Source organism: Lissotriton helveticus, chromosome 2_1 (genome assembly GCF_964261635.1).
Source record: "Lissotriton helveticus chromosome 2_1, aLisHel1.1, whole genome shotgun sequence".
NCBI classification, from domain to species: domain Eukaryota; kingdom Metazoa; phylum Chordata; class Amphibia; order Caudata; family Salamandridae; genus Lissotriton; species Lissotriton helveticus.
Genome location: NC_136059.1, coordinates 108,004,422 through 108,076,510, shown reverse-complemented (window position 1 = coordinate 108,076,510; position 72,089 = coordinate 108,004,422). Strand labels below are relative to the sequence as shown.

General features: G+C 45.8%; 1 protein-coding gene and 1 long non-coding RNA gene across 3 annotated transcripts; one reads left to right on the top strand and one right to left on the bottom strand.

Annotated features, from left to right (window-relative positions):
* Positions 1 to 23,974: 23,974 nt before the first annotated feature.
* On the bottom strand, positions 23,975 to 50,794 carry LOC144817768 (putative N-acetyltransferase camello). The gene is made up of 2 exons (XM_078674569.1): positions 50,636 to 50,794; positions 23,975 to 24,979 (listed from the first exon to the last, which is right to left on the bottom strand). Exons 1-2 carry the CDS (start codon positions 50,760 to 50,762, stop codon positions 24,309 to 24,311), a joined length of 798 nt encoding a protein of 265 aa, XP_078530695.1. The 5' UTR covers positions 50,763 to 50,794; the 3' UTR covers positions 23,975 to 24,308.
* On the top strand, positions 50,758 to 56,706 carry LOC144817769 (uncharacterized). 2 transcript variants are annotated; one of them, XR_013606977.1, is made up of 3 exons: positions 50,758 to 50,884; positions 54,200 to 54,383; positions 54,869 to 56,706. It is a non-coding gene; the product is annotated as an uncharacterized LOC144817769 (long non-coding RNA). The 2 variants fall into 2 exon arrangements; XR_013606976.1 differs by having other exon boundaries at positions 50,773 to 50,884; positions 54,203 to 54,383.
* The last annotated feature ends 15,383 nt before the right edge of the window (positions 56,707 to 72,089 follow it).

The following is a 72,089-nucleotide window of genomic DNA, read 5'->3' as shown; positions in this document are numbered from 1 at the left end:
GCCCAGTTGGGTTAGGCGCTATCCTTGCACTCCTAAACTGCTCGAAAGCATATTGTGGCATATGCCAATGGAAATTTGTCCCAGACAGAATGTGCTTACTCAGAACCTAAGAAAGAAAATTTAGTCATGGTATGGGCTTGTAAACATTTCCATGTACGGAAAGCCTTTTACGCTGGTAACTGACCATCAAGCTTTACTGACTATTTTTGGCAATCCAATAGCCAAGATGCCTCCTCGCCGGAACTACAATTATACCATTGTACATCATCCAGGGAAGGATCAAAACCCTGCTGCCTACTTTTCCAGAGTATAAATGTGGATGAATGTCGCACGCTCTCATAAATTATTCAATGTTCAACGGTATGTGTGCTGCTCTGCATTAATGCCTGCTAAGCATTATTGAATAAACTTAGAATTGTGGCCTAACACCACTTGGGCTGCTAGGACTACAGTGCGCACTACTTGAATCAAAATATAAAATGTTCAAACAACTTCTCCAATTAACCAGATTGTATACAATGTAATAGCATTTATTTAGATTATCATTAAATCATAATCATAAACACTTTTCGTAAAGTTCCTTCATGTATCAATATACATCATAATTTGCAAATTTTCTGAACCACCACCCAATGCATTTCGGGACTTCCTTGTCCCTTCGTCAGGGGTTCCAGTTGTCAACTAAAAAAACACAACAAGGAAACAATATAAAACGATGCCAAATCACATATTATCAATTGAATTGCAAATATACATTAGCATTAAATATTAGCATTAAAAAAATTAAACGTATCTCTTCTAATGAAACAGATTGTGCAGAATCATTACTTAAACAAAAGGCAAGGTATATCCAAAGAGGATACCCAGAATCTATACTTGACAGACAACTCACAAAGGTCAACAACATGACAAGGAGTTCTTTGCTGGCCAAAAAAGAAAAAACTAAGACTAACAGAATGATTTTTGTCTCTAAATTTTCTTCAGCATCCAGAGATATCAAAAAGATCATCTTGCATAGATGGGAATTGTTGGAAGTGGAACCGGATTTTGGGAATCTGTTCATTGAAAAACCACTATGTGCATATTCACGAGCCCAAAATCTCGAAGAATTTCTCACAAAACCAGCCAAAGCCAAACTTAAAAGTGGTTCATTTCGTGGTACTACCAAATGTTGGAATTGCAACAACTGCAACAATGTGATTCTAGGGAATATATTATTACACCCCAGGACTGGTGAAAAAATACCACTCTACCACACGTCTGATTGCAACACTGAATTCGTTGTATACTCAATCAAATGTCCATGTGGACTGTTATATGTTGGTAAAACCACGAGGAAATTTAAAACACGCGTATCAGAACACAAGAGCCGTATACGGAATCAAAATCGTACATCACCATTGGCTGTACACTGGATTGAAAAAAGACACACCATTGCACAGATCAAATGTCAGATTATTGAAGCAGTTTCCCGTTATGCAGGCAGAGACAATGATCAGGCACTCCTCCAGAGGGAGGCTTTCTGGATCAAAAAATTACAAACTTTGACCCCAGCGGGGCTCAATGATAAATTTGAATTTAGCTGTTTCCTCTAATTACCGGCAGGATGACAGCCTCAAAATACCTCCATGAATCCTATCAATACACACATTAAAAACATGCGGTAACACAACACATGGCAATCACAACAGATAGGTTTGATCAATGCATGGAAATGTATATATTGTGAACGTATTAGTTGTAAATAGTAGGCAGGTAAATCATCATGTTATTTCCCTGATCTTAAGGTGTATATAGCAGGCAGGGATTTATTATGTCCTTTCATACAGTTTATTCATGTTATTCATTATATTTACCATCACTCAGCCACAAAGGTTTATTGTTTTGTGTGTATTTGCATAAAGTTTTTTAGTTTGAATAGGACGTTTCTTCTCTCATGGTTCACATCAGTGACGATCGTTTTTTATAATGCGTTGCGTGAGCTTGAATAATTTTTTACTTATTCGTATACGCGCGTTAAAATAAATATTTACACAGTGATGTGTAGAATCGGAGTTTGCCTACTCTTTCGATTCAGTCCGACGTAGTCTGTTTACCATGGTGGCCTTTTCACCCGGTAGTCGTGCTTATAGGCTGTTTGTGATGACACGGAAGTGCATCAAACAGCCAGGCGGGTCAGTTTGGATTTACTCGGCGTGTCTGACAGGTAAGCGCTGATTGTTTGGTTGGCGCGGTAATTTGATGACCGGGTAATATTTGTAAGGTACTGACGTTACCTTTATATTCTCTTTAGGCACGGATGATCATATTTACGGACTCTCGGTTTTGATGCATCTAGTGGCAATAGAGGTGAGCGTTTGGTAGACACAATAGCGCCACGTATGTTTGTTTATCACTTAAAACGGAGTTACTGATTAAGGACACTTTATCCGTTTACAGAGTCGGCATCCGACAACGGTATTGGTTTTTTGAACCAGGATTTACGTTTATTTAAAAAGGTGAGCAGGCCGATTTCATACTAGTAATGGAGTAGTTCTAGTATTTTTCCTTGACCAGGCATAGTGATGTTTTGGATTTATTTCCGTTTCAGATAAGAGTATCTTATACATGTGCAAGGTACGCTGTTTTCTATTTTTTTTGCTAGAAGTTGATTGGGAATGTTTACATATGTCTGTTTACACATGATCTGATTGCATTTGTGACCTATGTAGTTGTGATATCACTGAAAACATTTTTTTAATGCTGATATTTAATGCTAATGTATATTTGCAATTCAATTGATAATATGTGATTTGGCATTGTTTTATATTGTTTCCTTGTTGTGTTTTTTTAGTTGACAACTGGAACCCCTGACGAAGGGACAAGGAAGTCCCGAAATGCATTGGGTGGTGGTTCAGAAAATTTGCAAATTATGATGTATATTGATACATGAAGGAACTTTACGAAAAGTGTTTATGATTATGATTTAATGATAATCTAAATAAATGCTATTACATTGTATACAATCTGGTTAATTGGAGAAGTTGTTTGAACATTTTATATTTTGATTCAAGTAGTGCGCACTGTAGTCCTAGCAGCCCAAGTGGTGTTAGGCCACAATTCTAAGTTTATACTTTTCCAGAGTGCCTATGGTCCATCCAAGAAAACTGAAGCCTACATTAATTTCATTGTAAACTAGCATTAAAAATGCAATAGGTCTCGCCTTTTATTAAGTTAAAGCCATTTGCTTTGCTATACAATACCATTAGCAAAGTAAATGAGCTTTAACTTAATCAAAGGCGAGACCTATTGCATTTTCAGTGCTTGTTTTGTTCATGGTTAAGCAAGCACTCCATAGGAGTGCATGTGTTTTCCAGCAGTCTCTCTCATGTGCTTCTCTTCCCCCCTCCACCGCTCCATGTTGCTCTCGTCAGTGTGCTTCTCCCCCACAGCCCTCTGTTGTTTGCCCTTGTGTGCTTCTCCACCTGCATTGCTTTTATGCCTGTGTGCTACTCCCTGATTCACATTGTATCCTCCCTTGCCCATGTGCTGCTGTTTCCCTGCACTCCACCTTGCAGTCTTTCGTTCATGTTATGTACTTCTCCCACAGCCGCTGTGTTGCTTTCGACCCCGCCATCTGTGATGCTTCCCGCACCTGCGCGCTCTTTGTTACTTCCACCTCCCACCTGCGCGCTCTTTGTTGCTTCCACCTCTGTTCTTCTTGTTCCTTACTCCCATCCACTTTTTTAAAAAAGAATGCTTTTGCACTAGATTTTGTTCATTTGCCAATCCAACTTGGATCAGTAAATAGAAATGTTAAAAAAGCACAAGAGCATTTGGTTGGCGCATGTGTGCGTTGTGCAGGTGCCTCAAAAAGCACACAGCTGTAGCAGCCGCATCATAGCACCTTTGAATTATTATTTTTTGCCACTTTACTTTAACTGCACAGCTACGCTAAATACCATTGGCAAAGCCAATAGGTCCCAAAGGCTTTGCCAATTCTTGTTGATAATATTGGCAAAACCATACCTTAACTGCCTCTATGGAGGCCTAATATTAATTTAGAATTTGAATGGGGCTTTGTGTCAGACTTGTGATTCCAAAGGACTGCAGACCACTCCTAAAATTGCCATACAGTTGTACATGTTTAATAAAACTTCAGAGAACTGACTAAGACAAATTAAGTTTTAACCCGAGGTTTGCTGGTTGCACAAAAATCTCAACAGCAGGTTAGATCAACCCACTGAGCTAGTTTACTTTTGTCATTTGAAAGGAAACCATGCGCAACAGCTATTAAATATTAGATTTTCAGTGTCACTGAGACATTAGGTAGAACTGATGTGTTAGTTTAGAGAAAGTAGGTAAGTTTAGACCAGTTTTTTTCACATGAAAGGATTTTTGAAAATATTGTTTTCAGCCCTGGGACGTTTCCTACGTCCGTGGATTTCTGTCTGCGCCAGTCCAGGTATTTTCTTTGAATTCAGGGACTTGTAGTCATGTTTATTCCATTAGAAAACCAGCAATACAAGTCAGAGAATTCAAATTAAAAACCTAGACTGGAGCAGCTCATCATGCATAAACCTGGGAACTTGGCATCTCTGTGTTTGCAGTCCCATTGCTAAGCATCAGTGTTCATTCTAAACAGGAGATGTGTAGCACTGTCTATTAGTTACCAGACCTCATGTGAGCCAAGGAATCAGAAATGGCTGCGATCATGGTCAGTAATGTACACATACATACAGGGGTTATCAGTCACCCATCTTCATCCATTGACCTGTTTAAGTGCCATTCATGTTTTCCTTCTGCCCACCACAGTAGTATACAGGATAGTGCAGTGGGTCAGACCACTTCATCCATCGGCTATCTTGCTCTATGACAGCATGTGTTGTACTTTCCATTATAAATTAAGTTCTATGAGTACCATGGGTTGCCATATGGGCGGGTGCTCATTTTAATCTGCCTAAATCAAACATTTTTATTTTATATTACAGGAAATCCAGCAGAGGCACGGGCTTGCAAATTGAATCTCTTCGTATCTGATGAAACCGGTTCAGAGAATCACCAAGTACCAACTCTTGCTGATGGTAGGACATGCCCTCGCTACCAGCACATCACATCTCTACCCTCACCCCAGAGCTCTCAAGTTTTGAAGGTCCACACACGAGTAGGTCATCCACCCTAGATATGTTTTCCACTCTCGGACCTGTAGTCTTGTTTATCACTATAAAAATTAGAACTACAAGTCCCAGAATGCAAAGGAAAAACTTGGCCTAAATGAGCTACTCAAGCAGCGATATGGGAAACGAACAGCGATTGACTAAAGGCTTACTGTAAAAACATGCAAAAGCTGATGGGTTTCGTGCTTTTGAAATATTTGCGATGAAACTAACCGGAATTGCAGAACAGTTGACATGGGGGCAAACAGCGCCATAGCGCCCACATCCCAACCCTAAATGAAACCTCGGTGCGCAACGGTTTACTTTTGTTATAATGATAGACCTAACATGGTCTCCTCAAATGGCTTATGTCGTGTTCACCTTCTGCCAGTCCGGAGTTTCACCCAGTGGCCTTTGTACCCTGGGATATGTAGGACGGTTGTACCTTGGGATATGTAGGCCCATTGCACCCTGGGATATGTAGGCCCATGCTCTTTACGAAAGGAAACATAAAGACTCCAGGGTGCAGCTTTCCGAGTGCTGTTGGCAGAACACCAGCAGAGGATGAAGGCGTCGTGCACGGCACGAGGACACGTATATCTGGTAGTTTGCTGTAAAGTTCGTACTTTGCACCTCAGGCGTTACCTGCGTCTTACAAGGGAGCGGTACAAGTGGAGCTCATATCGATCGCGCCATGGGCACTTTTACTCCCAGTATTTGTTAAGAGAACACTAGACGTTGAGTATGCCACAAAATTTGGATGGCCAGCCAAACTTTCCGCTTCTGACTTTTCTCAACCTCTCTCTTAGAGAAGTGGTAGCAGCCCAGCTGGACATATGACACAGCGCATTTAGTTTAACTTATTTTATGAGACTGCTGTTGGCTCAACATAGGTATATTTTTGTTTTGCTAAGACCATCCTGTAAGTGTGAGGCAACTCGACTGAGTGGGCGCTCCTTGCATGGGGAGGGTGGGGCTTAAGGTGGGGAGAGTTACAGCAGAAGTGGTGCATTGCATTGCTGACTAGTACTTCAGGCCCATGAATGATGTACTACTTCAGTCCAGATTTTTTCCCCCTTTGAATTCTGGGACTTGAAGTCCTGTTTATTACGGGTTAAACAATACTACAAGTGAAAGAGAAAATCTGTACTGGATCTGCACATCATGCATGGACTTTGAAAACTTAACAGGACTGGTGTCGGTAGACTCGAGGGACCCAAACCACGTTTTCAGCTGGCCACACAACATGTCAGTAAGGCGATTTTGACCTCGTTATGACTTTCCACACATCAAGAGTGTGCATTCTGGGTTTTGTTGCCCCTTACTTCCCAAGTCAAGACATTCTTAATTTCACCATTGGCTGAAAATAGCCGGCCTGGCTGTAAGCCACGCCCACCTCATGTTGCCATTTGTTTTTAGCCATTCTGACCGTACTTAGTCTTTTTGCTTCATGCAACAGTCTGGGGTGGTGGGCTCTCTCCAGTCCATGGTCAATGTTCTCAATGTTATGCTTTTAGTATGTATTTGTCTAATTGTTTTGATGGAAGCACACCAAGACTACAACACCCAGAATGCATTTCTCATGAAAGCTCAGGAACAGAAAAGTGTCAGGGGTGAAAAGGAGTAAGGCGTTAGTTGACCCAACTGAAAGAGTCAACAGGGTAGTGGAGGTAATTACCTAAACCCCAGTTAAATCCAGATTACAAAATGCTGCATGTCTGCTGTTCCGCGTTCCTTGATTTGAAAAACACACATTTGCTAAAGTGAGCCGCAGCGTCTGGTGCATTAAAAACCTCGCCGCTCCCGCTTTGCGGGAGCTGCAGCGTCTGGTGCAATATCGGAGCAGACCTACCTTCCATCGCTGGTGTTTCTGGACTCGCTGTCCCAGGGGGCTACTGGGCACGCCCGCACCTGGACAGAATAAAAAACCTCACCGCTCCCGCTTCGCCAGAGCCGCAGCGTCTGGTGCAATATCGGAGCAGACCTACCTTCCATCGCTGGTGTTTCTGGACTCGCTGTCCCAGGGGGCCACTGGGCACGCTCGCACCTGGACAGAATAAAAAACCTCGCCGCTCCCGCTTCGGGGACGCGCGCGTGCCAGGCGGTCCCGTTTGAGCCCGTTAGAGACCGGTTGAGGACAGGACTGGCCCCCCCCTTTCCATCTGCAAATTAAGGTCAGTGCATGAATATCCATATTGGCAGCTTGATAGATTGAGAATCAATATGCTATAACTCCTACAAGCAAGTACTGTAGAAGCTTTCTTCCTTCCCACTACTGTCATGACTACCACTTAGGCAGGGAAGGGGAGGAAGTCCATCAATGGCGGGTCAATAGTGGGCACTTTGGACCAATTCCTCATGAGGGCATCATCCGTGTTGGCCCACGAAATCAAATTGACTGAAAGAAGGCTATCGTTGGAGCCTGCCTTTGACAAACAGTCATCCATGGGTATGCTGGTACACGCGGCGTCGCCCAATCATCAACAAGGGCCTGAATCTACCATAATAAGAGCTAATGGCGAGGGGAGTAATTTACTACAAGACACCCAACATTCGCACATATCTTCTGATATTACGGACGCTGCCCCAGCCATCCAAAGTACATCTGACCCCTATCACGAACATTCAGGATCATCAATTCCCAGGCCAAAAACACGATCTAAACATAGTTCCAAACTGTAGGCCACAAATCCTGCAGTAGATTAGGTCCATAAAAGGAAGCGTGGGGCGCCCCTTTGAAAAATAGGAAAGCTAAAATCCAAAAACGGAACGAGGGGGAAGGACTAAGTACAAGAACTCCGAAACAGCCCAGTTGCAAGCCCGCTCACTGTACAAGGGGCTATACCTACAGTGAGTTTCAGTGGTGCCTGTCCTACTGAGCTGGGTGCCGTCTTTTGGGCCAAATTGGAACTCATCTTTACAAAGACTTGTTTCCCTATCTATGAAAGACTCACTATGATAGAAAACAGACTTTTACACCTAGATTCATTGTATGAATACGCCCAGGTACCGGCTGGTTTACAAGACACAGGGGCGAATGGAAACCATGATAGGTTGCAACAGAATGGAGATGGTTACCAACACGCCCTGTCTGTTAGTAATAATATACCTGATCCATCTCTTTCGGTGGCAGCACCTATTGACCCCCTACCCCGACCAAGGGATATTGCGTAATTAATAATAATGAATTGATTAGAAGGGGGGTGACTGGGAGGGGGAGTGGGTCTGAGAATCAACAACCCCGACCAAGCAGAAATGCGCCGCAGGAAGAATCAATCAAAGTTCTACCACGTATAGATCTTCCTCCAGAGTCATTACCATATGTGGTGGTGCTTGCAGGGGTCCCAGTCTTGAGCCAGGGAAAAAAGGAGGTTTATACTGAGCTCAAAAATAAATGCATGCAGTGGCTTAACCACAATAGGCCACTTCCCCTACAGGTTTCTGGCAAAATATTGTTCGCAAGACGAGTGGATTGGGTGGGGCCAAGGCAAAAAACCATTGTGGGAGATTGTGTAATAATTAATTTCAGGAACAGCCGTGCTGTGGAATATATTTGCAACTGGGTTCCAACACGGTCTGAAACACAAATTCAATCCCTACACCTATCCTACTTTTATCCTGCTCCTCAGTCTGATCCCAGTAGTAACAGAGGTGGACAGTTTTGGGTGGCTCAGGATATGCTTCGACGTAGAGACCATGCGGGGGCGGCATACTGGAAGGGAGTAAACACATTTACCCCTATACTTGCCACGTTTCCTCAAAGCAATAGATTCAGCATCCTAGATCAAATAGATTGACGGCTTGGGAGCCGACTGCCCACACTTCCAACGATTGATTGCCAGGGCTCACGAGTAGCTAGAGTAGGATTTAATGTCAATGTCGATGTAAATGATTCCCACATCCCTACAAATATTCAACAAGAGGGTGTAGGTGTTAGCGTGGCAACCAGGGCAAATGAGGGGCAGGTTACGGGGAGTGACTACGTGTCCGCACTCCGTGGAGCTTTATCCTCTGTGACACAGGTGGATGTCGGTTGTGTTTTAACTAAGTTGCTAAAGGGAAGGGCCCCGGAAAGAATTCAAGGGGGTAAGCGGCCAATTTGCGTTAGAGGGGAAGAATCTAGTGAAGCCCCACATGTTGGGGAAACCAGTCGCCTGAGGGTACCTGGTGCAAAAAGGGCTAGGGCAACGTGTGGCAACATTAAAATCCTCTCCTGGAACTTGGCAGGGATCAAAAATAAATTATCTTCCACTGACTGGGGTCTGTTTGTAGAAAAGTGCGATGTCTGCTTAATGCAGGAGACGTGGGCGCTGGAAGAGACTGTGATGGGCGGTTTCGCCACCTTTAATATACTGGCTACAACAGCGGGCAGGGGTAGACCATCGGGGGGTTTAAGCACCTGGGTGGGTACACACTTGGGTGCTAAAGCAGTTCACATATCAACTAACTCACCTGATGTCCAATGTGTTCTTTTAACGCTCCCAGATTCCACATAAATTGCCCTACTTAATATCTACTCGAGGCCTATGCAGAGTGGTCATGAATCTGGAACTATTGACGCACTGAGGCAGTTCATCACAACCCTTGACCCAGTAGTTGTCCTAATAGTAGGTGCTGATTTTAACTGCCAATTTGAGCCTCTTAGCAGCGCAGGCTTAGATGGATTAGCCGATGAGGATCAGTATTGGCGCATCCCAGAACCACAGATAGCACCTGTTAGAGCATGGACGCCGCTAGTTCTCCAAATAAACTCTTTTACCCTCTCATCATCTCTGAGGGCTTGCAACGGGAGGACAACATCAGACAGACCTGGTCTATCAACCTTCAATAGAGAAGGGCAAAATTCCCTTATTGATTATATACTGGTTGAACTTAGGCATAAGGTCCTGGATTTTAGGGTTTACCCGAGGAAAGACAGTGACCACAACGCCCTGGTTTTGACATTGAAACCAGGGAGTTTTGGGCTGTCAAATCCCACTCCTGAGCCCAAGGCTGTACAACAGCCCCTCCTGCTAACTAACAACAGGCGGAGAGTTAAATGGTCATACTTACAGGGCTCCCCAATTAAACTTGCAGGTATATATCAACAAGCTTTGCCACAGTTGATAGAAACGGGAGAGACTGGGGATAAGGACACCGACCAAGAATCTTTGAATAGGCCGCTGGAAATTCATAAACAGTTGGCTGCTAAACTGTTTGATGTGTTCTATCCCGAAGGAAGTAAGAAGGCAAGTCCAGTTGCAACTCACCCCTGGTATAATGCTAATTGTCGGAGAGCAAAAAAAGACCTGCTAACCGCAATAAAAGCAAAGGACAAGCCAAGCACTAAGCAATGCAGGCTTAAGTATAATCCGGTTATTAAAAGGGAAAAGAAAGATTGGGAAATAAATAGATGGGAAGATCTAAGAATAGCACTCTCGTGCAGGGACTCTAAATTGTTTTGGGCGATTGTGAGCTCTGGGGCGAAAGAGGGCAGAACAGCTTTCGAACCGAACATTGCAGCTGCCGTCTGGGAAGCCCACTTTGGAGCTCTCTATGCATATTCGGGTGAAGAGGGTCCCTCATTCCTTATCCCAGGACCCCTCCACGAGTATCGACTGGAGGGGTCCTGGGACATTACGCCAGGAGAGGTTGAAGCTGCAATAGTCAAACTCTTACCCAACAAGGCCCCTGGCCTGGATAAGCTTCCAGGGGATCTATTTCGCTCTGAACTGAAAATTTGGGCTCCATATTTGGCTGTTCTTTTTAACGCAATATTAAAGGGCATGGATCCGCCAGATACCTGGCTTGGAGCGGAGATAGTTCCCATCCACAAAAACGGTTGTCCCCTTTTGCCGTCTAACTATAGGCCTATCAGTTTGATAGACATCACACAAAAACTGATGGGAAGGATCATCTTAGACAGAGTCCAGGGGTGGATAGAGGAAAATGAGATCTTGAGTATCTTGTAGGCTGGGTTTAGGCTGGGTACTTCGACCCTCGATCAGATATTTAGACTCCAGGTATTGTTTTGGAAAACGGTGAGTGTGGAGGGTGGCAGCCTCTACCTCATCTTTGTCGACCTGCGGGCTGCATTCGATCTAGTGCCGAGGGATAAGCTGTGAAGTGTATTATTCGATCTGGGCCTACCAACTTATTTATTGGATGTGCTTATTAGACTCCATACTGACAATTATGCTCAAGTCAGGTGTGGGAAGCACGGAGAACTGTCGGCCCGCTTCCCAATGAAAAAGGGAGTGCGTCAGGGGTGCGTCCTGGCCCCCACCTTATTCTGCCTTTACATAAATGGGCTTATAGACCACCTGCTTGGAGTAAAGGATAATGATTCCCCCAGGCTAGTCTCAGGTCAGGCGCCCGCGTTAATGTTTGTGGACGACACTCTGTTGATGTCCAAAACATTAACGGGTATCCAACGAACCCTGGATGGTTTTGCTGCATTCTGTGCATTGAGAGGTTTAGAAATGAACTTAGACAAGACTAAATTTATGATTTTTAATCCCCCAAGACAGACTCGTCCAAATCCACTTTTGAATGGAACTTCTTTGGAGCGAGTTAAAACCTTTGAGTACCTAGGAATCACTCTGACAGAACATCTTGACTGGGGCATCCAGTCAGCAAAAGCGGCTCTTAGGTTATCTCAAGTGGCGGGGGGAATTGCAAAAGTGCACAGAATATCTGAATTCAAGCCAGCGGCCCCGGTCATAGAAATCTATAAACTCCAGACCAGAATGGCTTCTATGTATGGTGCGGAACTATGGGGACACCAAAGTGCATCCAGCCTCATGAAAGTAGAACATACCTTTATAAGGAATCTATTGGGTCTAATAGCGAGCACACCACTTGTGCCCCTACGCATGGACTTGGGGCTAGTACCTATAGAGGAGGAAGTAGCACTACGGCCTTTGATGTATTGGAGAGGACTATGGTCAGTACCCGAATTAGCCTCCTACAAAAAATAATTAAGAAAAATCCGTAACTCTCACATATCAAGGCAGTTAGTACCAAGATCGGCTTACTCGAGCTTTGGGATAATCCTGAAGTAACTTGCCCAGGGTTATTTAGGGCAGAGTTGGTCCATCACTTTAGGCACCATAACCTATTATCTCTTCATAGGTGCACTACAGTGGGAAGGCTAACAGCAGAATTCCTCCAAGTAAAAATAGAACCTAAAAAGGAGGACTTTCTGTATCTAATCTACCCCCCATTGGCGAGGAAACTTTATATGCAATTTAGGATTGGTAGTCTCCCGCTCAGGGCATTTACCAGCAAATGAGACAATACAGAGCACCCAGTGTGCCCGGCATGTAAATATAACCTAGAGGATGAACTCCATGTCCTTTTTTGTTGCCCTGCCTATCAGGTCATAAGGAAATGCTGGCTGACACCACTTTGCAGAACTTTAGGTTTTAGTCATTGCGCTCAAGCACGCAGGGTATTAAAGTATGACACCCACCCCCAATTGTTTTTGCTGTTTCGCAGTTCTTAATTGGTATGTGGCATAGACGGAGACTATTTGTAAATACAATATTGTATTTAATGTACATCTCGATAACTACCAAATATTTAATTCGATTTTAGATGTTTGACTCCTATCTGTAAATATGCTATTTATTGTTTTATTCATTCTTAGTGCAATGTATGTATTTTATCTGCACTTTTATGGTCCACGGTGACTGAAATAAAGTTATTGATGATGATGCTAAAGTGAGAGCATCGTTACCAATGAGAAACGCGGAGCAGCAGCTCGGATTTCCCAGTGCGTCCCGACTGTCACGCACCAGCGTGCATTAAGAGCTCGCAGAGTGACCGTGGAGCACAAGGCGCTCTGGTTAGACGGGGACCTGGAGGGTCGGCCGAGCACAGTGATCGCACAGACAGGTAACTTCCCCCCCACAGATGGACACCACACAAAGATTAGGGTAACACCTTTTATAGGCACTTCTGGTAGTAGAGTGGTACGATACAAGGCGATCAGGACACGATGATCCTCTCAATTCTAGTCTCTAGTAAGGGAAGGGGGTAGCGGGACAGTCTTGGTACCCACGGGTACGGGTGTGTAACGGTGGTAGCTCACAATCCTCGAGCTCGGTGTTCGGAGGGGTCAGACCGCGGCAGCGCCGGCAGGTCCCGAAGAGGTCGTAGGTGGCAACGGGCCGCGGCAGCGCCAGCAGGTCCCAACGAGGATGAAGGTTACAACGGGCCGCGGCAGCGCCAGCAGGTCCCACGAGAATGCAGGTTGCAAAGGGCCGCGGCAGCGCCAGCAGGTCCCACGAAGATGAAGGTTACTACGGGCCGCGGCAGCGCCAGCCGGTCCCACGAGAATGCAGGTTGCAACGGGCCGCGGCAGCGCCAGCAGGTCCCACGAAGATGAAGGTTACTACGGGCCGCGGCAGCGCCAGCAGGTCCCACGAGAATGCAGGTTGCAGAGGGCCGCGGCAGCGCCAGCAGGTCCCACGAGGATGAAGGTTGCAGAGGGCCGCGGCAGCGCCAGCAGGCAGGACAATAGTTCACAAGGCAGGGCTGTGGCAGCGCCAACAGTCCGTCAAGGATGAGTTCGTCGCGGTGTCTCTCGACTCCAGGATACAACTGCCTTCCTGTCCTGGGGCTGCCTCAGTTATAGGTCTGGCGCCCTTTGATGTCCGGACCCTCGCTCTTGGAGGTCGGGAGGTCTGGGATGAGGGAGTCCAGACACCCAGCAGGGGGGTGGAGCCAGCGCCCGAGGAGGCTGGGGGTGCTCGGCACCTGGCGGGGGAGAGCCATCGACACTTCGTACTCCCATTGACCTGCCAAGTGGGCCGTTCACCTCCTGGGTGGAGGGTGGTGCCGGGATGTCGGGGCCTGGCCAGGCCCAGGGTTGGGGTCGGGCTGAGGCCGCGCGGCCGCGTGGTGCCGTGTCCAAGATGGCGGCTGGGTCGGGCAATGGTGCTGACGGTGGCCCGGGCCTTGTCCTGCGGGGAGGGAGCGAGCCCTTCATGTGGCCTGTCCAACATGGCCGTTGAGGTTACAGTACTGTGCCGTCTCTGTTCCTTCCACAGGAGCTTCTAACCAGCTGCGAAGAAGGAAAAGGTGAAATCAAAGATGGGCTGGAAGTCATGCTGAGTGTACCGCAGAAAGCCAACGTATATCGCAATGCAAATTTGTCATTGGTATGTTAAAGTGAACCACGGCTTACAAGGCTCTTTTCCTTTGTAGCTCATTTGAAAGTAAAAGTGCCCAAAGGCAGTTTCCAACAAGCACAGTCCTGAAAGTGAAAGAAATCACGTTGCAGCTGGAGCATGGGGATCTCTTATCTTTATGGGGCCATGTGTTTCTATGGCCCCATAAAGATAAGAAAGTGCTTTGCGACAGACACAAAGCAGGCCACCGAGTCTGGCTCTGAGGCCAAAGGGCATCTACAGAAAAACCTCATTTCCAATGGCAGGCCACCGTTTAGCATAAACGGTGATGCCAGCCAATGGAAATAAGGGGCGGGGCTTTAAGCCCTTTTCTGAAACTCCTCATTAGCAATAAATCTCGCCGAACAAGCTGCGCATGTGTGCAGCAACGCTTGGCGAGACCTAAAAACAAATAGGCTAGCTGCTATAGCGTTAGCCCAGTTTATCACTGCCACAAGCCATGATAGTCACATGCTAAAGTTGAAGGACAAATCAATCGTGGAACCGGCCTCTCGCCTGTGATGGTGAATAGCAAAAATATAAAAACATTAAATATGAACTGTCCATCACACATTAAGGAGTTATACTGCAAGGGTCACAAAGCCTTATTCCGCAGTCTACGGCAGAAAATAATTGTAGTCGCTCACAAAGGACACTGTGGTATTGTTGCCACCAAAATAGCTCTCAGAGACCGAGTTTGGTTTCCATATTTAATGAGAGGATTGAAAAGGAAGTCAAGGCCAGTCATCTATGCATCTGCTTTCCTACAAATGTTATGCAACAGACTCTACATGCCAGAACTCCCTAAGAATGCATGAGAGAGAATAGCCATTAATTTCTGTGGTCCACTCGTTAATGGACATCATCTGATGGTAATTGTGGATGAGCACTCACGTTTTCCATGAATATGTCTCTCATCCACAACTCACAAGCGAGTCATTGAGAAACTAGATGGCATCTTTTTGAGATGGGGCATTCCATTGATTTTAAAGTCTGATAATGGTCTGCCTTTTAGCAGTTGAGAATTCAAGGATTTCCTGGAGCATCTGAACATATAGCATCAGAAGAGTACACCGTTATGGCCACAGGCCAACAGGCTCATTGAGCATTTTATGAGTACGCTAAAGAAAGTAGTACAGTGTGTAACTCTTGAGAGGCTCAGTATAAAAACTGCATTGAATACCACCCTACGAGCCTATCATTCAACACCTTACTCGACAACAGGAGTAAGTCCTGCGACTTTGATGTTTGGAAGAGCAAGGACAACCGAATTACCTTACTGGTCCAACATAAGAAAAGGAAATTAGAACACAACTTGTACAAAGGACTTGGTTAACAAGCAGAAAATTAAATCCTACACAGACAAGAGGCATCATGCAAAGAACATTGAGTTTAAGAGCAGATATCTAGTGATTGCCCAACAAATGCGAAGGAGGATGGTGCTCCATATGATGCTGAACCTTTCCATGTAGTGTCCACCAAGAGACACATGGTGACCAGCGTCCTGGAAAGTCTGTTACCAGAGACTCTTCTCAATTTCGGCATCTGATTCCTGGGTCTTCTGATCGAGACAATGAAGGAAAGACTGACCCTAAAAACCCAAGAGACTGCTGTTAGCTCTTCACCGAAAATCTGAAGATGACGGCTCCCAGTAACCAGATCAGGTAGATTATTTGAAGTGTTAAGAAGGTTGATTGAAGAGATGTAATTGTACATACATGTATATACTGATTTGTAATAAATAATTATTATTATTTAACAGATGGTGAGATATAGTGTCTTGGAAGTTTAATAACGGAGCCCGTTGGCTCCTAATGGACTCCGTAGAGCTGTGATGATGGTGTCATAGCAGAATGCAATAAAAGCTTTTGCTTTAGAAAGTTGAGTTTGCAGTTACACACCGACGAATAAAGAGGTTTTATATTAAGCTCTGTGTATGGCATAGTCATTGGTGGGCATGCAGGCTGGGCAGGACACTACATTGCCCATATATATTTCACTGTTTATTTCTGCAGCACACAGTCAAGCAGAGTCATGTTTGTGCATTTCCCTTAACATTGTTCTTGCTGAAACTTACCAGCTTGGTCACAATAAAGTACCTTTTCCAAGGACCATCCGCTAGCTCACTGTGCCAATTCATTCATAATAACTTGAAATTGTTAATGCAACTAGTTTGGTCTGCCATCTTCGAATAAAATTAGCATACAGTCGGCAGAACCAATATTTATGTAGTGGCATAGTGCTTAGGTGGTAAGGCAATATGAAGTTTAATAAAATTGTGCTCTGATTTGCTATGAATATAACACTTTTTATCTTACTACGATGATCTGGAAGTTTTATTGATTTAATGTGTGAAAATGGTGTATTGAAACCCACGATTTTGGGAGTGAGCCAGAAGACTTTAACGACTTAGATGCTTCTCGGGATGCTGTCCATTTCTCCAGTGATTTTGTTGCATTCTTGGGACTTCGAAAATGTCTTAATTTCCACTACTCTGTAATGATTTATTTGTTGACAGCCTTCATGGTATCTGCATTTTTTGCACCTATCTCTGTGCCGCTGCTTTAAAAATGTTGTAATAAATCCTTTACATGTATTCCAATAATCAATAACCGAATTATTGGATTGGCCTTTACTTAACCGATTGTATTTTAATGTGCTGGGAGGTGCATTACCATGGGGACACATTGCCTCTTGAATTTGAGGGTCTCAGATTCATCAAACTGTGATGCAATCGGTATCAGTAACATGTTGGGGTCTCCCGGTGTTCACAAAGGGGCTGGGCATGTGACTTGTCACAGAGAGAGTGCAATGTTGGTGAGTTCATGGCATGGAGGATTCAGTTACATAGCAGCTTTGAAGGGCCACACTTTGCCTTTAAACACCAATAAAACTATGTTGCAGAAATCCCAGAATAAATAAGTGTGACAGTTGACAGGATGAACCAACAATGAGTGTGTGTGTGATTATGAAAAATAATCTAAACGGAAAGGGGATGATCTCCACCCAAAAAGGACAGAAATTCCAGTATTGAGCCTCAGAAAAAGAATAAGGGATGAAAAGTATGAAGCCAGAAGCGAACATTTGCACACATACAAGGAAAGTACCAGTAATACTTCAAATTGGCCATTGTAAAATTTTCCTCAGTACAGTGACACACAGTGAAGTCCGGTAGCTCCCAAAACTGTACTGTTTCTCTGTTATGTTATGTTAAAAAGGGCTTATAGAGCGTGCAGCTACTCAACAGAGTGTCCCGGCGCTAAAACAGGAGATACGGGGACCAGAAAGGAGGACTCCGATTCCGGGGTAGCAGCCATTATGCTGTTTTTTGAAGCAATCAGTTTTTTAGTTGTTTCCTGAAAGCTAGTATGATCGTGGCCTGCCTAAGCGGAAGTGGCGGCTTGTTCCCCTGCAGTAAATCAGCTCCATACAGAATATGTTAAAACTTTGCCCAATAAGTCAACATCATTTAACAGTCAGAACATATAACACATTACATAGCAATACATTCCAATTAAGAATGAAGGTGAGGTTCCCTGCATAAAGCCTAGAGTAAGCATATACATTCTGTCAAAAGAAATATCACAAGTTACAATGACAAATCTTTCCTTTCTATCCCCTTAAACTGATTGCCATCACAAGGCACTCTCCGCAGCAAATGTACCAGGTTTCCCAGCTAGAGCCAAGGTAACCTTATAAGACTTGCTGTCTCCACAACCGCTTTGAACTCCTGGAGCAATAGACTAAACTTAAATGCTTATAAGCCTTTAGCTTTAGTATAAGCCCTTATAAGCTTAACTAAGCCATATATATCAGGCCGGCTCCCGCGCCTCTTTTAGAACCCGTCCCATAGGAGAGAAGCCACGAAACAGCATTATTGAGACCCCTCCGTCAGGGAGTGTAGAAAGGAATAAGGCTTCTGCGGATACTTATGAATATTTTAACTAGCTACTTAGCTCCGCATGTTGCCACTCAAGGTAGAGTGTTTATTACTAGAGGTAGACAGGGCAGTCTAGCCATACAGATATATTTTGCTTAGACCAAAATAAAGTACCCTCCCAATAAGACACAGGCCAACCACTGAAAATGTGGCCAAGGTCTGAGGTGAGGATAAACTAACATGGGTCACATCAATTTGCAGGCACGGAGACCAAATAGGGAATAAATGTGTGGACTAAACATGACTTCTACACAATGCTCTAGCACAGGTGATTGTCCAGCTTCAAGAGAACATATGCAGAGGAATCTCACTAGAGAGATTTTCCATATGACTGGCTACGTTCTCCAGAAAACAGTCACTAGCTCAGTGGTTACTGACCACTGCATTCGAATACCAGGTGCCGTCTTCCAAGTGTAAAGAGCACAGCAGCACCACCACTCTCTCTCAGATAGCTTTGGAAGCCATCATTCCTACTGTCATTGGTTGCTCACCCAAAATAGGTGGGGAGAATGACGTCAAGGCCATTGCCAATGTCAAGGCAGACCTCAAAAGCCATACACGCCAATGAGGGTACGAGTCATATAGAACAACCTCTCGTGGACTAAGAGAGCCTCAGGATGCAGCACAAAGTTCAGCCTACTCAATGTCTGTTTTCACATCCTTCAACTCAATGTTGCTGTAGAATAAGGGCAAATGGCCCCTGACCATTGCTCATCACTGGTTGACTTTTCTGCCAATCTCAATGGTTTGCTTCTTATTTGATGGCTCTTCTTCCTTCGCTTCCATGTGTCCCTCCACTGGAGCACAGCTTCTCTAACATCCTTTTGACTGGGTGACTTTCATTATTCAGGAACTGGCATCACAGAACTACTTTTATTTTTTTAAGCACTTCATCGGAGTGCATGTTTTCTTGCTCTTTAACCATGTGCGGATTCCCCTCTCACGTACTCGCCGCCTGTACTCTGTGTTGTTCTACTCGCCTTCTGCTTAACCGGCTCTTCCTGCTCCGCTGCTTTTTTAGGTCGGGCCTAAAGCGGCAGCGCGCATGCGCTGCTTGCTTTATGAGGCATTCAGAATGCAGTATGGCATGGAAGCTCCGCCCACTCTCTGCCCATCTTTTTCATTGGATTAGGTCCTAAATGCTGCCTTCCGATTGGTTTGAGGCTTGTTAGTCCCTCCTCATGACGGCCATGTCGTCATTTGTATCCTTCCATGGCTACTGGCCCCTTTACTACGAAAACTATTTTCGTCCTGTGCCTCCACCCCTGCCCGCAGTCCGTGACTTCTTGACCCCCGCGCCTGCCGCACTCCCGTTCGTGCCTCCTTGCCTGCCCACACTCCTGTTTCCAATGTAATAGGTCTCGCGTATATGCGAGTCCTATTGCGCTTGTTTTCTTTTGCCTCAGCTTTCCTGTTCCGAGCACTGCTGCTATCATGGAGGCCATCTGTGTAGACTTTGTTGCAGCCCCCCCCTCCCGCAGAAGATTGTGTTGCCTTTAGTCCCACACCTGTTGTTAGTGTTAACTTTTTTCTCGCCCCCTCCATTGTCTGTGCTATTTTCTCGCCCCCTCCCATTGTCCATCTTAACTTTTTGTCCCGTCCCTCCCATTGTCCGTGTTAAAAATTTTCAGCCCCCTCCCGATGTCCGCGTTAACTTTTTTCCCGCCTCTCCCGTTGTCAGTGTTAACTATTTCCCCTGCCCCCTCTCATCTGCGTTAACTTTGTTCCCACACCCCTCCTGTTCTCCATATTAAGTCCTGGGCTGTTCGCTTCAATGGGGCTACCAAATTCCTGCTAGCTCACGCAGCTGGCTACCTGGAAGACACAGAAGCCATGCGGCAGGGCGAGAGCGACCAACTAAACATCAACATTTACGACATCAGCACACTTCATCAGGTAAGTAACATCATGACCTGAAAAATCGAGTGACAATCCACCACAGATGCAAAATCATTTCCAGAGCCACCATTTTCCTGTTCTCCTGCACATAATGATGCATAATAAAGTTAGCAAGAACCATCCCCGCTCCTGTTATGTTCTCTGGTCTTTACTGTCTTGCAGGCAAACGTTTTAGTTTCAGAGTTGAAATTGACATGGCCAGTCCCCTGCGCTCCCCATTTATTTACCAACACTTGTGAGTGCAGTAGAGGCACAGGTCACAGAAATTATGTGCTTCATCGATCTTTCGAACTGGGGATACTTTTTGATGATTTTTTACCCTTTTATTATTTTGATGCACGCAATTAGTCCTGAGAAGTGCATTGTGCCATTTCGCAGGAAAATATAAATATACCAAGCTTCTTCTTATTTTACTCTTTTAACAAAAATACTTTCGGTGTGTATGTGCAGAGGAATCCACAACCATTTTCCTGTCCTGGCAGGCTCAGTCTCTGCATGGGTTGGTCGCCTGCCGAGTTAAGCTGCCACGCATCATGCTATTGATAAAAAGAAAACAATTCTAATTGTCTACAGAAAGCTTTTAACTAGGAACAATAGTTGTACCTATTATTTTTTTTTTGATCCTTGAATATTTTTGAGGTTCTGAACACCGAATCTCCTGCGGCGCAGCGGCCAGAGCATTAATGTTTTCTCAAGCACCTCAACTTGCTCATGCTTTTCTATTCCTCTCATTTCAGTTTCATTTCTGAAGACGCCTGGACGCCATTGATGATATCCCAGCAGGAAATGTGCGCACAATTTAAATGCAATACAGTTTCTAAAACAGTGTAGTGAAACCTTTATTTCCTTGGTATTGTAATATAACTACCATTGTTTTACCATTCGTGCACTGTGGCAAGGCCTTCTGTTCTCTGTCCTGTTACAAATAAAGCTAGATGGTGGAAAAAACCTAGCATGATTTCAGGGAAGTATGGTTCTCCATCACTCTTTTATTGTTCAGTTGTAAGTTCCAGTGGGATATCCAAGGCTACATACAAGTGCATAGGTATTCTGCAACAGGGGATGACTACATTATGTGGGAGGGTCGACTATATTATGCAGCAAGAAAAGCAAACAATTACTCAGATTTCTTTGTATTACTTTGTTATTTAATTATTTTTGCACATGTTAACACTTTCTGAGTAAAGCATTCACCTAAGTTGTACCAGTTTAACACACAAGTACAGTAACAAGCTCCGGTAAGGTGAGCAGTAAACCTTTGTGAAGGGTCTTCCATTGTGCGGAACCACTAGGTTTGCACTGGAAACTAAACATTTCTTGTCAAAATCTGCAGATGATGGTTTATGTGGCAAATGCAGCAAATCTATAATTGTGCGGGTAAACAGGCTGCAGAATTACTATAGGTAATGAGTGGAGGCATTCTCATTAATATGGAGAAAATAGCCCACGGGTAGGCCTGCAACCTCAATTACATTTTTGGGTTTTCTACTTGCTGGCGCTATTTGTATTCCTAAATCAGACTACATGACCCAGTGTATAGTAATTGTATAGCTATTCAAACCCTGGAGGCACATCACTAAGGATAGTGTGCTGCATGGCTAAAAACTTTTAAGGTCCCAAAGACGAGACCTAATGGCTATGCCAATGCTTGTTTTCTAAACCTTACCCCTCCCCTTAGGCCCTATGTTGATCACCCACCCATCCCTGCACACTGTTGCTCTCTGATCAGTGTCGATTTGCTCTTCCCCACCCTGATCATCAATTACGAGATTTAACTTACTGCTCTAAGACAGACAGTTGCAATCTTAGGATAATAAATTAACATTTTTAAAATGTCTACTGAGCATCAAATGCATGTGCGCCCATACACATCATCTTGCTATTTTTGCCAACAGAGATTTTTTTCTTTCTTTTTCCTAATGCTGGTTAGTATTGACAAAAAAAATGTAAATGGCCACCATAGCATCATGACGAAAAAGCGCACATGGATAGCGACACATGCTGACATATACAGCATCACGCTAAGTTGGGCCATTTCTTTCTCTTTTCAGCATCAGCAACTAGACTTTCTTTTTGTTCTGATGATGCGACTCAGCATCAGCAAAAAGCACTGACAAAGCTAAAAGATTTAGCTTAAGCCTTTCAAAGGCACAACTTATTTGCGTTGCCAATGCTTGTTCTATTTGTGCAGTCAGAAATGGACTAAAATATTATTCTTATTACTTCTTTTGACTAGGACAGAAAAAGTTAAGGTAACATTTTGTAAAACCTTGAATATTTCCACGTTCCATTTGATTTTGTGTCTATTCTTTGTTGACACACTTTTCACTACTGTAGTGACAAGTATATGTACCTGATAGCCTTTGACATTGAGAAAGGGCTGTTTCATTCCATGCAAAGATCCTTAAACATAAGCAACCAATCCACAGGAATACTTATTCCCAGATAATATTAATCTGATGACAGCTACCCCCCCCCCACAACCTTCTGCCCCCTACCAGGACTTTAGCTACCGTAGCACCATGATACCGGTCTGGTCACAGTGCGCTTTACAAATACACCATACAAATACTTAAACATTTTCCACTGACATTCTCCAAGACACCTGGTCAACAACACGTCATGTGCAAAAAAAAAAAAAGCTGGACTGTTCCACCATGAAGACTGCATTTTATTGCTGGCAGATTCTGATAAACATACTGTGAGCATTACATCATGTCTGGTCAGTATCCTGGTGCTGAGTTCCTACATCAATGGAATACCAAAGAACAATCATAGTGATCACGTAAGATCAAGGCAATGCCGATATTTTGACAGGCCGTCAAGAGCACACACTATTACTTTTCAGTATACTTATCAGACAAGCCAACGTAGACATGCAAATGGAAATGGGTCTTTCATAATGACATCTGTTTTAACAGCATCACACCATCTGGGCTGCACCTATTGCTTTTAGGAATTTCAATTATTCATTCAAATTTCTGTAGGCTGATCTTTCACGCTAAACTTCCTAATGCCTTCTTTCCTCATAATCTTGATGCAATCATCTTTAACCATCAGATCTGCATTGGTTTCTTTGTAACTTCTCTTACAGACTTTGTAGTAAAGATACACCACTAACCCTCAATCTGTTTCTAGCCTTCTGAAGATGTTGCCACTTACAATAAGTCACTACTACCAGATAAGTGTTGAGTAGCGTGGTAACGTAACCTCCCTTTCCTTTTGTTTATAGAGCTACCAATTGATTTACAAACTCCAAAATCACAAAAAAATCAATGCCTGAAATACCCATGTCTGTTTCCTGACTTATATGGCTTCTTTCCCTCTTCAGTACTCTGTCCATTGACTTAAGTGCAGTCCATGCAATGCTTGCGGCTATTCAAACATACAAATTTCACCTTATTTCCCCCCATTTCCCTTTGGATTATCAGTGTACGACTGATCTTGCTCACGTTCTCAATTCACCCCCTAAAATCGCTAATGAATAGACCAAATGAGATTGGATCAAGGACTTATCCATGTGAATCCCCGCTTGTAGAAGTAGCTGAAAGAGAATTCCAATAAACAATCTATTAGCTAGTTCTTCTCCTGTTTAGCTAACTAACTTGCATCCCATACAAGTTCGGGTTTTGCAAGGTTCTTCGTTTTGAGCCGCAGGATACAAAGAAGTGGATTCATGATTCAAGATTTGGTATAATTACAATTAGAATCACACACCATTCCACCTACAGCTACTAATGTCAAAGGCATGGTGTCGTTTCAGTTTAGGTGGTGAGATGCAGCGCACAAATGATATATGCACGCTGGATGTTCTTTGATGAAATAAATGAGAAGCTAGAATCTGATTTGCATGAACAAAATTCATCTAAAACTTTATTTCTCATCTAGGCGTAGTCAACTACTTACAAGTGCTAGTAATGGTATATATCAATCTTTTTATTACCCTATCGATTGAAGACAAAACAACTCTTTACATAGTGCACAAGAGGACATACCAGTTAGGATCCATTTACCACAAGGTTTATGAACTTGAAGTCAGAACAATGTGGGGCTTGTGACATAAAATGTGTTATGACTACTCCATGAATTGAATCAGATCTTCACCTGGAATGAGTGCCACCTGGCTAGGATATTGAGAACACAGTTACTGGTACAGTTTGCTGTCCACCATATTGCCCATTAGTTTTTCGACACAATGTCATATCTATACTTGGAAATTGTAAAGTTGACAAGTTTTCCATAAAGTGGGGGGATATCATCATCCAAATATTTTTTGAACCCCACACTCTCATACATCTTCTTTGCTTCATACTGCACCATTAATGTGTTCAACACCACACATCTGAAGTTGAGCTGTCGGGCAAAGTCTAGGACGGTCCTGGATAGAGCCTTGGCAATCCCAAAGCCACGAAAGTCTGCTCTCACCGACATCCGCTTCAGCTGTAGTTCAGCCTCTTCGCCTTCTGCAGGCTTGGCTGCCACAATACCTATGATGCGGTCTTCAACTTCTGCAACCCAGAAACAAGCGTTCTTATTCTGCATGTATGTCCTTTGTATATCCAGCAAGTCTCCTGTTAAGCACTTATCAATGTAGAGAGACCAAATGTAGCCGACCAGTTGCCTTCCTGCCGCTAGCAGTAGCGTGATTGCCAGAATAGGGAGGAGGAGGGACCTGGAGCTCAGCAGAAGGACGATGAATAAGCATGTGAGCACAAAAATCACCCAGAGCTGCTTCAGCACATGTAGAAACACTGAAGGGATATATTCATTCATCCCGGAGGCAAACATGGTCCGTACAGCTTCATAGTCACTGTCGTCATACTTTCTGATCTTGTAATTCAACATTGTGCCTGGAAAAAAACAAAACAGCAATATAAGCAACCCTTATAAGGTTCACCATTGTGCAAAGGACCAGTTAAGTGGGAACTCAGTTTGATTCACCTGACCCTCTACAATCAGTAAATTTGCTAGCGGTTGGAGAGAGGGACCCCTTACGGGCAAAATACGTTCGTTTCATCCTAAAAATATTCTAAAACTTGCATGATTTTAGGAATGGCATTGGTATTGTGCAAGGCCATTCTTAATATTGAAATGGGGCACTTACATAGAGCAATATAGAAAACATGTCTCTGGGTAATGTTCTATTTGAGTGTGCTGGGCAGGCTTGCATACTGTTAATGAGGGATGTCAGCATTCTGTTTGAATACACCTCTTTTTAACGTTTGCTTTTTTCCCCCGCAGGGAATTACAACGCGGACATTACAACGACCGCGTTGTAACCACACATACCATTACCCCGCAAGTCGTAACAACAGCATGCAGAAGGGGGCGTTGGATGTTGGAATAGGATAAATTACTATTCCAACTCCAGAATGTGCAACAGTAGGGAAGGTGTTGGATTTTAAATCCAACACCTTCTGCCCCCTCCGCAAGTCATTAATCCGACTTGCGGAGTAATGGTATGCGTGGTTACAACACAGTTGTTTTAACAACTGCGTTGTATTTTCCTGCGGGGAAGAGTTTTTGTGGTAAACGATGTTTACCTTCGGCTTAACAGGGTACATGTGCAACGACGTAGGAGGCGTACGCTTGGGAACTGCCTCTGCATTAAATACCCAACCAGTGTAGATTTCTCCTGCCTCTGGACACTTCAACAAGTGTTCTCGGTACCATTGCCAAAGCATTACAGGTAATTTACACTTCCTGAACCATATCTTTTTGCATGGTCATATGCAGCAAGCTATCATAATACAGCTCTGAATATAATAGAGCCCATTGTACTGGTGCGTTTAATTCTGGATGAGTTAGACAAATTATCTTTTTTAAGTTGGACAGTTGGAGGAACAAATTGCGTACAGCCTCCTATTCTGTAGCTGCTTAGAGTGTATACTCCTAAGATTATCTTTAGCTTTTTCACCTTATTAATAGGTTGGATTAACTACGTCGAAAGAGACAGGAGATTGTGTAGTAATGTAAAGTGTTTAATATGATGCTGAGTGCACAGTAAAACAATTTCCGTTTTGGCATTGTTTAACTAGCCTGTTTCCAGCATGTGATGTCCCTGAAACATGCTTCAAACTTTTACAATTCTTCCTCCGAGTCACCCTCTCCTAACAAGATTTCGGTGCTGTGACCATCATTTTAGAATTTATTAGAAATGCAGTTTCATTACTGAATACTAGTACAAAGTCGGTAAACATACTTGTTAAACCAATATGGGGAAACCATATCAGACCCCATTGTTGAGCCTCTAGAAGGATACATTAAATCCCCCATAGTTACTGAGTGTTAGACCTGGCATCTTTGGCGTGGTTTCCCCTATCTTTTTGCCTCTACCTCCTGTATTTTTGATGCTGTGCTGGATTTCGTTTTTGCTGGTTTAGATGCTTTGGACACTCTGCCACTGCTGATTAGTGCCAGAGTGTAAGTGCTCCCTATGTACACTGTTATTCTGATTGGATATACATGTTTGGCATGTTTGTATCACCATGAAGTCCCTAGTAAAGTGCACTGGGTGTGCCAGGGCTGGTGATGACAAATGCTACTAGTGGGCATGCAGCACTGATTGTGCCACCCACATGAGTAGCCCTAAAATGGTGTCTCAGGCCTGCCACTGCAGTGCCCGCGTGCAGTTTAGAACTGCCATGTCCTCCTGGTCAGTGTCCCCACTGACCAGGCCTAACCCTTCCCTTTTCGTGCACATCAGTCACCCCTATGGAAGGCCCAAGGTACCCCCCTGGGCAGGGTGCAGTGTATGTGAAAGGTAGAGCATGTACTGGTGCAGGTAACATGCTCTGGTAGTGAATTACAGCCATTTTCGTTGTTCACTATTGTAAGGCTATCTTGCTCCATAGATTAACATGGGGGATGCTGGCTACAGTGGTTAACAGCATTTCTTCCCATAGGAACAAGATAGGACATAAGTATCTAGTATCCCTGAACTCAGAATTTAATAAACACATCTTTTAGGAAAGGTTGTTTTTAAATCCTGTGTTTGAGAACAGCACTTTTAGAAAGTTGCTGTTCTCTTGTCTGACCCTTCTGTGTGCCTGGGCCTGTTTGTGTATTGACTGTCTGGTTTGTGAGTGACAGGGGCTGGGGAATTCCCCAGCAGGATGGATGAGTCAGCACTAGGCTGAATGACTTGAGTAGTGGGAGGAGTTAGCACCTGGGCTGAATAGGGCTGTGCCTGCCTTCCACAATGCTGGCTCCACCCCCCTGCTGGGCGGCTGAGGACCCTGCCCCTCACTCTGAAAGGAAGCCAGAAGCCAGCAAAACAAAGTACTCAGGAAACACCCAGAACTGGTTCAGACCGGGCTCAGGGCCCACATGCACAGAGAGAACAAAGACTTTAGGGGTATAAGTACAGGACCCCTGACAACAGAAAATTAGATGATCCTGGAATCAAGAAAGAACCTCTGCCAAGGAGAAAGCTGAAACTGAAGAAGGAAGATTGTCCAGCTGTTGCTCTGCTGGACTGACCTGTTGCTTTGCTGCCAAGGAGAGGGGAAGGACTTTGCTGTGTGCTGTGTCCCCTGTCTTGAAGGAATCTCCAAGGGCCTGAGAAGAGCTGGCTCCGTTTTGAAGTCCCAGGAACAAAAGGACCTCACCCCCAGCTTCCCTGAACTCTGCTGAGAGAGTTCTGTCCCTCCTAGAGTGCTTGATCCAGTTGTGGGGCGTCTGGAGGTTGGACCTGAGCTGGGAAGCTTGAAACTAAAGCTTGAGAGACTTTTGCAACTGAAAAGTGTCGCATCGCTCGCTTGCGGTTCAAAAAGGGGGTGGTGATGGACAGAGTGTCTGAATTAAGCAGAACACCCCTTATCAGTCCAAAGATAAGGGCTTGATCCATCACCGTTTTTTAGCTCACTACACCATCCCAGTTCAGAACCTGGCTATATGCAAATTAGTCTGACCCTGGCCCAGTGCATCATGGGAACAGGGCAGACCAAACTACCAAGCCAATTCTTCACTGGAAAGGAAACAAGCTTCCGGGGACCGGTTTCTGGCATTACAGCCGTCTTCGGCCCGGCTTGCTTGAATCCTGATGGTGCAGTGAGCAAGGGACTCACATCTGAGCATACCCTTCCACACTTGTGGTGGCCAAAACGATTCAAAAAGGGGGTGGTGATGGACAGAGTGTCTGAATTAAGCAGAACACCCCTAGCCAGTCCAAAGATCAGGGCTTGATCCATCACCGTTTTTTAGCTCACTACACCATCCCAGTTCAGAACCTGGCTATATGCAAATTAGTCTCACCCTGGCCCAGTGCATCATGGGAACAGGGCAGACCAAACTACCAAGCCAATTCTTCACTGGAAAGGAAACAAGCTTCCGGGGACCGGTTTCTGGCATTACAGCCGTCTTCAGCCCGGCTTGCTTGAATCCTGATGGTGCAGTGAGCAAGGGACTCACATCTGAGCATACCCTTCCACACTTTTGGTGGCCAAAATGATTCAAAAAGGGGGTGGTGATGGACAAAGTGTCTGAATTAAGCAGAACACCCCTACCCAGTCCAAAGATCAGGGCTTGATCCATCACCGTTTTTTAGCTCACTACACCATCCCAGTTCAGAACCTGGCTATATGCAAATTAGTCTGACCATGGCCCAGTGCATCATGGGAACAGGGCAGACCAAACTACCAAGCTAATTCTTCACTGGAAAGGAAACAAGCTACCGGGGACCGGTTTCTGGCATCCCCGACAGTGCGAGAAGTTTCCCGCCGCTACGAAGGTCGAGATCGTCGCAGCGCCTGACGTCGCTGCCAGAGCCGTCACATCCTTAGTTTGCGGGACGCACCAGACCGGTGCGGGAAATTGAACATCGCTGCGAGTGTCGTCGCAGAGCCTGTCGTCGCTGGGTGAGATCGCCGCACCGCTTGCTTGCGGACCGCATCACGTCGCTGCGAGCATCGTCGCAGAATCATCGCTTCGAGGAGCTGCGAGAGAGAGGATCACCGCTGGACCGCGCATCGTCGCCCTGGAGATCGTCACAGCCCCTTCGAGATCGTCGCATCGTGCCTTTGCGAGAACAAATTTCCTACGGAACCTACGCACCGGAATGCATACAAGTGGCCTTCCTCCCCATACAGACCGGATTCGTCGCAACACGCCCGCTGCTGCAGCGGGGCTGTCGCATCGCCTCCCCAGGGTCTCAGGAGCAACGCATCACTTGTTTTCCACCGCACCAGCTTCTGCTTTTGGAACTTTGTTGCAACTAAAGGTACTGTGAGTAAACGTGACGCAACTGTGAACTTTTCACGCATCTGTGGTTTATTTTACCGCAACTTGAAGAACTTTAACGCAACCTTAAGAACTCGTTTTGAAACCATATTCTTGAACTGTGTATGTTGGATTTTTATCGTTTTGGTCTTGTGTAGTTTAGATTAAAAATACCTTTATTTTTCTAAACTGTTGTGGAGTCAGTTTGGGGTGTTTTCACTGTGTTACTGTGAGTGTTGGTACAAATACTTTACGCATTGCCTCTGGTTAGCCTAGACTGCTCGTGCCAAGCTACCTAGAGGGTGAGCAGGGGTTATCTCAGAGGGTTATCTCCTTGCCCTGACTAGAAGCAAGGGTCCCTATTTGGACAGTGGTACCTACCTCTGCCAACTAGAGACCCCCAGTTCTAACATTGGTGGTCAGGCGGTGGGATTTGAACTTGTATTTGTACTTGACCCACAGTAACTGGTGTACATCACTAGTGAGTGCAGACCACTACGCCACCGCATACTACTGGTTTTTGATTTTTTCTATTTTTGAGTAACTCTTCTAAAGCATCATGTCTGCGAAAGGAAAGGAACTCAGTGAAGGGGCAGGAGTAGAGATGGAGTTTGCCATTGGAGATTTGTATTCATACAAAGTTGAGCAACTTAGGAAATTCTGCCTTGAGTTTGAGTGCCCCATAAAAAGCGCCTACAGAAAGGAGGAGCTGCAGAAAATCTTGAAGGCCCATTGGGAGGCTCAAGAGGGAAATGATGCTGTGGATGTGGAAAACAGTTTTCAAGCCACAGAATTGCCAGTGGGCAGAGTAGGCTCAGGAGCTGGCAGCAACCATTCCAGCAGGGGCCTCTCCCCAGAAGAGTTACAAGAAAATCAAAGAGTGAGAGAATATGAATGGGAAGTTCTAAAAATGAAAATGAAGCAATTGGAAATGGATAAAGAGAGAGAAAAGGTGGCGGAGGAGAGCAAAAGTGCCCGCGCCTTGGAGGAGAAGAAATTGCTTTTGGCTCATGAGTTGAGCATGAGAGAACTGGAACTTAAAGCCAAGGAGGTGGATGCCAGTTCTAATGGTGGCAGCGCGCAGCCAGTGCATGGGGGTAAAGTATATATTCCCAAAGACCTGGTACAGAATTACCATAGTGAGGATATTTATGCCTGGTTCACTTCGTATGAAATTGCATTGAAGATGAATGGTGTGCCTGATCAGCATTGGGGGGCGGGCCTGTGGAAACATTTTGAGGCTTCTGGGAGGAGTGCTCTAGAGCCCTTAGAGATGGCAGGTGCCATGACCTACCCCAATATGAAGGAGGCCTTATACCTCAGGTACGGCCTTACTCCAGAGCAGTATAGACTGCAGTTTAGAAACTCCAAGAAGAAAGAGTCTGAGACTTGGATGGAGTGTGTGAATTTGTACTCGCGTGCACTGGAAGGTTGGATGAAGGGCAGTAAAGTAACTGATTTTAAGGGGTTGTTGCATTTAATCAGTTGGGAGCACTTGAGTAGTCTTTGTGTTCCAGAGCTGCGCCAGCATCTTTTAGACAGCAAGCTGACAGACCCCATTGAGCTTGCTAAGGAGGCGGACCGCTGGACCAGTACCAGGGTCCACAGAGGAATTGTGGGTACCACAGCCAAAGGTGGGCAGGGTCCCCAGCAGAAGAGTGGGGGGGACAAGGGTAACCAAAAGGAGTTCTCACAAGGGCCCCAAAATAGTTCCCAGGGAAAAGAATCCCAAATCCCCAAGCCTAAACAGCCATGGCCCTCTAAGGGCAGGCGGGACAATAAAGACAACAGGGGTCCACCTACCTGCTTTCACTGCAACGAGGTGGGCCACATAGCTCCAAAATGTCCCAAGAAGAAGCCCGCACCCACTGGTGCTCCCGCCCCAGCATTAGCTAGTGTAGCTTTGGGAGGGGATTTGGTTTCTAGTGGTTGGGGGGAGCTAGCAGTCATGACCCTTGTCTCTCTAGGAGACCAAGAGATGGTCCAGGAAACCTTACTGCCCTCTAACACTAAGAAATATAGCCAGAAGGTGACCATCAATGGGAGGGAGATTGAGGCTCTGAGAGACACAGGAGCCAGCGTGACATCTGTGAGGTGTCAGTGGGTGTCTGAGGAGCAGGTCGTCCCTGGTGTACTCCGCCCTGTAGTGGCAGCTGACAGCTCAGTGCGCTACTGCAAGCTGGCGCGGGTTCCCTTTGAATGGGGGGGGAGTCTCTGGTCTTTTGGAGGTAGTTGTCAGTGATGCCTTGCCTGTAGACTGTCTGTTAGGCAACGAGCTGGAGAGTTCTCCATGGAAAGGATGTGGAGCACAGAACTCATTTGGAGATGTTGGGTCTGCCTGCGTGGATCTGCGTGACCACGCGTGCTATGGTAGCCAGTAAGGGTGATTCAGCAGAACTGGAGCCTGAAACAGTGGCCCAGAGACCTGCCAGGAGAGGAAGAGGCAGAGGGCGCGGGAAACCAGCCCCAGCCGTTCCCACGGTCCAGGAAGGAGCAGAACCTGAGGGGGATGCCCTGGAACCTACAGGGGAACAGGTGGCCGAACTGGGGGACCTGCCTGAGCTGACCCATTGGCAGCAGGAAGGTGGTCCCTCCAGGGAGGAGTTCTGCCATGCGCAGAAGGAATGCCCTTCCCTCGAGGGTCTGCGGCAACAGGCTGTAGATCAGGCAGCAGGTGGAGCAGCCAGAGATCACTTTATCTACTGGGAAGATGACTTGTTGTATAGTGAGCCTAAGTTTGCTGAGCCCGGTGCAGCCCGTGTGCTGGTGGTACCCGAGCGCTTCAGAAACTTCCTAATGGGTCTGGCTCATGACGTGCCTCTTGCAGGACATCTGGGGCAAGACAAGACCCTAAACCGGCTTGTCACCCACTTTCACTGGCCCCAGATGAGAAAGCATGTTGGTTCCTTTTGCAGATCTTGCCAAACCTGTCAAGCCAGTGGCAAGACTGGAACGAAGCTGAAGGCCCCCCTTCAGCCCTTCCCAGTGGTGAGCACCCCTTTCGAGCAGGTGGGCATAGACATCGTAGGGCCCCTGGACCCCAAGACAGCATTAGGCAACAGGTTCATCCTGGTCTTGGTGGACCATGCCACTCGGTACCCGTAAGCAGTCCCTCTCAGGACAATCACAGCACCCGTGGTGGGCCGTGCATTGATGGGGATCTTTTCCCGTGTGGGGTTCCCCAGAGAGGTGGTCTCCGACCGGGGTACCAACTTCTTCTCTAAGTACATGAAGTCTCTGTGGGAGGAGTGTGGGGTAACTTATAAGTTCACCACTCCTTACCATCCTCAAGGAAATGGGTTGGTTGAAAGATTCAACCGGACCCTGAAAGGTATGATTATGGGCCTAGCGGAGCCCATGAGACGTAAGTGGGACGTCTTGTTACCATGCCTGTTGTTTGCCTACAGGGAGGTGCCTCAGAAGTCCTTAGGGTTCAGTCCCTTTGAACTCCTGTATTGCCACCCTGTCAGAGGACCTCTCTCACTGGTGAAGGAGGGTTGGGAAAAGTCCCGTGGGAAAACCCCCCAGGATGTGTTCAGCTATGTGCTGGCCATCCGCAACCAGACACAACGCTTCAGGAAGCTCGCTCAGGCGAACCTGGAAGCAAGCCAGGAAGAAATGAAAAGATGGTACGACCAGAATACCACTCTGGTCGAATTTCAACCTGGGCAGGAAGTGTGGGTGATGGCGCCAGTGGAGCCTTGTGCGCTCCAAGACAAGTGGACTGGGCCATATGAGGTGGTGGAAAGGAAGAGTGAGGTAACCTACCTGGTTAACCTGAAGACTCCCAGGCAGCCCCTGAGAGTCTTGCATGTGAACCGCCTCAAACCACACTTTAAGAGGTCTAAAGTAACCATGCTCATGGCTACAGATGCAGGAATGGAAGAGGATAGTGATCCTCTCCCTGACCTCCTGGCAGTTAAGGAGCAAGATGGGCCAGTGGATGGTGTGGTCCTCTCACCCACCCTGACCCCAGAACAGCAGAGTGACTGTCGCCAAGTGTTGGGTCAGTTCGCCTCCCTATTCTCCCTGACCCCAGGAGTCACCAACTGGTGCGTCCATGATGTGGACACTGGAGACAGTCTGCCTGTGAAACAGAAATTTTACAGGGTAGCTGACAAGGTCAGGGCCAGCATCAAGGAAGAGGTTTCCAAGATGTTGGCGCTAGGGGTGATTGAGCCCTCCAGCAGCCCCTGGGCTAGCCCAGTGGTCTTGGTGCCCAAGAAAGCTGCTACCCCCGGTGGCCCTCCAGAACTCCGGTTTTGCGTGGACTACCGCGGGCTCAATGCGGTCACGAAGACTGACGTACACCCCATCCCCAGAGCTGATGAGCTTGTGGATCGGTTGGGAGCTGCCCAGTACCTCAGTACATTTGATTTGACCTCGGGGTACTGGCAGATTGCCTTAACTGATGGGGCCAAAGAGAGGTCAGCATTTTCAACGCCAGAGGGGCACTTCCAGTTCCGTGTCATGCCCTTTGGGTTGAAGAATGCCCCTGCCACATTCCAGAGACTGGTTAACCAGGTACTGACCGGGCTGGAGGAATTCAGCGCCGCATACCTGGATGACATTGCTGTGTTCAGCTCCACGTGGGAGGAACACCTGCAACACCTCTGCGAAGTGCTGAAGGCTCTGCAAAGGGCAGGCCTCACTATCAAGGCCAGCAAGTGCCAGATAGGGCAGGGATTGATTGATTGTGGGTTTCTAAAGCGCTAGAATCGACTCCCGAAGGAGTATCTCTACGCTGTAGACCGCTGGGGAACCCGTCCTGGCTTTCCCTGTGAGATGGTCCCTACTGGGTATCTCCAAGGTGAAATTAGGCATCCCCGGCGTATGTGGGGGGCCGTTGTGGAGATGACGCAAGCTAATGCCCAGAGTTGCCGAGTGTGATCCCTAGTTAGAGTAGGCACCGAGGCGAGAATTATCGAGTCCGTTGACCCTGGTCCAAGACCCTGCCGCGTCGGGAATTGAACCCTGGTCCCGGGCCGTTCTCTGCTCCCGGGTCTGCTGCCTCTAACCAGTGAGCCACACCACTCCACACAGATCTGTGGTGTATTTGGGACACCAGGTGGGGAGCGGCCAGGTGGCGCCCCTACAGGCAAAGATTGATACCATTCTGGCTTGGGAACCCCCCAAGACCCAGACAGAGGAAACGGCCTTTTTAGGGCTCACTGGGTATTACAGACGGTTTGTCAAGGGATATGGCACCATTGTCGCCCCCTTGACAGAACTCACTTCCAAGAAGTTGCCCAAAAGCGTTGACTGGACTGACGCCTGCCAAACTGCTTTTGATGCCCTGAAAACTGCAATGTGCACAGCACCGGTGCTCAAGGCACCCGACTTTTCCAGTGAGTTCATAGTACAGACAGACGCTTCAGAGCATGGTGTGGGAGCAGTACTCTCACAAGTCACTGAGGAGAACGGAGACCAGCCGGTAGCTTTTATTAGTCGGAGGCTACTCCCCAGGGAACAGAAGTGGAGTGCGATTGAGAGAGAAGCATTTGCTGTGGTCTGGGCTCTGAAAAAGTTGAGGCCCTACCTGTTTGGGACTCACTTCCGTGTTCAGACCGACCACAGGCCCCTCAGATGGTTAATGCAGATGAGGGGTGAGAATCCAAAGCTGTTGAGGTGGTCCATCTCCCTACAGGGAATGGACTTTACGGTGGAACACCGCCCTGGTACAGAACACGCCAACGCTGATGGTCTGTCCAGGTTTTTCCGCCTTAGTGAAGAGAACTCCCAAGAGGGTGGGTAGTTCTCCCCACTTTCAGCTGGAGGGGACACGTGTTAGACCTGGCATCTTTGGCGTGGTTTCCCCCTATCTTTTTGCCTCTACCTCCTGTATTTTTGATGCTGTGCTGGATTTCGGAAACATGCTTCAAACTTTTACAATTCTTCCTCCGAGTCACCCTCTCCTAACAAGATTTCGGTGCTGTGACCATCATTTTAGAATTTATTAGAAATGCAGTTTCATTAGTGAATACTAGTACAAAGTCGGTAAACATACTTGTTAAACCAATATGGGGAAACCATATCAGACCCCATTGTTGAGCCTCTAGAAGGATACATTAAATCCCCCATAGTTACTGAGTGTTAGACCTGGCATCTTTGGCGTGGTTTCCCCTATCTTTTTGCCTCTACCTCCTGTATTTTTGATGCTGTGCTGGATTTCGTTTTTGCTGGTTTAGATGCTTTGGACACTCTGCCACTGCTGATCAGTGCCAGAGTGTAAGTGCTCCCTATGTAAACTGTTATTCTGATTGGATATACATGTTTGGCATGTTTGTATCACCATGAAGTCCCTAGTAAAGTGCACCGGGTGTGCCAGGGCTGGTGATGACAAATGCTACTAGTGGGCATGCAGCACTGATTGTGCCACCCACATGAGTAGCCCTAAAATGGTGTCTCAGGCCTGCCACTGCAGTGCCCGCGTGCAGTTTAGAACTGCCATGTCCTCCTGGTCAGTGTCCCCACTGACCAGGCCTAACCCTTCCCTTTTCGTGCACATCAGTCACCCCTATGGAAGGCCCAAGGTACCCCCCTGGGCAGGGTGCAGTGTATGTGAAAGGTAGAGCATGTACTGGTGCAGGTAACATGCTCTGGTAGTGAATTACAGCCATTTTCGTTTTTCACTATTGTAAGGCTATCTTGCTCCATAGATTAACATGGGGGATGCTGGCTACAGTGGTTAACAGCATTTCTTCCCATAGGAACAAGATAGGACATAAGTATCTAGTATCCCTGAACTCAGAATTTAATAAAACATCTTTTAGGAAAGGTTGTTTTTAAATCCTGTGTTTGAGAACAGCACTTTTAGAAAGTTGCTGTTTTCTTGTCTGACCCTTCTGTGTGCCTGGGCCTGTTTGTGTATTGACTGTCTGGTTTGTGAGTGACAGGGGCTGGGGAATTCCCCAGCAGGATGGATGAGTCAGCACTAGGCTGAATGACTTGAGTAGTGGGAGGAGTTAGCACCTGGGCTGAATAGGGCTGTGCCTGCCTTCCACAATGCTGGCTCCACCCCCCTGCTGGGCGGCTGAGGACCCTGCCCCTCACTCTGAAAGGAAGCCAGAAGCCAGCAAAACAAAGTACTCAGGAAACACCCAGAACTGGTTCAGACCGGGCTCAGGGCCCACATGCACAGAGAGAACAAAGACTTTAGGGGTATAAGTACAGGACCCCTGACAACAGAAAATTAGATCATCCTGGAATCAAGAAAGAACCTCTGCCAAGGAGAAAGCTGAAACTGAAGAAGGAAGATTGTCCAGCTGTTGCTCTGCTGGACTGACCTGTTGCTTTGCTGCAAACGAGAGGGGAAGGACTTTGCTGTGTGCTGTGTCCCCTGTCTTGAAGGAATCTCCAAGGGCCTGAGAAGAGCTGGCTCCCTGTTTTGAAGTCCCAGGAACAAAAGGACTTCACCCCCAGCTTCCCTGAACTCTGCTGAGAGAGTTCTGTCCCTCCTAGAGTGCTTGATCCAGTTGTGGGGCCTCTGGAGGTTGGACCTGAGCTGGGAAGCTTGAAACTAAAGCTTGAGAGACTTTTGCAACTGAAAAGTGTTGCATCGCTCGCTTGCGGAGTGCATCCCCGACAGTGCGAGAAGTTTCCCGCCGCTACGAAGGTCGAGATTGTCGCAGCGCCTGACGTCGCTGCCAGAGCCGTCGCATCCTTCGTTTGTGGGACGCACCAGACCGGTGCGGGAAATTGAACATCGCTGCGAGTGTCGTCGCAGAGCCTGTCGTCGCTGGGTGAGATCGCCGCACCGCTTGCTTGCGGACCGCATCACGTCGCTGCGAGCATCGTCGCAGAATCATCGCATCGAGGAGCTGCGAAAGAGAGGATCACCGCTGGACCGCGCATCGTCGCCCCGGAGATCGTCGCAGCCCCTTCGAGATAGTCGCATCGTGCCTTTGCGAGAACTAACTTCCTACGGAACCTACGCACCGGAATCCATACAAGTGGCCTTCCTCCCCATACAGACCGGATTAGTCGCAACACGCCCGCTGCTGCAGCGGGGCTGTCGCATCGCCTCCCCAGGGTCTCAGGAGCAACGCATCACTTGTTTTCCACCGCACCAGCTTCTGCTTTTGGAACTTTGTTGCAACTAAAGGTACTGTGAGTAAACGTGACGCAACTGTGAACTTTTCACGCATCTGTGGTTTATTTTACCGCAACTTGAAGAACTTTAACGCAACCTTAAGAACTCGTTTTGAAACCATATTCTTGAACTGTGTATGTTGGATTTTTATCGTTTTGGTCTTGTGTAGTTTAGATTAAAAATACCTTTATTTTTCTAAAGTGTTGTGGAGTCAGTTTAGGGTGTTTTCACTGTGTTACTGTGAGTGTTGGTACAAATACTTTACGCATTGCCTCTGGTTAGCCTAGACTGCTCGTGCCAAGCTACCTAGAGGGTGAGCAGGGGTTATCTCAGAGGGTTATCTCCTTGCCCTGACTAGAAGCAAGGGTCCCTATTTGGACAGTGGTACCTACCTCTGCCAACTAGAGACCCCCAGTTCTAACACTGAGGTGCTACCATCTGCAAAGAAGGATTGAAACTAATTCAAAGCCAACCTATATCCAACAAGCATTTGCAATGCAATAGGTCTCGCATTTACATGAGTTTGAGCTATTGGCATTGTAAATGACAGTGCCTTTTATTTATCTTTTGGTTTTTAAAACATAACTAAAAGGCATTGTTATTTACAAAGCCAATAGCTTATACTCGTGTAAATGGAGACCTATTGAATTGCAAATGTTTTTTCTCCTTCAGTGGAGGAGTAGAAATAGCAGTGCTGTGTGTTTGCCATGCACCCCATAGATAAATCACCTGCTTGGCTGCTGCCAAGCCAATGAGTGGCAGGGGGAAGGGCCATTCTCGTGCAGCCGAGGATCATTGTCTCGACTCTTACCCGCTCTCTCGCTACACCATGTTATTCCAGTAGATAGCACAACCAGAGGCAGGAATGCTATGGCGAGTTTACGGCATACTTATGCAAATCTCCAGGCAGGGCTTGCACTCATAGCTGCACCATTCTGATAGCACTGTAAGCAGTGGCGTAGCAAGTGTGGGTGGAGGGGGCGGACCACCTCAGGCGGCACGAATTGTAGGGGCGTCGGCCACGGGAATAGCCAGCACCCCCTCTTAGACACGCAGCGGCCTCCCCCGGCGGCCAAAGGCCTAGCTACGCCACTGACTGTAAGGCGGCTGCCTTACCTTAAGTGCGTCCCACAACTACGAGTTGCACCGCAGAAAGCAGTCTCTTTCTGTGCAACCATCCTGCCCACTCGAAAAGGGTAAAAGTATTAAAATATGTAACGAAGCTCATTAAGGGAAAAGGAGCCCCGGAAACTCGATCTCACTAGTGCACGCGATGACTGCTCATAACAGCCCATCTCAGCTGAAGCGACGCAGCTATGTTGTGTCCCCTCCCCATCCTCCCTGCCCTGGGATTATCGTTACTGATTGGGTAAAGATCACCCCAGCCATACATGCACAAACACAGCATACTAGCTGAAAATGCGCAGCAGGAAGGCCAATTACCTCGCAATTAGATCCTTAGCGGCATAATGTTGACCTGCTTGGGCCTAGCGAAATAGGCCTGCACTATTAATAAAATAAATGTATAAGCGCTATAGTTAGAGCGGACGCACTATAATTTAAATAAATACATTAGTAACAAGCATTTGCCCGCGAAAAGAAAACAAAAATGCATTAGACATAGCGTAGAAATTAGGGTAGTAAAACGGCCTCACGTGTTATCCACTGGGTGTATTATGTGTTCTGTGACGAGACCTGGGAGGGCGGGGGCTGCCCGCGGTTGCGTGGCATTTCTAACTTTCATTCTGAGAGCCCCGGCTAGAAATGCCGCGCATGCGCGGGCAGCCCCCGCTCTACCAGGTCCGGCAGCTCCAGACCAGTCGTGAACAACATCGGCGGCCAGCCCCCGCTCTACCAGGTCCGGCAGCTTCCGTCGTGAAGAACATCGGAAAGGGCCGAACATGCCTAAGGAGAGAGGAGCCCGGTGAGTGGGGGTGTATGCGCGTGTGTCTGCGTGTGTCTGTTCGAGTGTGTCTGTGCGTGCGTCTGTCTGTGTGCGCGTGCGTCTGTTTAAGGGGGGGGTCCGTGTGTGTATGCAGTGTGTGTGTGTGGCTGTGCATGTGCGCATGCGTCAGTGTAGCGCGCGCACCGCCATGCACGTTACAAGCAGCCAAGACGCCATAGCGCGCCCACAAGGTCAAATCTCCGGCAGGAGAAGCACGTGACAGTCTGCTGTCCACATTCCCCCAAAAGTGATAACATAAGTTGTCTCGCCCTAGACAGCAAAAGCTTCGCTTTCGTCTAGGCGAGACCTAAAAAGCAGAAAAACTAGTGTTGTCAAATGTGGTGAGTTTTGGTAAATTACGTTTACATTCTTCGCTGTAAGTTCTGCGACCCCGTGTGAGCTGGTTGTTTTCCTTATATTTATTGACGTTATTGAGGAGGACATGGTTCAGTGGCTATTTTGCCAGAAATGTCAATTTAAGTGACATCAAAGCATACCTGTTAAGTGACTCATGAGTGAAATGAGGAGCAAAACAATTATGTTTAATTAAAAAGAAAATGTTGAGTGCGATGGTGCAGTTCGAGGTGTACCAGCCCGTTAGGAGCACTCTACCTGAACGCTAATGTGTTAACAGGTTATTAAATATGGATTTGAATAGCACACTAATCACCCAAGAGGGTATCCAGGCGCTGGGCTGTCAGCCAGTAAACAGTAGTGCTGGCTGTCATTCGAATCATGATGGGGCTGTGTGTTCTTCAGCTGCTGTCCCTTCCTCTTATATGTCCGCCTCAGACCTCAGTCTGGCTCTGCAGGCCAGGACACTGTCGCTGAGCTGCAGGGTCAGAGATCTACTTCCCAAAGCCAGGAGCAGGCAAGGACAGGGTTGCGTTGTGTCATGCGAGAAACAGCTTGTGAATTTCACCCGCTCTTCTCATGTCCCTGATCTCTCGCGACATGCTCTCATTCTGGAGTCAGGCCGCTTGTGGCTCCCGACAAGAAACAACTCTGGTAATGGAGGGCGCAGCAGGGAAAAACAAGGCTGCTGCCATCTGCCTCAGTGTCTAAGGTGGGGCCAATCAGAACACACCGCTGGTCACATTGGGGTGGCATTCTGCTGGAAAAGAACAACAAGCAAGGCGCTGCCCCGCATTCACGTAGCAGTGCTGGGTCCTCATTGCATTTGTTTGAAAAACCAAGTGATGCGCTGGAGCAAGAGGCTGGGTGTAGTAAGCTACTTGGCCACTATTGGGGCTCACCTATGCCCTGGATGTAATGCACTGCACTCTCTAGCCGGATGCAACCAGAGGATATAAATAAAGGTGCTGTGGAAAGCACAGCGTCCTCCACCCACACCGCTACTAGTGTGTGTGTGTATATCATTTGCTGGTGCCAAGGCCTAAGCCTCGTGGCTATCTGCATCGGCCTGGTCCACTTGGCGACGAGGAGTTACCCACGTGGGGGAGCCGCTTTGCTACCATGGTATTAACCGATGTACTCTGCCCTGCGGCTCTGCAACTGTGCGGGGGAGTGCTGATGCCCGTGTGAAGAGTGCTCATCGCAGCCTGGTCTGCACCTTGATTCAGCACGTGGTGCCTGTGGAGACGCTGCCTTGATGGGCCTGGACTAGGTAACAGAGACGAGAGCATTGCGGCCACAGCAGCACCCCCGTAGCCATGCCCGGATTTCCATTTGCTGTGCCAAATGTGTACCAAAGCTGCTGCTGCTCTTAGCTTGGCCCTAGAGCCTTTTGTGCCTGGGCTGCCATGTATGCTAATCTGCACAGGTGGAGGGGCTGCTCTGCTCAGGGCAACTGAGCGCCCCACACTAAGCCTGCTGGTGTGCTGAACTAGTAATGACTGTGAGGTGTCTGCATACCACAAAGGCGACCGCAGACCCAGGGACAAGGGGCAGGGCCTGGTTTTCCCCCTTTGCTGTACTTAACCCACCTTTCCAGTGCCTGACGGATGCCAATGCTGCGCATGCCCAGGCCTGCCCGACTGTGGCCTGCTCTCCCAGCAGCACACCTTTGAGAGAGTTCTTCAACCATTCGGTGAACTGACTGATGTTGCCACAGCTATGCCCACATGGAAACCGTGGGTGGGAAGGCTGAACAAGTACTTTCTAGCCACCCGTGAGGCTAATGGTGCATTCAAGCGCTCCCTGCTACTCCACTATACCTGGGGAGATCTATAAAATGTTTGAACATCTCCCTAACATGGGAGCAGCAGAGCACTACAACACGGCGGTGCGGGCCCTCTGCGCTCATTTTGACCCGCAGCTGAATCCTGATTTCGAGAGCTTCAAGCTATGCCAGGCCCACCAGCGTGAAGGAGAGTAGATTGACACTTTCTATGCCCACCTATGTGAGCTGACCAGCACGTGCGTGGCAGATCAGCCCAAGGAAATCCAGAAGCAGATTACCCAAGGGTGCAGAAACAAGACCCTATTGGAAATAATCCTGCAACAGCCCAACATCCTTTAGGGCAATATTCTTATCATGGCTAGAGCGTATGGCTTATCGGCCACAAGGGCCACTGAGATGGTGATGGAGCGAGGAGCGACAAAAAATGTTGTGTACCCCTCGTAATGTCAGTTTCTCATAACCATAACATGTACTAATCGAGTGGATTGCAGTACTAACCAACGAAAAGAAAAACACACACAGAAAAGTACACATGGGATACTAATTTGGTTGTGTTGCAAATCGTAATACATTAATCATGTGAATTTGTCATACTAATATAGTGCAATAAGGCTTCTAATTAAACTAATCTATGCTTATTAAGTATTCATTGTGGCAACAACGAAGGAGATTGGTAAGAAAACTATCAATTTTTGTGGTTTTAGGCTAGGTAACCACTAACAGGGTAAACTTAGAGGGGTGGAAGCTAAACAGAAGGGCTTTACTTCGAAATATAACGTTTAATTGTGTTTGTTTCTATAAAAGTTTCCGTTATGGCCCATGCGGCCTAGATAAAAATGGAGGGTTTGCGAGACTCCGAGAGGGTGTAATTCTATGCATGCGCGACTGTGCATCGAGAGATGTACGAGCAGCTTGTGCCGGGGCTACTGGTGTCAAGGTCAGCGTGGCCTGGAAAGCAGAATGGTGCCAAATGGAATGCACAAATTGTGAGCCTGGGAAATTTTACCGAAGTATCGATATAAGGACAGGATGAATATGTTAAAAACATGAACAATTATGACCGCATGAGAATTATGGAAGTGTCTTAGCAAAAATTTGGACAATAAGGAGATGAAGTGATCTTCACCACCCCTCGAATGGACCAATGAGAAATGAGTGTGGACCCTAACGTTTCACATTTTAGTGAGTTAGTGAAAAAGGGTATAAAGGAGGCCGTTTGGGAGAGAGAAAAAACCTTGCTTTTGAATTCTTTTCGCACAATGACATGCTGTCGGACTGATCGATTTTCTGGGTGCAAAAGACTTTGACATTTTTCCTGACTTTAACTTTGATGGGGTCGGAGTCCTGATGTGAGGTAGACATCGAGGAAGATAGAGAGGATGTTTTTGGGAACCTGTGTCATTTAATCCTGATCGTTCCTCCATGATAAAGAAGACGGGCAATATGTCTTTGAATTTTCTCATTGCTAATAAATGTAAACTAATTGAATTTATTCTATCCTTTTACTTGAGTGATCGGAGAAATGTTTAACTGTTTTTCTGAATAAAGATTAAAAATTTAAGCATAAGGTCGTACTAGAAGACTTAAAGAGAGATAAAGTTAAATAAAATAGAGAATTAAGCGGGTCTTGTTTTCCATCAACTGATCTTTACTAGCTGGTCCCTCGACCAAATTAGTGGGGTGCCTTAAATGCTGTTTATGAAATTTAAATGCAATGGTGAAATCAATAAAATATATATGTATATAATGTATGGGAATTAAAATTGTAGATTTATTAGGGTACTCCGCTGTCCAGCAGCTCGTCCTCTAGTTTTCACTGATCTTGGAAGCAGTGTGATTTGGGTGAATGAGTGACTTGCAGTGCTATGTGCCCCACCGACGAGTGAAGTGTGATAGCTCCTGGGTTTTCAGTGATGGTTTGGAGGGTTGTTTGAGGGCAGCGCTGGATCAATGGAAATGGCTATGACGCAAACACCCAGTAAGCCGCACATTGGGAAGGTGAAAAATGCGGACACGGTTTCCACAAGGGAGAAGACTACCTGACCCAAGATTACTGCATCACCTGCGGGTGTTTAATGCAGGAATTGTGGCAGTACAGAACATCTGCTGGAGAATTGCCCAGCTCAGTGCTCTAGCTACGGTAAGCCTAATCATTTTGCCATGGTGTGCCGAGGAGGACTAAGGTGTTTACAAGGGAACCCTATAAGTTGAGAGGGACCGAGGGCTTACAACCTATTTTTAGAGACCCTGGTACCTTTCAAGAACAAATATAGATGGTAGTGTTATACAGTACATTGTGACCTGTGTAGGTTTTCTACAAATAGAAAAATATGTTTATTAAACAAATAATAATATGAAAGAAAAACATGTTATAATTAAAGTGCAGTGGGTAAGAAGGGGGTTGGAAATCTTAAGATTTCCAGACCTCAGGAATTTACATTCATAGTAACTTCACATACATATGTACAACAGTCACAACTGTTGTTGACTATGTTTTGATCCCGGCTAGAATAGGGGGATCATCATCATCATCAGGACAGAAAGATATATGCCTGAGAGTTAGCAAGGAGTAGCCATCGCTCCTGCTAAAAGCAGCGGTCCGAGGAGGGGCCAAGTCCAATCTTACTGACCCCAACCAACACCAACGCACTACGGCACGTAATAAGGTATAAGGGTTAATAACCCTTGCCAGGGGCAGCGGTCAAGGAATACTTGATCCTCTGTAATGTAACTGTGTTCATTTAATCCTGTCCTTGGGCTGTCAAGCTGCAGAAGCTCAGCCTGAGGATGACTTGAAAATGAGTATCTGATAACTCTAGTAGGTGTCATTATTGGTGATGATTAAAGGATGACTTGAAAAGGAGTACCTGATGACTCTAGTAGGTGTCATTATTCATGATGATTTAAGGAGGACGTGAAAATTAGTATCTGCTGACTTCAGAAGGTGTCATTATTCCTGATGATCTGAGGATGACTTGTAAATGACTCTCTGATAACTTTACAAGATGACATTGTTCCTGATGACTTTGGGGTGATATGAAAATAAGCATCTGAATACTTCAAAGGTACTATTGTGTTTTCAATAAGATGTTTTTGCGTCTGGTAATTTTAACAAGAATTGTTTGTCTATTTAGAGAGCACGTCCACCACTTTGGTTTCAGTTTTCCAGAAAAATGCAAACTGTTGGATGATTGCACAATGAATTGCAGATAAACGTCTGACCTCCTGCAGCTGGGAGCCCCAAAACCCAAACACACCCTTGTGAGAAGTTGGCCTGATATGCAGTGCTCACTATTCTAGTGATCACTATGTATCAGTCCAAACAACCCTTATTGATGATTGGTTGTAAGTCAACCTTATAGACCAGCTATCCTAGTAGCATGGATACGAGCAGTCTAAGGCTAAGACTCTAGAGGGCGTGTTAAGCCAGCTGTTTTACCATCACATTACCCCTTGAACACCAAGTGAACAACAAGTTGTTATCAAAAATAAAGGATATTTATTTATAACAAGACTACCCTGGCTCTTTATGAGACAGGGAGCTAAGCACACAACAAAACTCTTGAAGAAACACTGAAAGTCGCACAATTTGCACGAAAAACCATATACTCTACAAGTGGAATGCGAAACTACTAGCAGGTAAGTAATACTTTTCTAGACTGTAGAAACGCTAGGCCTACAATGCTGAACCCTTGGATTAGAAGCAGGAGGCCTAGGGACGCCGGGTGCAGAGTGGGAACTCTCACGCGTAATGCGGGAACAAGTCTAGGAATGCTAGCAGTTGCAAAGTTACTGTTCTCGGGCGAACCCGACTAGGTGGGTCGAAAACAAGAGTGGATCCGAACACTTAGGGTGTTGGACTATGCTGGAGCACCGGGGTACTCGGTTTACCTAGCCCAGGGGCTGCGGCTGCATAGGGTTCAAGGTGCGTCGGAAACCCTCGTTGACGAACCAGGAGCCTGAAGAAAGAAGTTGCTGGCAGGCGGCCAGTGAAGAAAGTTCGTGGAGATCCAAGCCTGGATCAGGGAAGAAGAAGACCTGTAAGCAGAGGGGACCAAGTTCTGAATCACTAGCCAGTGATTTAGGTGGGCACCAGGATGGCACCGGACGAAGTCACCTCATCCAGGTGAGTGGGTGCTGCTGGGCTCTGCAGTCTCTCGGACCAGGAGGCGTTGTCGGCGACCAGGATGGAGGTGCGAGCTGTCCCACGAAGGTACTTGCTGTCGACGTCGCTGGACCCAGGATTGGGGCAACAAGTCTTGGCAAATTCAAGCCCACGCGGTGGACCTAAAATGGCGTCTGTAGTGGACCAGGAGGGTCCAGGGTGCTCCTCTGTTGGAGGGGAGCAAGGGCCAGTCTGGAGCAACCAGACCAGCGGTGTTTGTCGTCGTGGAGCGTCGTAAAAGGGCCACTAGCCAATGGGCAAGTGACCTGGACAACGCGGTGAGCAGCAAAGAGCAGAAGGGCCCCACGCAGATCTCGTGGATGCAGGGGGGCTGTACTTCGGTGCTGGAGCTGCTCCGGGCTGGGGCTTCTCTTACCCCAAAGCACTCGGTCGAGGGTCACTCGGTGGTCGTGCTGGACAAGCGTCGTGCAGTTCTGAAGATGGCCGGTCCCTCGAGGTCTCGTCACACCCACGGATCACAGCTGGGCTGATGATGTAGGTTGAGGTCAGAGGTGCCAGGGAAGCCGGTTCTCGTCGTGCTGGGGCAGTCTTGATCCGGAGGAGAGACTTACAGCAAACCGCGATGCTTGGATGGTGCCTGCTGCTGCAGGGTGACTACTCCTTAGTCACAAGGGAGAAATCTTGAGAAGAGTCTTGAGTTCCTTTTCGTAGAAAGTAGTTTCAGGATTCAAAGATGATCTGATTTGGAAGGGGGCCTGCTCCTACCTTTATCCTGCAAAAGGGGGCTGGCACGCGGCTAAGTCCTGCCCTATGGGTGGGACTAGGAGGGGGGTGGTTACACCCCTCTCCTTTGTCGGGCTTTCCCCAGCTCAGGGGCTGGTGTGCCCCTGGAACTGGTTCTAGCCGGCCTATGCACAGTGAGCACCGGGGTGCCACTTGCATTCACCTTCCTCTATAACCCTGCCTACCTGGGATACACAAAATCCTGTCTGGGACGGTGCTGGCACCGCCCCTGGCAGGAAACCCTTTGTCCTTGCCTCCCGCGCTGGGAGGACTCCCAGCAGCCGGAGGGCAGACTTGTGTCTCGGTGGCAGCATCCATCTTGTGGAGCTGAGGCTATGTTCGACTTTAACCGGGGTTACAGGTTACCAACATGTCTTCTCCCTCTAGAGGGGTGGAATGCTACCCCCGTCGCCAGAACTGGCGAGGGGGTAGTATTCCAAAGCGTATGACACCTTACACGACATGTTTAGATATTGTCAGACCAGAGTTACCATAACTGCGAGGATTATAAGGCACTTAAGAGTATATGGTCTGACGCTATCATGGAAACGGCTAAGTGATAGATCCCGAAAGCCGCAGACAGGCTCAGCTCATGCCAGAGCACTATCTCACACGATTCCAAGCACTCTGCCTTCAGGATTGTTAAGGCCTGCCATAGGAGTGACTGATAGGAGATCTGTGTGCCCATTTTAGGTTTAGATATAGGTATACTATATCTAAAGCAAAGGGTGATTACACCACCTTGCCCCCAGCTGTCAAGCAGCCAGTTGTGTCAGTTTTGGATGGCCAGCCAGGGGTGGCATAATACATGCTTCAGCCCCTGGTAGGCCCTGGGTACACCTATGCCCTGGGTACCTAAGGTACACTGTACAGGGGCTGATAAGGTGACTCAGTATCCAATCAGATATGTACCTAGGGTACATGGAATCCATTTTAACAGAGAGAGCAGGGGGCCTGGGGTCCTGATTAGCAGGGCCCCAGGTCAACTAAGTCAGAAAACCAGCAAAACACCAGGCAAAAAGTTGGGGGTAACCATAGTCAGGGATCTACCCTCCTACAACCCTGAACCCCCAAATTAACCCTTGCACCCCAAAACTCAAACACACCCTGAACCCCAATATTAACCCTTGCACCCCAAAACCCAAACACACCCTGAACCCCAATATTAACCCTGGCACCCCAAAACCCAAACACACCCTGAACATCCAAATTAACCCTGACACCCCAAAACCCAAACACACCCTGAACCCCAATATTAACCCTTGCACCACAAACACACCCTAAACCCTAAAATTAACCCTGGCACCCCAAAACCCAAACACACCCTGAACCCCCAAATTAACCCTTGCACCCCAAACCCAAACACACCCTAAACCCTAAAATTAACCCTTGCACCCCAAACCCAAACACACCCTAAACCCTAAAATTAACCCTCGCACCCCAAACCTAAACATGCTCTAAACCCTTAAATTACACCTGGCCCCCCAAAACACAAACCCACCCTCAACCCTAAAATGACCATGTACGCCCTAAAATCCAAAAGCCCTACAAACCCCCAAACTTTTTATGAATGCGGAATGCCGGGAGGCGCTGCTGTGATATGATAAGGGAAGAGGTGTGGCGCCGCGGCCAGGGCGACTGACTCCGGAAGCTGGGGATCACGGTTCGATCCCGGCGCCGGCGGCAGATTAGTCCAGCACCGTGTGACTCTGGGCAATAGCTTGCTTAATCTTCCCGTCGGCCCCCAGCGCCTTGAGACCCTAACGGGTGATTGTGCGCTTTACAAATGTGGATTATTATTATTATACTTTCTGTACCCCCAGGCTGCACTTCCTTCATAGAGTATTTCCATAAACACTTAGTGGAATCCGATTGTTAGACTCTTTAAACAACTGCGGACAGACCTGCTCATGGCCCGAGGAATAGGTCTTGCAAAGGAAAACAAGCGTTGTCGTCATGGTGACTGCCGCGTGACGCTAACGCATTTCAGTGCGGTGTTCCCGTATCACCGCACTGAAATGAACTGTCACGCATTTTGTCACTGACCACATGGCTGCCCACTTGACAGGTGCTAGAGCTCGCCGGCGCTGATAGCCGTGTGTGCTCCCCGGTCGCAGCAGACTTCACTCAATGCCAGCAGCAGCTCAATAGTTAAAGATGTGCTCTGCCTCTCTCCGACTCAGTGGTTGTTACAATGTTACTAACAATCTGTTTGGCTGCTCCTGAAATCCGGCCTCAAGTCCTCTTGGAACAGGAAATGAGGTGGTTGACCAGAAGCGGTGGGGCCAGCCCGGGGACTCATCTGGAGGAGTTGCAGCTGTGTCTTCCGGTCGGCGCCCGGCGTCCCTTAAACAGTCTTACTTCTGAGACTGTCTGAGTCAAGTGCGCTGCTGCTAGGCCTGTGCAAGAGGGGCAATAAATACTTTATTGAAATCCGGCCCAGCCGGCACAGCTTGATCGACCACCTGCTGGTAATCACACTCAGTGTCAGTCAGCACAGCCATGATGATCGGGACTGCGGGGGAGACTGCAGGCAGTGCTGCACAGCTGTGCGGCTCAGTCACGGTCCGTCGAGACCGCCGGAATCCCTGTGGGTACAATGGCTGAGCAAGTGGTGACTTGCACTACTACCATGGTGGTACTGATCTCGTAAACCCGATGGACCCCACCGGCCAGGCTGCTGAAATTGAACCACGCCAGCCTGGACCGTCAGAGTCTGTGAAGCAGATAAGGAGTCAGGACAGCTGAACGGCCTGGACGACTCTATTGCTGGAGGCGGACCGGGCGGCAAACTCGCATTCACCACGACCCGCGGTGACTCAAGGCCTGAGCCTGCCTGCTGCAGGCCTGTCAGATCAGAGTAGCTGTCTTTAATTATGGAGCGCTGTGCCAAAAGAGCAAGGGCAGATATTGGTTAAGCGTGTTAACCGTTCAGGGAACCCAGCAAGTAACCTGCTACCCCTGAAGGTGTCTAGGCACTTGATCTCATTATGGTAAGAGAACTTTTTTCTTAGTTGATATTGTGACGTACGTACTGAGATGTCGTACTTCGAAGTTTGTGAGGGAAAGGTTGGTGTTTTTCCCGAATAGAAATCCCGTACAGTGACTGTTTCCTAAATTAATTGAAAACAAGAAATGTATTATATTAGCTCGTGCGCTTTCCCATTTACAATCCTGAAGCACTTTTGCACTGAAATTCGTAACATGCATTGGTGTCGCTGAGCAACATAATTTGATTTGAAAAGTACTTCTTAAATACGTGTGCAAGAAACTATCTAAAACTGTACCCGGTTTATTATATCACCGAGGCCTAGGCAACAGTTGTAGGCCAGCAACAGTCCATAGACCTGAATGTACCTGCACTAATTTTTCTCTCGACGAGTGCAGCTCTCTTATTCTCTCTCTGTGATTGGCGGTATGCCTGACAGCTCTTACTTATGTGTGTGCTACAGTACATATATATAGCTTTCTTTGTGCTTAGGACTTACCTTCAACGTTACAAATGGGGGATGTCAATTGTGAATTGCCATTAGTCTCTAGACACTTTACACATAACTTTTTCTGACTTTAATATTTGCTCCAGGATTTTGTGTTTAGGATTATGGCGTTCTCATCTAGGGAACTGATAAAGAAGTGCTCCTCATACCAAAACGTATGGTTGATTAATAAAAAAAAATATGAAAATCCACACCCCTTTTGTTGCCTGTGTGAAACTTTAACCATTTCTTTTTGGGTGTGTCAGCGTCTGCCATACCTTTGCATTTTCTCATGAAGGGACATACTATTTAACACACAACAGCAACCAGACTGTACCCTATGTGTGCCTCAGCCTCACTCACCTGAGCATTGCCCAATGCAGAGTGTTTGTGGCCACTGTCCAGTCAGATTAAAAGTGCACTAGGTTAGTTTCCTTCCATTTCTAGAGCTTTGCAGCTGTTTTAAGATCTCCTTAGAATTTCTTGTTGTTCAAATGGATGTAATTTCCGATATTTATAGGTTTCTCTCATCCTCATTGCTTGATTTTGCTCAGTAGAAAGTGTCACTCATACTCGTTGAAATGTCACTCATTATTACCGTGAAATTATGACAATGTCACACATAGCAATCTGAAACCTTGGCAGCTATGTTCACTCCATCACAATACTAAAATGCATTTTTAAAAAGCAGTTGCCTCGAACACAATGCCAAAATCACCTACTGTAAACCATCAATCTGCCGGCTGGCTGGGACTCGAACCGCAGATCCTCAATGCAGAGCAGCTCTCTCACCTTTTCTTCCTCTAGCAAAAGCCTACGCACATCGGGGAGCGCCGGAAGTGACGTCATTGTTCTGCGGCAAGGACGAAGACTGCCGTGAGTGCAATGGCCATTAAAGGGACAGATGGATTGGCATCGGTCTCTTTATTTTTCCATCTCCACTTCCTTCGTCGATTCCAGCGTATACTCAGGTAAGTGCTGCAGCTGTTAAAAAAAGAGCAGCGATCCTCCGCTCTCGGTCCCAGCTGCTCAATTTCCGTCCCAGACCAGCTTCCTCATTTTTCGGAAAGCACGAGTTTTCATTAAGGGGGCAAATTCAGACGCAGCTCCCTGCATGTGTGTGCTTCGTACGTGTTATAATGAATACCTGCGTTGCAATGTGTGTGTATTATGTGTGTTTGATGTTTGTCTGTATCAGCCTGCCTGCTTGTTTAATATGCACCTTTTGTGTTTGAGCATGTGTATTTTTGTGTATGTGTGACGTAGTACGTGCCTGTGTAAGTTGTGGAAAATTGCAAAAAGCCTAAAAAATGTGTTTTACAGCAAGTTCTTCGCCGTAAGGAAAAATAAATTACTGCCCGGATATTGTAGGTCCCATGTTGGTTCCAAGTGCACCTGCGTGTATTCAAGATTCTCGACCAAATGGAACAGTTTTCGATCTACTGAAAAGTTGTCAATCAAAGAAGGCTAAACACATTTATTTATATTATATATATATATATATATATATATATTGTATATTGTTGAGCATTACTTGTGTCCTTGCAACTTGTAGTTAGCCTTCATTACTAAATGAATGTGTGCTCTATTGTTGAAATCCTGGTCACGTTCCCCAAGCTGTGTAGTGTGCAGAGCAGCACATCTTCTAAAACACTGGCAGTTTTCAGGGATGCGTTTCAAAGCATAAGGATAAATGCTTCAAATAACTTAGGTTCTTTATTTTGTTTGCTATTTGTGTAATTGAAAGGCCTGGTTGCCTGTGGCGATTGAGGTTTACGCCCTATTTAGGAAACGTAGTCCGACGCATTCCAACATCTTGCAATACCTACTTTCGCAAAAAAAGGCTATCATTCTGGTTTCGTTCCATGTGCATGCAATGTTTTTAACTCGTTTGTATATATTATTGAGACAGGGCCAATTACGTATTCCCTGTTTGCGCTAATTTACCTTGACCGCTAAGATCTCTGTAAAAATGAAGCCGGTCTTGTTACATCTGCCACTATCGATCCCAGCCATATATTATCCAGTTACAACCTGACCTACTGCTAAAGTACTGAGGCAGAGGGATCGAGCCCTGAGATAAATCACATTAATGTTTCCTATTTTCTCTCTTTCTCTCTCGCCTTCTCTTTCTCTCTCTCGCCTTCTCTTTCTCTCTCTTGCCTTCTCTCTCTCTCGCCTTCTCTCTCTCTCTCTCTCCTTCTCTCTCTCCCCCACCTCCCCCCCTTGCGCGCTCTCTCCCTTCTCGCATTCAACTGCCTCAGATCATGTGTTAAATATTTATAAGGTGGAAGCACGCACAAGTTGCAGTAACGCGTGCCTTCCCCATTGATTGAGATCTTATAAGAGGTTTCCCCATGCCCTCTTCTCGTTTGAACTGCGGGTACTGCATGTGTCGATGAGGTATGGGATCCCTTTATGTTAAATTGCATCTCTTACCAAACTTCCAAACACCTCTGGCAAAACACTTAAAAGGTCCCAGAGGGGAGACCTATTGGCTATGCCAATGCTTTTGCTTTATGTATTTGCCATTGTAATGCCTTTTGTTTCATTTATAAAGCCATTACATATTGCACAATTAACATACAATACTACTAGCAAAGCTAATATCTTTAGCTTAATAAAAGGTGAAACCTATTGCATTTTTAACGCTTGTCCTTTCATGTTGGGGGTGCCGGTGGGCAGAGGGTAGCAGGCATCTGACTCTCTATGCATCTGCGGGGATAGGTAACTTGATTTCCCGTCACAAACCCCAGTGTGAAAGTTCACTTATTGATAGTTCTTCTATTTCTCTCATAATGCCTCTACTTTGCTATTACTATTTGTCCCGAGCAGCAAGACCTAAGCATACACTCTGGCTCTCCAAAAATAAAGTTGATATTAGGTAATTTCCTCAATGGCCTTCAGTGTGTGGTAAATAAATAATTAATTACCGGTACTATTTTTGAATACAGTGAATAAAACAGATACCTCGAATCCTGTCTCTTATTTATTGAGCTATCTTGAGTCTTACAGGCTTTAATCAGACATAAGGGAAGGGACAGGAACGGGATAGCCTGCACGGAAATAGAATGGATGGCAGCTGCCAGGGAATGGGAATGGCATGGGGATGGGTAAGGGTAACTTTCAGTAACAGTACACAGTATATATACTAAAACAATTACATTACATTCAATACAGTAGGCGTAACTCGTAGCAGTCGCGAAAGATAAGGACAAAAATGGGTGTAACAAGAAGGCGTGTACAGGGCGAATACATAGACATGTGATGTGGACGTCACAGAAGTGTGATGAATGGGGCGGAAACATGGAGGGGGCTACCTGAGCAGCTGGGACCTTTAACCTAGTGGTGCGCGCAAACGGGCAATGACGTGTTACCAGGAAGAACTGGGGGCTATGACTTCTGCACTAGAAGAAGAGACTAAAAGTCTGCGGTGTCAGGACGACATGTACCTATGGCATATCTAGTATCTGGTGTTTGGAGTACATGTTGATAGAATCCAAAAGTTATCAGGACAAAGGCTACTTGACACTAAGACTGGTGCATGCATAATTCTACATGTATTGCGTGTGCTAAGAATATTCTATGAATATTAATACAGTATTTCTCTTACATAGAGACAGAAAGGCTAGACCATGGCTGAAACTATTGATGCGATTCAGTAGCTTAGGAATGCAGAGAAGGAGGGCTGGACTGATAACTAGAAGTATAACATACTCTTGGCAGACTGGCAGGCAGAGCCAGGCCGGGCCGGGCACTGCGAGGCAGGAAGTAAGTGAAGGGTCAGGGATGCAGGTGGGGGCTGTATCGCTCCTCGGAGAGGGTTCAGGAGACTGGAGCTTGAATCTGGTGTCCGTGCCCTTTTGAGGCCTAGGAACGGGGACAATTCAATGAATTAACGTGCACACTGTAAAATGTGGCAACATAGGCCTAATACTCGTTGCTTTCACGAGAACTGGATACTGGCATACTAGAGTTGGACACAACTATAATTGCGTCTTTAATCGATCATACGGAGATACATGCATATCGATCATGCACATATAGCATAGGATGGGGAACACGTAGGCACATATAACATGGCAAAATTTACTTTTCCACAAGTGCATGCCCAAACACTTCTTTGTAGTCCACAATCTAGGCATATTAGATAGAAATTGCACCAGGTCAGTGTACTTTTTGGGGTGCTTTTCTCCAATTAAATCTGTTAATCAGTTTGATATGCTTTGTATTTTACCTCTGAAACTTAAACCACACACAAACTAATTCCTGATTTTTATATCTAGCAGAACATAATCATGGCTTCATTCAACATCCTGTTTTTCACTTGCGATCATTCTGTGTGTGTTCGAAAAGATGGTGACTTCCTGCTTTTGGACAATCCCGGGGAAGTTCTTTGTAGATGAAGCTGGTTGGCCAATCACCGAAGAGAGAGAGATTTTAAAGCTATGATTCTGTTCCAATCATCTGGTAAGCACAATAAGTAAACCTTTATAATAAGTTTGCAACTGCAGGATAACGGTACAAATTACCAACCTGTTTCAGTAAAACCTACATTTGTGATTAATTAATCCAATAATGGACAGTAAAAATGAACATGCATGTCCCCACATATGCCTTGGATTGCTCTCCAGAGACAAATGTAACACTTATGAAAAGGACTGAAACGTTTAGCTTGTGGCACTACTATAAGGCAGCTATTTTTGGATAAACTATTTTATTTAGGCAACTTTTTTCAGGAGGTTCAAGTTCAGGCTTACAATGTGTACTGTCTATTAAGGAAAACTTACTTACTTGGTTATGGATAGATTGTACATTTGTCCTTTATTATCAATACCTCTTTATTTATATATTATGGCTAGAGCGTGAAGATATATTGCAAGTGGTCAATGTGTTCTTTTCTGTTTTGAAGTTTATATGTAAATATATTTTTTTTTCTCTTGATTTTTTTTTAGTGAAGAAACAATGTCTAATGATTCAGGATATTTTTCAAGAGATAATTGCAAGCTATTCTGGCACAACAGAGGGTCTAAAACAGGTGTTACTTCAAAGGGCACTGGAGAAAAAGCAGATGTTAATGGACTGTGGCAATCGGGGAAGCGCTGGTAGACTTAAGAGGGTGTTACACGAACTACAAGAGGAAGAAATTGCAGAGAAAAGATGCAAGGACAAAAAAGCCAAGCAGAGTGGACTGGATTATATAAGAGTTGGTAACAAAGCTCATGCTGAAAGCACAGCTTCTCAGCCTGGTGATGCAAGTTCGCGGATGAATTTGCAGAAACTTGAAAACCTGGCCCTTTTAGCAGGGATGGCTAGTGTCCTTCATCAAAAATCCACAACTAAAAATGACGCATCAGACCGTGAAGATGAACTTGTCTTGGAGTCCCCTCTTAAATCCAAATATCAAGGACAAAAACATGCCTCCCTTTCACCACGTCATCCTAGAGTAATCAACACTCATTCTGAAAATATAATGGGGCCATTCTGATGTAATCAATAGCCATCCTGAAGCTGTCATAGGATCATCCAGGAATAATCCACACTCATCCAGAAATTGTCATGGGATCATTCCAGAGTAATCCACTTCCATCCTGGAGCGGTTATAGGATCATCCTGGAATAATTGACAGTCATCCTTAAATTAGCTAGAACCCATCCTGGAGTAATTCTCCCTCATCCTGAAGTTGTCAATTAGTATTCGTGGAGTTGTAAAAGGTAATCACTCCCTGCCAGTAGAAATCATCAGAACACCATCCTACTGTAGTTTTTGTGATGAGTCTAGGTTCGTCATCACGTTTACATTTTTTGTCCTACAGGCATACTTCAGGATGGCTTGAGATGACTTCCCCAGATAATTGCAGGAATAGCCTGACTGTAATCATCAGATGAGTCCAGAATGACTCCAGGATGATCTTCCTTTTTGGCATGGGAGGAGCAGGAACCCAGGGAATTCGCAGGTGTAATGCTGGCCTGCCCAGTTACCTCATTAGGAATCCAGGCAGGGATCCTATCTGAGTCTTGGCAAAGTATTGGACAACGCACCTGCTAAATGTTTCCTTTGCTTGGAGAAAACAAGTGCATCTTTGTCTTGCAGTTTGTACCCAGTGCTTTTATGAGCTGCCTGCCAAGGAACTGCCTTCCGGTTTCCTAGTTCCATGCGTGTTGTATGTAGGTCTAGGCCAGGTTTTTAGTTTCCATTATGGTCCTTGGAGTCAATATTTTATGAAGGTGTAAAACAGGCCTACAAGTCCCATAATGCACAGCTAAAACTCAAGACAGGCTCAGCTCCTCAAACACAGAGCTGGGAAACGTGAGACCTGTGTGCTCCTCGAGCACTCACTGTGATCTTGCGGCAATGACTTCAGCTCATGTGCCTCGTTTCAAAAGCTGCCTGGGTCGTGCTCAGATTGAATGCTGAGGTTCCTAAGAGTCGATGTGCAGAAATACAATGCAGAGCTCGAGGACGCTACTGCACATGGTTCTTCAGCCATCCGCACAGACTGTTTGTTCTGCAAGGTTTGCCAGCAGCTGCCAAGAGTACATATAGTTAACGCTTACCTGTTCTAATGCCCAAACAACTCCTGCTACTCAGCAGCTGCTCTTGAGCGCCATTCCTTTCCCCGCAGCAGCAGACACCAACACAAACAACGGACTAGTACACCAGAAGCGACCTGAGCCGCCATCTTGGAATGTCTGATTCTAACCCACCAGACAGGGGGCGGCAGTTAATATCAGTTTTACACCTACTGCTTCAACTTTGCTAAACATATGTTCGATTAAATATTTAATGTGACTTACAGCCTTATATACTTTCTGCCTTGGAGAAATTATTTTTAAGAAAAAGTCCTCTAATCCAATTTTTATGTATACTGATATGTTTGTTTGATTTATATTGTTCGAATAATTCATGTTTATTCATATCATGCAATTATCTTTTTTATTGAATCAGATGTATCTACATATAATTATATTAAAAATCAACCCTTTTGATATCACTACAGTCCATTGCTTTTTTTAATGAGTTGTCCATGAATATATGTTTCTTTCAATAGCCAGTGCTTGTTCCTATTTGTCTGCCTGGGTAGATACCTTTGCACAAAAACGATTAAATATTTAAAACATTTAAAATGTAGCCATTTGAGGATTTTGTTTAGATGGGTGAAACTGATTTAAAGATATTTTATTTTGCTTGGTGAGTATTACATTACGTATATTATCATTCTTCGTTGTATTTACATTCAGTCTGCGCAGGGCTTCTATTACCTCAATGTCTACTTCGTGTCAAAACCGTTTAATTCCTCCTTCGATTGCTGCCGCTTTTTATACCGATTTCGAAAAAATGCAAACCCCGCCCTCGGCCTCGCATGATCAGAGAACTGAGGGTGTGTGTTGTTTACAACCTCTTTTATCGCTTGTTCAATTTCCACTTTTTCTGCTGCTACCCTGGTGTAGTTAGTCGGAGTTGTAGGTTGTTAATGTATGTGACTTTAATGTTTGCTTTCTTGTTTGAAATATTTCCAAAACCATGCATTATGGTTACATCGATAGTATAAAGAAGCTTTAAAGCCAATGGATCTGGCCTATTTAGGTCTCGCCTAATACAACGCAAGCGTTGTAATTGGTGTGATATATATTGTTAGCTTACAGTGGCGTAGAACCACCCCTTCTTACCATTTATTGACTTCATTGTCAGTCTCATTTGCTTGTTTCTTATTCGTCAGCTTCAGTAGGCTTTCCTTCCTCTTCTAGGGATCTTCCCTTATAGTGTAGGGACTCGTTATTTGTGTTCTTTCACTGTTCCATTTTCAGGTGTTATTTATGTTTTTTTGGTTAAGCAGACTACAAGGGTGCGCTAGAGAGATGGCTCAAGAAAAATAAAGCACCCTGGGCAAATCAGAATGCTCTATTTTTAAATTGACATACCTGCAAGGGTAGCGAGATTTAAAATACTATTTGTCCCTTAATTTCTCAAAAACTATGGGACAGATTCAAACCAAATCACGAAAAGCCCAATGGGCGGACCAAGATCCAGCTTCCTGTCGAATTTTGTATAATTCCATTCAGTAGTTTTTGCTATAGCCCATCTTAAAGAAGTCTATGGCAAATGCATGGTGATTTTGCATTTGTGACCCCCCCACTCCTTTTTCTCGGGCCCCCGTTTGACCAATCACCTTAAAGTTTTCCAGGCAGGAGCCAAGGTGGATGAACTTTTGTTTTTGAAGGTTTTGTGAAGATAATCAAACAAGGCCAAAGTTATTAGCACACTAAAAAACAATTTCTGCCTTCTAATATTGCAAGTGTGTTATATCCCATATTTCTTATTTCATTTGTTTTCTGTCATATTCTTCATTACTTCTGTTCTTTCATGTAGTTGCATCCTAGTGCCTTGGTTGCTAGGTTATTGTGGAATGTTCTACTCCTGATCTTCAGTTGAAGACTGGAGCTTCTTGGATGTGCACTCTGATAGATCTAATGCTGCACTTGATATTCCTGATTAAACTTAATCATTAAGTTTACTTCCTTCTCCTGTCTTGCTTTGGATACAACATAAATTGGCGACGAGGTGGTCAAGTCAGCATTCTCTACGAACCTACGCCTAAATTCTACTTTTAAACAGATCTCAAAAACTCATCTTCAACAGTTGAGAAAAGAGGGAGTCATTGAAAACATCAATTCTTCGTTGTGGGTTTCTCCAATTGTAGTCGCACTTAAGAAGAACTGTGATGAGCTTAGATTATGTGTAGACCTTAGAGCTCTAAACAAAAATATTCAAGTGGATTGTTTTCCTCTCCCGCGTATTCAGGATATGTTAGCTCAATTGAGAGGTACAAAAGTTTTCTCTACCATAGATCTACGAGCAGCTTACCACCAGATTGAGTTGTGTGAAGAGTCCAGGGATTTAACTGCTTTCAATACTCCCTTTGGTCTTTATAGATATCTAAGGTTACCTTTTGGTCTTGCCTCAGCGGCATCAGTTTTTCAGAAATTGATGTTTCAGTTGTTTGGAGAAGTTGGTGATGTTTTAGCCTATCGTGATGATATCTTGATCTCTACTAATACTGTTGAAGAACATCTCGTTAAACTTGATCAAGTCATTGGCATTTTAAGTGACCATGGTATGACTGTTAAAAAACAGAAGTGTAAATTTCTCATCAGTGAGGTTGAATATCTTGGTCATACCATCTCCCATAAAGGCATTGCTCCCAAACATGATCTCTTGCAAGGCATTCGTGATTGTGCTCAGCCTATTAACAAAGATCAATTAAGATCATTTTTAGGTTTAAGTGAATTTTATTCGAGATTTGTACAGAATTTTGCACATGTTAGTGAGCCTTTGAGGTCACTTACTAGGAACAATGTTAAATTTGTGTGGGATGAGGTGCATAAAGTGGCTTTTGACTCTTTAAAGGATTTAATTATACGTGCTCCAGCTCTCAAACCCTTTGATGAGAACTCTCTATCTTTCATTACAGTAGATGCTAGTAATACTGATTTAGGTGCTGTACTGAGTCAAGCCAATGGTGGTAATGAAAATGTTGTTGCCTTTGCGTCCCGTCAACTTTCCTCTTCGGAAAGAAATTACAGTACAATTGAATAGGAGGCCTTAGCTTGCGTTTGAGGAGTTAGACACTTCTCTACGTATGTTTGGGGTCGCGAGTTCGTGGTGGTGTCAGATCACAAACCATTGATTTTTATTTGGAATGACAAGGGTTTAAGGAATGCTAGTCCTAGATTAAGTCGTCTTCTCTCAAAGCTTTATGATTTTAATTTCGTTATGAGACATATTTCTGGTGGGAAGAACTTCACGGCGGACTTCTTGTCCAGGTGTCCTTCAAGTTCTTTGAAGTTTTCTCCTATTGATGACAAAGAAGTAGTAGTTAACCTTCTGGATGGACTGATTCTAGCAAAGGATGTGGTTTCTGAGTCTGACTGGGTTAACGCGTCTTTGCAGGATTTTTCCTTTCATACTTTAAAAAAGTACATTGCTGAAGGTTGGCCAAGGGAAAATCTGATTGATAAGGATCTTCTCCCTTTCTCCAAAGTCAGGGATGATTTAAGTCTGGAGGGTGAATTCATTTTGAGAGGTTTTTCTCTTATTCCTCCTGTTTCTATTCGGAACAAGATTATCGATATTGCTCAGAAAGGTCATGGTGGGATCACAAGCGCCAAGAAGAGATTGAGACTTCATTATTGGTGGCGGGTATCGACATTTGTGTGGATACCTTCTTGAATGGCTGTAGTGAGTGTTCTCATGCTGAGAAATCTTTGCGTACTGTTAACAAACCTTTATGTCCTGTTGTTTTCCCTGACAGTCCATGGGAGAAACTAGGAATGGATTTCCTAGGACCTATTGGTGGATTAAATCAGGGCTTTAGGTTTATACTTACGATAGTCGACTATCACTCTAAGTGGGTTGCTTGTGAGTTTTTAAAAGAACCTAATACTTATAATGTCATAAAAAGTCTTAAAAAACTTTTCCAGTCTGAAGGAATCGCTAATTTTTTAGTGTCAGACAACGGGGTACAATTTGTATCTCATGAGATGAATAGTTTTTTGAACAATTTTGCCATTAAGCATCTTACTACTGCTTTATACTCCCCACAAGGCAATGGCCTGGTGGAAAGAGTGAATCGTGTCCTGAAGGACGCAGTCCAATTAGCTATTTCATCTGGCCTTTGTGTTCAGGATGTTGTCAGTGACAGAGTTTGGTCATATAACAACACGCCACACTCAACTACTGGGGTGACCCCCTTCCTCTTGTTAAGGGGGAGACAGTCCTTTAATGAATTATCTCCTGGATGGGTTATTAATAAAACCTTTCATGGGAAGGATGTTCTTGATCTTGATCAAGTTAAAGATAAGGTTGAATCTGCTCAGCTTAAATCCAAAATTAGGTATGATCAAAACAAACATGTGAAGGAAATTTCTTTAAACATTGGCGACCGAGTTAGAATCCGAAGACCATGTAAGGTTAAAGGATCGAAATTTTATCCGGAAACAACTGTTATTCAAATCAGTAAACATGCTGTTAAGGTAAATGGTGGTAAGTGGTGGAGTAAAAGGTCTGTTTCCAAGGTGAAGAGCTCGAACATTGCTCTTAATGAAGTTGCTTCTAATATTTTGTCTCCATTGATGGGTGATGCTGATAACCTCAGTGCTCATAATCTTCCTGCTTGTAATTCCAATCTAGATAATGGGGCCTTGTTGTTGTTTGACAATTCTAATGTGCATGGGGATGCGTTATTTCTATCTTCTGACATTATGAATACTGACAATTGTAACACAATTCTTTCAGATGTGTCTATACCTTGCTTAGGGTCTTCTGATGTCTCTGACAATTGTAACACAATTCCTTCTGATGCATCTGTACCTTGCTCAGATTCCTCTGATGTCTCTGCACCTTGCCCAAGGTCCACAAGAATTAAGTTTACACCTAAATATTTAGATGATTATATTACTTGATATGTTATTATCTGTTAGGAATTTTTGTTTTTATTCGCCTTACTTATTTTACATGATATGCTTTCTTTGGTTCATTATAGGGAAGGAGGTGTGTTATATCCCATGTTTCTTATTTCATTTGTTTTCTGTCATATTCTTCATTACTTATGTTCTTTCATGTAGTTGCATCCTAGTGCCTTGGTTGCTAGGTTATTGTGGAATGTTCTACTCCTGATCTTCAGTTGAAGACTGGAGCTTCTTGGATGTGCACTCTGATAGATCTAATGCTGCACTTGATATTCCTGATTAAACTTAATCATTAAGTTTACTTCCTTCTCCTGTCTTGCTTTGGATACAACAAAGAGCCTGGCATCATATAGGCACTTTCACTGCACTTCTCCCTCTCACTGCTTTGTGTCTCAGTTTCAATGTCCCATATCTGGTCCAGCAACTTTCCTGCACAGCAGCTTTAGAATTTCAGAAACGGGCACTCAGTATAAATTGAGCACTGCCGCGAGAATCCAAGACTGAGCTGGAGCTACAGGAGGGCAGTAAGCCCATCCTCTTACTTACTTTCAGCTTTTGCAGCTAGGAGGGCAATAAGGACAATAACATTTCAGTGCAAAATAGGCAATGTACTTATTGCTTTGGGAAACTCAGACAGGGCTTCCCTTTCGTAGCACATTCTTAGACGTTGTGCAAAATAAAATGCACTTCAAAGCGAGCTTCATCATATGAAAGCAGAGGGTGACCCAAACACTGGACTATGTAGTTGTTACTGACTGTATCTGGAGGTGAATAATGTTTTGTATTAGGAAACACAGACATATCTATCTGAAAGTATTCTCACAGTCACATTAGCAGAAGAAAAACTGAACACTTAACCAACCTACCTATTGTACCTGTTGAATCTTGCTTAGAAAAGGCATTTGTTGCAATGATTTAGAAAATAGATTTTAAAATCAATTTAAATTGTCTCTTTAAAAGGAACCAACAGATACAATTATTCAAATTGAACAAGTGTGCTTATAAGAGAATGGTTGATATTGGCATATGAATGGGAAACATTGTGTTTGTGATTAGTAATAAAACAAGCATTGAAAAGCCAGTAGGTCTCGCCTAAGAGATCTATTGGCAATGATTTATAGCCATGCTAGGTAGTTGCTGTGCAGCATGGCTGAAAATAATGTGAAAAAAATCCCCATGACAGTTGTAAAGGCGAGGGTCATCAGGCGGTAGGTAAACTCCAAAGTTTATTTGAAGGAGGCACAGTATAAAATCCCCATGCAAGGCAACAGTAATAACTGACAAAGTAAGGCTCTGGAACCTGGAACTAAAGATGTGCAGCGCAGGCACTAGGTTCCAAGGTCCAAGCACAGGGAGAAGAGGCACAAGGGAAGAGGAGGAGATAAAATAGAATGCAACACATCTCACCCCTAACACACAAACCAGGAAAAGAACAAAGAAAAACTAAGTTAAGTATCTGGCAGGTTAAATTCTGGGACGGACATTCCCCTTGACTCTGGATCTAACAGATTGATTGGGATGAGAAGAGTTGTCATTGGAATTTGGGGCGTCATGTGATTGATTAAGATGATAGGAGTTACCATTGGAATTAGAGGAGTCATGTGAAACCTTAGAGGAGTCATGTGAAACCTCATCACCTTCCGCAGCAAGTCCAAGACCTAAAGACTTGCATTTAGCAACCCTCCTTACATTCTACACCCTACCATCATGAATAATGACCCTGTTCTTGCAAACATTTACGATTTTAAATGGATGACTAAAATTGGAAACACCTTTCACCAAAAAACGTTTTTTGATTCTAACCCAGTCACCTACTGCAATGTCAGAAACTTTAACATTCATTTTGGAGTCAAAGAAAATTTTAATCTTGACTTGCTTATCTTCCACACGCTTAGCGACAAGATTCACATCAACACTATCCTTAACCTTATTAGCTCTTTTGATCCACCATGGACACATTTCTGAAAAAGGTTCTCCGCCTTTCAAAAGCCTGAAAGGACTCACTCCAGTCACAGAGTGGGGGATGATGCGATACATCCACTATTGTGTTTTTATCTAGGAGCCTAAATCGATATTTCTATTTTATGCCCTTGTACGGTTATAATCAATAATATCCCTATAAAGGCATAAGAATCATATCCATATTTAGTCGTAGCCCATGCAGTCACATTAAGCAAGGCTACTTCCCCAGACCCCTAGAAAGCACAACGAGTTCTCTAAACAAACCAAACCTCCAGCAACCTGGGAAATCCCCATTGCTTTTGTTTTGATTTCGTCCTAGAACTCCTGTGAAGCACTGTAAGAACGGCCAGTTCTTAGTGACATCTTTATTGACGTCTTATGTCCAACCTTACGTCAAACCCGGCACCTTTCAGGTATAAATATACCAACGTTGCCTTAAGCAAACACACGGTGGTGGTTTTGGAGCAGAGCAGCTATCTACTTGCCCGAGAGCCCAGCTGATGCGAGAGCCCATGGACGCTGCCCCTCCCCTTTGACGCACTGAGAGAGGCGCTGTCTTTTCTCCTGCCGAGAAATCCAGCTCCGGTGTTTCCAGATACTTTCGCGGGTTACTGGGATATCGAGTCCTGAGAGAGAGATACAAGACCTCCTGCTTTCTATTACCCAGGTACGGAACTGACTAAACCCTTAAAGAGAATTTTTGAGTCAGATTCTTGGCAAAACAAACTTAACTTAAACTGCTACTTACTTACTCCTTCCCACGTATTAGGCTTAGGTCAGGTACACCGGGGTAGGCGTATTTAGAAGCACCTGTTGAGTACGTTAGTCAATGTATATATGTATGCAAATATTTTATCTATTTTAAAGTATCATATGGCTAAGAAACCATATCAATGCTTTTACAGTATTATTTTATAATCCTCCTTTTACTGTACGCACTTTACTTCACTATGAGTTTTGTAATTGTGGCAATTCATTTCTCTTGCATGAGAAAGAAGACTGCTCAATAAATAACACCTTTTATTGAAAACGCCCGTCTCTCTATTCTCTGCACTCTGGTGAAACTAAGTATGCACAATTGACTGAGTGAAATAGCTGTCTATTGTTTTCACACGACTCTAGAGATACACTCTTATTCTGAGGGAGCAAAGTTGTCATGTTTTATGGTTGTCAGAAGCTAATCCCTTCTTGTCTATCCAGGGAGGTTAAACTCCTCCTCGTTTATTCGAGAAAGTTTCTAGTGACCTCTGAGCTAGCTGGCAAACCTTAAGTCTAATATAGTCAGTAGAGACCTAGTCGACCTCAGTCCTACGTCTACACTGCTGAATATATTATTCCAATGCGCAGAGCCTATTGGGAATATAGGAACTACACTACATGGGGCCCAACGTTTGGTAAGGCGATAAATCTAATGCAAGACGTTAGAGTAACTCAGTCGTGCTTTTTCACACAGACCCTTTTTCCAGTAAATACTCCAAAAGACGTCTGGAGTGGGTAAAAGGTTAAAATCCGCCGGAACTTAGTAGGAAGAGATTCCTATGTATAGTTTTTGGTTTAGTCAACGTTGAAGGATACAGTGTTCCAAAATATTGTGCACCTAATCTTTGTTTCCTTGAAACTTGATCTGCATACTAAAAAAGACTTTCTGTCAGTAAAATGCCTGACGGAGACGAAGAAAGAGATGCTACAGCGTCTCAACTATTGTTGGAAGACACAACTCTCCAACAGAATGACCCGACTGCTATACTCATTCCGGTCAACATAAGAAGAACTATAACTATTAAACTTATAGAAAACGGACTGACATCACGAGGTGGTACAGTCATATTCGTAATTGAGGCCCATGAATATCGGCAGACAGAGGTATTCTAATCATGGATAAACTTTCCAGCAGCAAACGCTGTCACACACGACTTCCACTATTACAAAATAGAGGAACCTCCGGAAGAATACACCCCTTTCGAGGAGGTGGAAATCCCATTAAATTACCAAGAGCACCTGCTCTGGTTTAAAGGCGCCCTAAAACATAATAATCATATCACCAGGCTCAGTCCACTAGGTAGACCAGGAGCAACATGGCCGGTTCTAGCCAGCTACACACCACATCCAGACATTGAAAAAATGTCAGACCGGAAACTATTAGCACAGCTAAAACAACTGATTAAAATACATAGATAATTAGTCCAATATGTAATGTGGACTTCAACAGTCCAACCAGCTATTAACATTCCACAGCTGACCCCTCATCAGGGGAACACAAACAAAATTACACCACAGAACATACAATCATGTCTTGGTAAAGTACCCTCAAAACGGGAACAAATTCCATTTTGGTTAGCACAAAAAATAACTCAAATATAGGCAGTATTTCCGGATACTACCCCTACTGAGAAACACAGAATTCTGACTATCTGTCTTCCAATGGGGATCGCACCACATGTGGAGGATTGTGACACTTGGGCACAGTCTTTGCTTCCATTTACACAAAAACACATGGTGTTCTGTCCATGGCGGTAATACCAGATGTGCTAAGACAGATTCAAAATGAATACGGTCCAGAACCTGCTTTAACTCTGGGTATGAAATTACTGAAAGACTTCAAGCAGGTCTCGGCTATACTATTAGCCAACATAAAAGGAGAAGCAGCATCTGGCGATCCGCCAGAAATTGAAAGAAACAGATATAGCAGAACAACCATTTGAATTTGCAAGAATCATCGAAAAATCCTATGAAGAACTAGGAAGAGATAGTTTGGGTGGGAAACCAGTAAAACCCCAACTAACTGAAAATCCTGAAAAGATATTTATTAAAAATAATCTGAACACTCCAAAAAAGAGCTGAGATGGAAATAAACAATCCACTCCCAAATAAAAAAGATTCCAGTCCAGAGGAAGGTCTCCTCGGCGGAGAGAAAGATCTCCGGACCAAGGACACAAGTCTCCCCCAGAGGGAGCCCTCTGAGAAAAGATACAACCTTAGAAATAGGGATAATCTAAAGAAACCTGATAGATATCGATGCACGTCCCTCTCGATCTTTTCAGACTTCCTCGCAGAAATCGGAAAGAAGTTCAAGTTCAAGGATTTGTATAGCGCACTACTCACCCAGGGGGTCTCAAGGCGCTTGGGGAGGGGGATTATTATTTATCGAATAGCCAGGTTTTGAGTTCTTTTCTGAAGGGGATGTGGTTCTGTGTAAGGCGGAGGTGAGTGGGGAGTGAGTTCCAGGTCTTGGCTGCCAAATAGGAGAAGGATCTACCTCCCATGGTGGATCTTTGGATACGCGAACTGCGGCGAGGCCTTGATTGGAGGATCTTAGTTGGCGGGTGGGTGTGTAGAAGGAAAGTCGAGTGTTGAGGCATTCGGGTCCTAGTTTGTAGAGGGCCTTGTGAGCGTGGGTGAGGAGACGGAATGTTATTCTCTTGTTGACGGGAAGCCAGTGGAGGTCTTTCAGGTGGCCGGTGATGTGATCTTGGCGAGGGATGTCCAGAATGAGTCTCGCTGATGCGTTTTGGATGCGTTGGAGTTTTTTCTGTAATTTGGCTGTAATTCCGGCGTAGAGGGTGTTTCCGTAGTCTAGTCGACTCGTAACCAGTGCGTGGGTGACAGTCTTTCTTGTTTCGGTGGGGATCCACTGGAAGATTTTTTATGAGCATACGAAGTACGTTGAAGCAGGAAGATGAGACGGCGTTGACTTGTTTGGTCATCGAGAGTGAGGAGTCTAGGATGAAGCCAAGGTTACGTGCGTGGTCTGTGGGTATGGGTGCTGAGCCCAGATCCGCAGGCCACCATGAGTCATCCCAGGCAGAGGGGGAGGATCCTAGGATGAGCACTTCCGTTTTGTCTGAGTTGAGTTTTAGGCGGCTGTATTTCATCCAGATGGCTACTTCTTTCATGCCATCGTGAAGATTGGTTTTGGCGGTGTTGGGGTCTTTGGTGAGGGAAAGGATCAGCTGGGTGTCGTCGGCGTAGGAGATGATGTTAAGGTTGTGTTGACGCGCGATGGAAGCGAGTGGACTCATGTAAACGTTGAAGAGGGTGGGACTGAGTGATGATCCTTGCGGTACACCGCAGATGACTTCTGTTGCCTCTGATCTGAACGGGGGAAGTCGGACTTTCTGAGTTCTCCCAGCTAGGAACGAGGTGATCCAGTCTAGGGCTTTTCCTTGTATGCCGATGTTGTTGAGACGTTGTATGAGGGTGCTGTGGCATACCGTGTCGAAGGCGGCGGAGAGGTCGAGTAGGATGAGGGCCACTGTTTCTCCGTTGTCCAGAAGTGTTCGGATGTCGTCTGTTGCGGCGATGAGGGCTGTTTCGGTGCTGTGTTTGGCTCGAAAGCCGGACTGTGAGGGATCGAGGGAGTTATTAGATTCGAGGAAGGCGGCGAGTTGGCTATTGACGGCTTTCTCAATGACTTTGGCCGGGAATGGGAGGAGGGATATGGGGCGGTAGTTTTTAAGTTTGGAGGAGTCTGCAGTAGGTTTCTTCAGGAGGGCGCTGACTTCGGCATGTTTCCAGCTTTCTGGGAAGGTAGCAGAGTTGAAGGAGCAGTTGATGACATCACGGAGATGGGGTGCGATGATGGAGTCAGCTTTGTTGAAGATGTAGTGGGGACAGGGGTCAGAAGGTGAGCCAGAGTGGATTGAGTTCATGAGGCGGATGGTATCTTCAGTGGAAATTGGGTTCCAGGTACTGATGTTGTTGGAGGGTGGTTTATGTTCTGAGAGGGGTGGAGAGTAATGTTCGTTGGAGCTGTTTCCGAAACTTTTATGAATGTCTGCAATTTTGTTGTAGAAGAAGGAGGATAGTGAATCGCAGAGGTCTTGGGAGGGAGTGATGTCATTTGAGGCTGCGGTGGGGTTGGTGAATTCTTTGACGATGTTGAATAGTTCCTTGCTGTTATGGGCGTTGTTGTCGAGTCGCTTCTTGAAAGCAGATTTCTTGGTGGATCGAATCAGCTGGTGGTGCTTGCGGGTGGCTGCCTTGAGGGTGGACATGTTGTTGGTGGTTGGGTTTTTTCTCCATGTTTTCTCGAGAGTGCGGCATAGTTTCTTGGATTTCTTAAGGTCATCGTTGAACCAGGGGGCCTTTTTGCTGTTTTGTTTGGTGCAATGGTTTTTCAAGGGTGCTAATTCGTCAGCGCTGTGAGTGATCCATAGCTTGAGTTTGATGGCTGCTTCGTTTGGGTCCGATGAGAGGGTGGGTGGGTGGGTTTTGGTTGAGCGATGTGAGGAGTTGGTTGGTGGTGATTTGTTCCATTTTCTTTGGGGAATAGGTTGTGGGGGGTTGTGGGTCGAGGTGGTTTTGTAGCTGAAGTGAACACATCTGTGGTCCGTCCAATGGAGGGTTGTGGTGTGATCAAAGGAGATATGTTTGCTGGAGGTGAAGATTGGGTCGAGCGTATGTCCGGCTACATGGGTGGGGGTGTCCACAAGTTGTTTGAGTCCGAGATTGGCCAGGTTGTCAAGAAGGGTGGTGGTGTAGCTGTCGTTATTCTTTTCCAGGTGGAAGTTGAGGTCTCCTAGTAGAATGTAGTTCTCGGATGCGAGGGCATGTGGACTGATGAAGTCAGTGATGTCTTCGCTGAATTGTTTACGGGTTCCTGGAGGTCTGTAGATGAGGGTGCCTCTAAGTGTGGTCCTGGGGTCGGTATGGATCTGGAAGTGGAGGTGTTCGGCGGTTGTGAGGTTATCGTCGGAGTTGGTCGCGATTTTGATGGTGTTCTTATGGACGATGGCGATGCCTCCTCCTGTTTGGATGGGGCGGTCTTTTCGGATGATTTTGTAGTTGTCCGGGATGGCTATGGCGATGTCGGGTGTTGATGACGCGTTCATCCATGTTTCAGTAAGGAAGGCGATGTCCGGTGATGTAGTGTCCAGTAGATCCCAGAGTTCAGTGGCGTGTCTGTGGATCGAGCGGGTGTTCAGCAGGATTTATTTTATTTATTATTTTTTATTTGCGTGTTTGTACCGCGCTAGGATCACCTCCCGAAGGAGTATCTCCGCGCCTTTGGCAGCCAAAAAAGCAACTAGCGGACCCTAACCATAAGCATAGATCAATTTTGAAAAAGGAATGTCTTTAATTGCTTCCTAAAAGGAAGGTGGTCCTTACACTGTCTCAGAAACAGTGGGAGGCTGTTCCACAAGGTTGGACCAGCAACCGTAAGAGATCTTCCCCCTTGTCTCACTTTTCTAAATTTTGGAATCTGTAACAATGCCTGCTCACTGGATCTCAAAGAGCGTGTCGGTGTGTACCAGGAGAATTTATTGATCAAATATGCTGGACCATTTCTCTGTAGACACTTATGCATTGTACAGCAGATCTTAAACTTCACCCTCTGTTTGATGGATAACCAATGTAACTTCTCCAGAAGGGGTTTAGAGGGGGTGCGAGAGGGCTGGTTCAGGACCAGACGGGCAGCAGTATTCTGGACCACCTGGAGTCTAGAGATTACCGCTTCATTTGTTGACAGCAGCAGCCCATTGCAGTAGTCCAAGCGACTCAATACTAGGGCCTGCACCAAAGTTCTCCTAGTAGAGTCTGGTAGTAAAGGGAATACCTTTCGTAGCATCCCGATGATATGGAAGCAGGAGCCCACCACTTGATTGCTATGATGTTTTAATGAAAGCTCCTGATCAAGTCGGACGCCAAGGTTTTTCACTACCTGCTTGGGCTCTGGAGCCGGGCCAAGATCTTGAGGCCACCAGTCTGGGGTCCACAGAAGTTTGGCCTCACAGAACAGCATCACCTCCGTTTTTGCAACATTACACTGCAGGAGGTTAGATGCCATCCAGTGTGCCACCGCCTTCATCCCCTGAGGATGCACTTCAGGTGATGGGAGTCGGAGCTGTTTTTGGTGTTCGTGGAAGTGGTATGGGTCTTGATGCTGGTATATTTGCAGGAGTGGCAGGCGAAGGGACCGTGGGTGCGTCCTGGGCCAGCTTCGTAGCATAGCGGTGTGCGTCCGGAGTTAAGAGCTAGCATGGTGGCGGCGGCGGCATATGTAATGCGGGTGGAGTGGGGTTTGCGTGGACCAGGGGGTCTGGCGCTGGGCGCGGTCCAGGCGCGGACGGGCTTACCTTTGGCGCACCTTCGGCGCGGCCGCAGCGCGTGGACGCTGCGCGTAGGTCCATCTGTCTTAAATGGATAGTGGAGGGGGGCGGGGCGTGGGAGGGGCAGCTGGGAGGCGGGGAGGAGACACGGTCCACGAGTGACCAAACAATCAAAATGGACCAGGCGCTATTGAAGCTTCGAGGCGCTTCTGAAATGCAGGCGATGATTGTAGCGCGATATCAGAGGCAGGTAATGGGAGTCAGGAGCAATCACTGGGGCAGGCAGTGTGCAATGCAAGCACGTTCAGCAGGAGGAGTGCAGCAGTCAGCCAGGGGGTCGAGGTGGGGAGCGTGGAGGAGCGACCGCTATGGAACTAGTCCAGCTGGTCACAGAGGCGTGTAGGGAGGATTGAGCAACTCTACCAGTGGGTGGGAGGGGCAGCTGGGAGGCGGGGAGCGGGGAGGAGACACGGTCCACGAGTGACCAAACAATCAAAATGGACGGGAGGTAAATGAAAACGAAACACCACCACAATGAAGATCGAAATAAACAAAGCAATGCAGCGCAGAATACAATCAATAAAAATACAAGCAAACGATACCAGGCGCTATTGAAGCTTCGAGGCGCTTCTGAAATGCAGGCGATGATTGAAGCGCGATATCAGAGGCAGGTAATGGGAGTCAGGAGCAATCACTGGGGCAGGCAGTGTGGAATGCAAGCACGTTCAGCAGGAGGAGTGCAGCAGTCAGCCAGGGGGTCGAGGTGGGGAGCGTGGAGGAGCGACCGCTATGGAACTAGTTCAGCTGGAAAGAAGAGGACGGTCAGAACACAGGGAAGAGCACGTCAAGTCCAAAGACAAGGAACCTGCCCATCAAAGTAAAAAATTCCAATTTCCAAAAAAGAAGGTAGCCAGTATTAAAATAATCAAACATGCCGAGGATACTGAGGACACAACTGAAAAACGGAGAGTGGGCCCAGACAATACTAGACAGCGCAGCAGAAGTGACAATAGCTCGCAAGAGCCTGATGAATCATCTGGAGACAGTGGACACGAATGAATACATTCAGGTGGAAACTGAGGATACCAGAGTTAGCAAACCTCATAAAATATACGAAATAACATTACGTATTGAGGGAGATAGGACTAGGAAAGTAAGGGGTCTATTTTGGGATAACCTTTCCAAAGGCTATGACATCCTTTTAGCTGAGAAAGACTGGCCACCAGAGTTTGTCAGGGAGTGCCCTCATGGCGAAGAAATGATTATGCCTGCCTTCTCAAATCATATTCCAATTCATAGAAGTGTGGCTCACTGGTTAGAGGAGGCAGACCTGGAAGCAGAGGTCAGCCCGGGACCAGGGTTCAATTCCCGGCTTGCCGGGGTCTTGAGTCCTAAAATGTCCATGGACTCGACAATTCTCGCTCCGGTGCCTACTGCGAACATGAAAAAACTGAAAGACTTCACATATGAAAAAGAATATCCTCTGCCAATCGAAATTCTGCCCCTACAACTTTACGCCTGTGTAATATATACACACGGATCAGCTCAACCCTCAGTGTGGGGTAAGCAAGCTTACAGTGCTGCGTGCGCGGTTGTTAAATGCCGGTGGCACAGAGGTAAATTGAGACCACTGGTAACTATGTCTCAATCTGTAAAAGACAGTTCAGGTCAACGTACTGAACTACTAGCTTTAAAAA

Bases quoted from the DNA above. Each gene is read 5' to 3' on its own strand.
- LOC144817768 (XM_078674569.1), bottom strand. From the start codon at position 50,762: ATGACGTCACTTCCGGCGCTCCCCGATGTGCGTAGGCTTTTGCTAGAG. The intron at 24,980-50,635 runs GTAGGTGATTTT...GTTTTTTTCCAG, and splicing joins CGGCAGATTGATGGTTTACA to GCACAATGTTGAATTACAAG.